The following is a 72,089-nucleotide window of genomic DNA, read 5'->3' on the forward strand; positions in this document are numbered from 1 at the left end:
ACCCACAAAACTGGACCCTGAGGGGCCCCACCCACAAAACTGGACCCTGAGGGGCCCCACCCACAAAATTGGACCCTGAGGGGCCCCAGCCACAAAATCAGACCCTGAGGGACCCCGACCACAAAATTGGACCCTGAGGGGCCCCACCCACAAAATTGGACCCTGAGGGGCCCAACCCACGAAATCAGACCCTGAGGGACCCCGGCCACAAAATCGGACCCTGAGGGGCCCCACCCACAAAATCGGACCCTGAGGGGATCCGGCCACAAAATCAGACCCTGAGGGGCCCCGGCCACAACATCTGACCCTGAGGGGCCCCACCCACAAAATCAAACCCTGAGGGGCCCCGGCCACAAAATCGGACCCTGATGGGCCCCGCCTACAAAATTGAACCCTGAGGGGCCCCAACCACAAAATCAGATCCTGAGGGGCCCCACCCACAAAATCGGATCCTGAGGGGCCCCACCCACAATATCGGACCCTGAGGGGCCCCACCCACAAAATCAGACCCTGAGGGCCCCGGTCACAAAATTGGATCCTGAGGGGCCCCAACCACAAAATCGATCCCTGAGGGGGCCCAACCACAAAATCGGACCCTGAGGGGCCCCGGCCAAAAAATTGGACCCTGAGGGGCCCCGGCCAAAAAATTGGACCCTGAGGGGCCCCGGCCACAAAATCGGACCCTGAGGGACCCCGGCCACAAAATCGGACCCTGAGTGGCCCCTCCCACAAAATCGGACCCTGAGGGGCCCCGGCCACAAAATCAGACCCTGAGGGGCCCCGGCCACAACATCGGACCCTGAGGGGCCACGCTCACAAAATCGGACCCTGAGGGGCCCCAACCACAAAATCGGACCCTGAGGGGCCCCAACCGCAAAATCGGACCCTGAGGGGCCCCGGCCACAAAATCGGACCCTGAGGGGCCCCGGCCACAAAATCGGACCCTGAGGGGCCCCGGCCACAAAATCAGACCCTGAGGGGCCCCGGCCACAAAATCGGACCCTGAGGGGCCCCGCCTACAAAATCGAACCCTGAGGGGCCCCAACCACAAAATCGAATCCTGAGGGGCCCCACCCACAAAATCGGATCCTGAGGGGCCCCACCCACAATATCGGACCCTGAGGGGCCCCACCCACAAAATCAGACCCTGAGGGCCCCGGTCACAAAATTGGATCCTGAGTGGCCCCAACCACAAAATCGATCCCTGAGGGGCCCCACCCACAAAATTGGACCCTGAGGGGACCCACCCACAAAATTGGACCCTGAGGGGCCCCACCCACAAAATTGGACCCTGAGGGGCCCCACCCACAAAATTGGACCCTGAGGGGCCCCGGCCAAAAAATTGGACCCTGAGGGGCCCCACCCACAAAATTGGACCCTGAGGGGCCCCGGCCACAAAATCGGACCCTGAGGGACCCCGGCCACAAAATCGGACCCTGAGGGGCCCCACCCACAAAATCGGACCCTGAGGGGATCCGGCCACAAAATTAGACCCTGAGGGGCCCCGGCCACAACATCGGACCCTGAGGGGCCCCACTCACAAAAACGGACCCTGAGGGGCCCCAACCACAAAATCAGACCCTGAGGGGCCCCAACCACAAAATCGGACCCTGAGGGGCCCCGGCCAAAAAATTGGACCCTGAGGGGCCCCACCCACAAAATCGGACCCTGAGGGGATCCGGCCACAAAATCAGACCCTGAGGGGCCCCGGCCACAACATCGTACCCTGAGGGGCCCCACTCACAAAATCGGACCCTGAGGGGCCCCACTCACAAAATCGGACCCTGAGGGGCCCCAACCACAAAATCGGACCCTGAGGGGCCCCGGCCACAAAATCGGACCCTGAGGGGCCCCAACCACAAAATCGGACCCTCACGGGCACCGGCCACAAAATCGGACCCTGAGGGGCCCTGCCACAAAATCCGGACCCTGAGGGGCCCCGCCTACAATATTGAACCCTGAGGGGCCCCAAACACAAAATTGGATCCTGAGGGGCCCCACCCACAAAATCGGATCCTGAGGGGCCCCACCCACAATATCGGACCCTGAGGGGCCCCACCCACAAAATCAGACCCTGAGGGCCCCGGTCACAAAATTGGATCCTGAGGGGCCCCAACCACAAAATCGATCCCTGAGGGGCCCCACCGACAAAATCGGACCCTGAGGGGCCCCACCCACAAAATTGGACCCTGAGGGGCCCCACCCACAAAATTGGACCCTGAGGTGCCCCGGCCAAAAAATTGGACCCTGAGGGGCCCCACCCACAAAATTGGACCCTCAGGGGCCCCGGCCACAAAATCGGACCCTGAGGGACCCTGGCCACAAAATCAGACCCTGAGGGGCCCCACCCACAAAATCGGACCCTGAGGGGATACGGCCACAAAATCAGACCGAGGGGCCCCGGCCACAACATCGGACCCTGAGGGGCCCCGGCCACAAAATCGGACCCTGAGGGGCCCCACTCACAAAATCGGACCCTGAGGGGCCCCAACCACAAAATCGGACCCTGAGGGGCCCCAACCACAAAATCGGACCCTGAGGGGCCCCGGCCAAAAAATTGGACCCTGAGGGGCCCCATCCACAAAATTGGACCCTGAGGGGCCCCGGCCACAAAATCAGACCCTGAGGGACCCCGGCCACAAAATCAGATCTTGAGGGGCCCCAACCACAAAATCGGACCCTGAGAGGCTCCGGACACAAAATCGGACCCTGAGGGGCCCCAACCACAAAATAGGACCCTGAGAGGCACCGGCCACAAAATCGGACCCTGAGGGGCCCCGGACACAAAATCAGACCCTGAGGGGCCCAACCCACAAAATCGGACCCTGAGGGGCCCCGCCCACCAAATCGGACCCTGAGGGGCCCCGCCCACCAAATCGGACCCTGAGGGGCCCCGCCCACCAATTCAGACCCGGAGGGGCCCCGCCCACTAAATCAGATTCTGAAAGGCCCCAACCACAAAATCGGACCCTGAGTGGCCCCACCCACAAAATCGGACCCTGAGGGGCCCCGCTGACCAAATTGAACTCTGAGGGGCCCCACTCACCAAATCGGACCCTGAGTGGCCCCGCCCACCAAATTGGACCCTGAGTGGCCCCGCCCACCAAATTGGACCCTGAGGGGCTCCACCCACAAAATCGGACCCTGAGGTGCCCCGGCCACAAAATCGGACCCAGAGGGGCCCCACCCACAAAATCGGGCCCTGAGGGGTCCCACCCACAAAATCGGACCCTGAAGCCAAAGTGGCCCCTGAGAGGCACCCACAGTTAAAACAGATCCTGAGTTGAAAGTCTTGCAGGGGCAGCAGCCAAGTCTCTCTTAAAGGGGCAGCCCGGGCACCATTTCAAACCACTATCTGTACTTCCTTCAGGAAATACACATCTAGTATTAATGTTGTAATCCGAACGCTGCTAACTTTTTCTTTTTATTCTTCTTCTTATTATTTTCCAGTTGATTTCCGCAATTAATGCGGCCCGAACCGCTACACGCACAGACGCCGTTGAGGTGTCGTTTCGAAGCCAGCGTCCATGAGCTGTGTGCTAAGTATTTTTAGTGTCGATCGAATTTGTAGTTTTTGCGCAATTTGCGTTTGAAAATTTTTTTTCCCGTCATTGGAATGCACTGTCTCCAATGCTTGTCAATGGGAAATGGCAAAACGTGCCCTGAGGCGATTGAAATGGCAGTTAAGCTCATTGATATGCGCGGGCAGACCCAGTTACTATGCCAACGCCTACGAACGTCACATGACGCCCCAAGGCAGAGCTTCTGCCACATATTATCAGCTCTTAAAGCGAAACCCACAGCACAAATGCAAATCTAGCTTCATCACATGACACATGCCCCTGAGAGAGAATGTGCGCCAAAGTGGATTTAGAAGCCCAGTGAGCCACCCTGGCTCTTAAAGGGCAGACATGCCAAAGTGATTCTTAAAGAACCGGCGCGCCAAATCGAAAGCTGAGTGACCCCGGCCTCCAAATCGGAGGTTGAGCCACCCCGGCCTCCAAATCGGAGGCTGAACCACCCCAGCCTCCAAATCGAAGGCTGAGCCACCCTGGCCTCCAAATCGGACCCAGTGTGGCCCCGCTCAAAAAATCAGACCCAGAGTGGCACAGCCCACCAAATCGGATCCTGAAGGGCCCCATCCACCAAATCGGACCCTGAGGAGCCCCGCCCACCATATCGGACCCTGAGGAGCCCCGTCCACAAAATCGGACCAAGAGTGACCCCGCCCACCAAATCGGACCCTGAAGGGCCCCACCCACCAAATCGGACCCTGAAGGGCCCCGCCCATCAAAATGGACCCAGGGGGCTCCACCCACAAAATCAGACCCTAAAGGGCCCCACCCACAAAATCGGACCCTGAGTGGGCCCGGCCACAAAATCAGACCCTGAGGGGCCCCAACCACAAAATCGGACCCTGAGAGGCCCCAACCACAAAATCAGACCCTGAGAGACCCCGGCCACAAAATCGAACCTAGAGGGGCCCCAGTCACAAAATAGGACCCTGAGGGGCCCCAACCACAAAATCAGACCCTGAGGGGCCCCACCCACAAAATCGGACCCTGAGGGGCCCCACCCACAAAGTCAGACCCTGAGGGGCCCCACCCACAAAATCAGACCCTGAGGGGCCCCACCCACAAAATCAGACCCTGAGGGGCCCCACCCACAAAATCGGACCCTGAGAGACCCCGGCCACAAAATCGAACCCAGAGGGGCCCCAGTCACAAAATCAGACCCTAAGTGGCCCTGGTCACAAAATAGAACCCTGAGGGGCCCCACCCACAAAATCAGACCCTGAGGGACCCCAGCCACAAAATCAGACCCTGAGGGGCCCCACCCACAAATCCAGACCCTGAGGGGCCCCACCCACAAAATCGGACCCTGAGAGACCCCGGCCACAAAATCGGACACTGAGGGGCCCCAACCACAAAATCAGACCCTGAGGGGCCCCGGTCACAAAATTGGACCCTGAGGGGCCCCACCCACAAAATCAGACCCTGAGGGACCACAGCCACAAAATCCGACACTGAGGGGCCCCAGCCACAAAATCGGACCCTGAGGGGCCCCACCCACAAAATTGGACCCTGAGGGGCCTCACCCTCAAAATCGGACCCTGAGGGGACCCGCCCACCAAATTGGATCCTGAGGGGCCTCACCCTCAAAATCGGACCCTGAGGGACCCCGGCCACAAAATCGGACCCTGAGGGGCCCCGGCCACAAAATCGGACCCTGAGGGGCCCCGGCCACAAAATCGGACCCTGAGGGGCCCCGGCCACAAAATCGGACCCTCAGGGGCCCCACCCGCAAAATCGGACCCTGAGGGGCCCCGGCCACAAAATCGGACCTTGAGGGGCCCCGGCCACAAAATCGGACCCTGAGGGGCCCCGGCCACAAAATCGGACCCTGAGAGGCCCCACCCACAAAATTGGACCATAAGGGGCCCCACCCACAAAATCAGACCCTGAGGGGCCCCACCCACAAAATCAGACCATGAGGGGCCCCACCCACAAAACTGGACCCTGAGGCATCCCGGCCACCAATAAAAACCCTGAGGAGCCCAGGCCACCGAATCGGATCCTGAGGGGCCCCACCCACAAAATTGGACCCTGAGGGGCCCCACCCACAAAATTGGACCCTGAGGGGCCCCACCCACAAAATCGGACCCTGAGGGGACCCACCCACCAAATTGGACCCTGAGGGGCCTCACCCTCAAAATCGGACCCTGAGGGACCCCGGCCACAAAATCGGACCCTGAGGGGTCCCGGCCACAAAATCGGACCCTGAGGGGCCCCACCCGCAAAATCGGACCCTGAGGGGTCCCACTTGCAAAATCGGACCCTGAGGGGCCCCGGCCACAAAATCGGACCTTGAGGGGCCCCGGCCACAAAATCGGACCCTGAGGGGCCCCGGCCACAAAATCGGACCCTGAGAGGCCCCACCCACAAAATTGGACCATAAGGGGCCCCACCCACAAAATCAGACCCTGAGGGGCCCCACCCACAAAATCAGACCATGAGGGGCCCCACCCACAAAACTGGACCCTGAGGCATCCCGGCCACCAATAAAAACCCTGAGGAGCCCAGGCCACCGAATCGGATCCTGAGGGGCCCCACCCACCAAATCAGACCCTGAGGCCAAAGTGGCCCCTGAGAGGCACCCACACTTAAAACGGATCCTGAGTTGAAAGTCTTGCAGGGGCAGCAGGCAAGTTTCTCTTAAAGGGGCAGCCCAGGCACTATTTCAAACCACTATCTGTACTTCCTTTAGGAAATACACATCTAGTATTAATGTTGTAATCCGAACGCTGCTAACTTATTCTTATTATTCAGTTGATTTCCGCAATTAATGCGGTCCAAATCGCTACACGCACAGACTCCGTTGAGGTGTCGTTTTGAAGCCAGCGTCCATGATAGGTGTGCTAAGTAATTTTCGTGTCGATCGGATTTGTAGTTTTTGCGCAATTTGCATTTGAAAAAACATTTTCCTCAATGCAATTCAATGGGGAAATGTTGCCACAGACAAAACATGCCCTGAGGCGATTGAAATGGCAGTTATGCTCATTGATATGCGCAAGCACACCCAGTTACTATGCCAACGCCTACGAACGTCACATGACCTTTCCAGGACACAGTTTCTGGCAGATAATTTCTGCACTTAAAGCGAAACCCACAGCACAAATGCAAATCTAGCTTCATCACATGATGCATGCCCCTGAGAATGTGCGCCAAAGTGGATTTAGAAGCCCAGTGCGCCAAACTGGCTCTTAAAGGGCTGACGCGCCAAAGTAATTCTTAAGGGGCCGGCGTACCGAAATAAGTCTTAAAGGGCCAGCGTGCTAAATCGAAAGCTGAGTGACCCCAGGCTCCAAATCGGAGGCTGAGCCACCCCGGCCTCCAAATCGGACCCTGAGGGGCCCCACCCACCAAATCAGACCCTGAGGTGCTCCGCCCACCAAATCGGACCCTGAGGTGCCCTGCCCACCAAATTGGACCCAGAGTGGCCACGCCCACCAAATCAGACCCAGTGTGGCCCCGCCCGCCAAATCGGATCCTGAGGTGCCCCACCCACCAAATCAGACCCTGAGAGGCCCCACTGGCCAAAGTGGCCCCTGAGAGGCACCCACAGTTAAAACGGATCCTGAGTTGAAAGTCTTGCAGGGGCAGCAGGCAAATCTATCTTAAAGGGGCAGCCCGGGCACCATTTCAAACCACTATCTGTACTTCCTTCAGGAAATACACATCTAGTATTATTATTACTATTCAGTTGATTTCCGCAATTAATGCGGCCCGAACCGCTACACGCACAGTCTCCGTTGAGGCCTCGTTTCGAAGCCAGCGTCCACGAGTGGTGTGCTAAGTATTTTTCATGTAGATCGGATTTTTTGCGCAATTTGCATTTGAAAAAACATTTTCCTCAATGCATTTCAATGGGAAAATGTTGCCATAGGGAAAACATGGGACAGTCGTGAGGTGGCAGTTAAGCTCATCGATATGCGCAGGCTCACCCAGTTACTATGCCAACGCCTACGAACTTCACATTACCTCTCTAGGACAGCGTTTCTGGCAGATAATTTCAGCTCTTAAAGCGAAACCAACAGCATAAATGCAAATCTAGGTTCATCACATGACGCATGCCACTGAGAGAGAATGTGCGCCAAAGTGGATTTAGAAGCTCAGTGAGCCAAACTGGCTCTTAAAGGGCCGACGCGCCAAAGTGATTCTTAAAGGGCCGGTGCACCGAAATGAGTCTTAAAGGGCCGGCGCGCCAAATCGAAAGCTGAGTGACCCATGTCTCCAAATCGGAGGCTGAGCCACCCCGACCTCCAAATCAGAGGCTGATCCACCCTGGCCTCCAAATCGGACCCAGCGTGGCCCCGCTAAAAAAATCAGACCCTGAGTGGCCCCGCCCACCAAAACGGACCCAGAGTGGCACAGCCCACCAAATCGGACCCTGAGGGGCCCCACCCACCAAATCAGACTCAGAGTGTCCCCGCCCACCAAATTGGACCCTGAAATGCCCTGCCCACCAAATCGGACCCAGCGTGGCCACGCGAATAAAATCAGACCCTGAGTGGCCCCGCCCACCAAAACGGACCCAGAGTGGCACAGCCCACCAAATCGGACCCTGAGGGGCCCCACCCACAAAATCAGACTCAGTGTCCCCGCCCACCAAATTGGACCCAGAAGGGCCTCGCCCACCAAATCGGACCCTGAGGGGCCCCGCCCACCAAATCGGAACCTGAGGGGCTCCGCCCACCAAATCAGACCCTGAGGGGCCCCGCCCACCAAATCGGACCCTGAGGGGTCCCGCCCACCAAATTGGACCCTGAGGGGCCCCGCCCACCAAATCGGATTCTGAAAGGCCCCAACCACAAAATCGGACCCTGAGGCCAAAGTGGCCCCTGAGAGGCACCCACACTTAAAACGGATTCAGAGTTGAAAGTCTTGCAGGGGCAGCAGGCAAGTCTCTCTTAAAGGGGCAGCCCAGGCACCATTTCAAACCACTATCTGTACTTCCTTCAGGAAATACACATCTAGTTATAGTGGTTTGAAAAAAACACTATATTGTAATCCGAACGCTGCTAACTTATTATAGTGGTTTGAAAAAACCACTATATTGTAATCCGAACGCTGCTAACTTATTCTTCTTCTTCTTATTATTATTAAGTTGATTTCCGCAATTAATGCGGCCCGAACCGCTACACGCACAGACTCCGTTGAGGTGTCGTTTCGAAGCCAGCGTCCATGAGAGGTGTGCTAAGTATTTTTCGTGTCGATCGGATTTGTAGTTTTTGCGCAATTTGCGTTTGAAAATTTTTTTTCCCGTCATTGGAATGCACTGTCTCCAATGCTTTTCAATAGGAAATGGCAAAACGTGCCCTGAGGCGATTGAAATGACAGTTGAGCTCATTGATATGCGCAGGCAGACCCAGTTACTATGCCAACGCCTACGAACTTCACTTGAACCCCAGCACAGAGCCTCTGCCACATAATATCAGCTCTTAAAGCGAAACCCACAGCACAAATGCAAATCTAGCTTCATCACATGACACATGCCCCTGAGAGAGAATGTGTGCGCCAAAGTGGATTTAAAAGAAGCCCAGTCAGCCAAACTAGCTCTTAAAGGGCCAACGCGCCAAAGTGATTGTTAAAGGGCCAGCGCACCCAAATGAGTCTTAAAGGGCCGACACACCAAATCGGACGCTGAGCCACCCCGGCCTCCAAATCGGAGGCTGAGCCACCCCGGCCTCCAAATCGGAGGCTGATCCACCCCGGCCTCCAAATCGGAGGCTGATCCACCCCGGCCTCCAAATCGGAGGCTGAGCCACCTCGGCCTCCAAATCGGAGGCTGAGCCACCCCGGCCTCCAAATCGGAGGCTGAGCCACCCCGGCCTCCAAATCGGAGGCTGAGCCACCCCGGCCTCCAAATCGGAGACTAATCCTCCCCGGCCTCCAAATCGGAGTCTCATCGACCCCGGCCTCCAAATCAGAGGCTTTTTGACCTCGGCCTCCAAATCGGAAGCTCAACGACCCCGGCCTCCAAATTGGAGGCTGAGCGACCCCAGCCTCCAAATCTTACCCAGAGTGGCCCCGCCCACCAAATCGGACCCTGTGGGGCCCCGCCCACCAAATCGGACCCTGAGAGGCCCCGCCCACCAAATCGGACCCAGAGTGGTCCCGCCCACCAAATTGGACCCAGAGTGGTCCCGCCCACCAAATTGGACCCAGAGGGGCTCCGCCCACAAAATCAGACCCAGAGGGGCCCCTGCCACAAAATCAGACCCTGAGGGGCCGCGGCCACAAAATCGGACCCTGATGGGCCCCAGTCACAAAATTGGACCCTGGTAGGCCCCGGCCACAAAATCGGACCCTGAGGGGCCCCAACCACAAAATCGGACCCTGAGGGGACCCAACCACAAAATCGGACCCTGAGAGGCCCCGCCCACCAAATTGGACCCAGAGTGGTCCCGCCCACCAAATTGGACCCAGAGGGGCCCCACCCACAAAATCGGACCCAGAGGGGCCCCTGCCACAAAATCGGACCCTGAGGGGCCGCGGCCACAAAATCAGACCCTGAGGGGCCGCGGCCACAAAATCGGACCCTGAGGGGCCCCAACCACAAAATCGGACCCTGAGGGGACCCAACCACAAAATCGGACCCTGAGGGGCCCCTGACACAAAATCGGACCCTGAGGGGCCCCGGCCACAAAATCGGACCCTGAGGGGCCCAACCCACAAAATCGAACCCTGAGGGGACCTGCCCACCAAATTGGACCCTGAGGGGCCCCGCCCACCAAATCGGACCCTGAGAGGTCCCACCCACAAAATCGGACCCTGACGGGCCCCGGCCACAAAATCGGACCCTGAGGGGCCCCACCTGCAAAATTGGTCCCTGAGGGGTTCCGGCCATAAAAATCGGATCCTGATTGGCCCCGGCCACAAAATCGGACCCCGAGGGGCCCCAGCCACAAAATCGGACCTTGAGGGGCCCCACCCACCAAATCAGACCCTGAGGGGCCCCGGCCACCAAATCGGACCCTGAGGGGCCCCGGCCACCAAATCGGACCCTGAGTGGCCCCGGCCACAAAATCGGACCCTGAGAGGCCCCACCCAAAAAAATCGGACCCTGAGGGGCCCCACCCAAAAAATCAGGCCCTGAGGGGCCCCACCCACAAAATCAGACCATGAGGCCAAAGTGGCCCCTGAGAGGCACCCACAGTTAAATCATATCCTGAGTTGAAAGTCTTGCAGGGGCAGCAGGCAAGTCTCTCTTAAAGGGGCAGCCCGGGCACCATTTCAAACCACTGTCTGTACTTCCTTCAGGAAATACACATCTAGTTCTTCTTCTTCTTCTTATTTTCCAGTTGATTTCCGCAATTAATGCAGCCCGAACCGCTACACGCACAGATGCCGTTGAGGTGTCGTTTCGAAGCCAGCGTCCACGAGAGGTGTGCTAAGTATTTTTCGTGTCGATCGGATTTGTAGTTTTTGCGCAATTTGCATTTGAAATTTTTTTTTACCGTCATTGGAATGCACTGTCTCCAATGCTTTTCAATGAGAAATGGCAAAACGTGCCCTGAGGCGATTGAAATAGCAGTTAAGCTCATTGATATGCGCAGGCAAACCCAGTTACTATGCCAGCGCCTACGAACGTCACATGACGCCCCAAGGACAGAGCTTCTGCCACATAACATCAGCTCTTAAAGCGAAACCCACAGCACAAATGCAAATCTAGCTTCATCACATGACGCATGCCCCTGAGAGGGAATGTGCGCCAAAGTGGATCTAAAAGCCCAGTGAGCCAACCTGGCTCTTAAAGGGCCGACGTGCCAAAGTGATTCTTATAGGGCCGGCGCACCGAAATGAGTCTTAAAGGGCCGGCGCGCCAAATCGAAAGCTGAGTGACCCCGGCCTCCAAATCGGAGGCTGAGCCACCCCAGCCTCCAAATCGGAGGCTGAACCACCCCAGCATCCAAATCGGAGGCTGAGCCACCCTGGCCTCCAAATCGGACCCAGTGTGGCCCCGTTCAAAAAATCAGACCCAGAGTGGCACAGCCCACCAAATCGGATCCTGAGGGGCCCCGCCCACCAAATCGGATCCAGAGTGGCCCCGCCCAACAAATCGGACCCAGAGGGGCCCCACCCATCAAATCGGACCCTGAGGAGCCCCGCCCACCAAATTGGACCCTGAAGGGCCCCGCCCACCAAATCGGACCCAGAGGTCCCCTGCCCACCAAATCAGACCCATAGTGGTCCCGCCCACCAAATCGGACCCAGAGAGGCTCCGCCCACAAAATCAGACCCTAAGGGGCCCCACCCACCAAATCGGACCCTGAGTAGCCCCGCCCAACAAAACGGACCCAGAGTATCCCCACCCACCAAATCGGATCCAGAGTGGCCCCACCCACAAAATCGGACCCTGAGGCGCCCCACCCACAAAATCAGACCCTGAGGGGATCCAGCCACAAAATCGGACTCTGAGGGGCTCCGGCCACAAAATCGGACCCTGAGGGGCCCCACTCACAAAATCGGACCCTGAGGGGCCCCACCCACAAAATCGGACCCTGAGGGGCCCCACCCACAAAATCGGACCCTAAGGGGCCACACCCACAAAATAGGAGCCTGAGGGATCCCGGCCAACAATTCAAGCCCTGAGGAGCCCAGGCCAAGGAATCAGATCCAGAGGGGCCCCACCCACCAAATCAGACCCTGAGGCCAAAGTGACCCCTGAGAGGATACGGAGTTGAAAGTCTTGCAGGGCAAGCAGGCAAGTCTCTCTTAAAGGGGCAGCCCGGGCACCATTTCAAACCACTATCTGTACTTCCTTCAGGAAATACACATCTAGTATTATTATTACTATTCAGTTGATTTCCGCAATTAATGCGGCCCGAACCGCTACACTCCGTTGAGGTGTCGTTTTGAAGCCAGCATTCACGAGAGGTGTGCTAAGTATTTTTCATGTTGATCAGATTTATAGTTTTTGCGCAATTTGCGTTTGAAAAAAACATTTTCCTGTCATTGGAATGCACTGTCTCAATGCATTTTAATGGGAAAACTTTGCCATAGGGAAAACATGGGGCAGTCGTGAGGTGGCAGTTAAGCTAATTGATATGCGTAGGCCAGGGCCGGCGTCAGCACCCGGCGCACCTGGGCAAGTGACGGGGCCCTGGCGAGATGGGAGGGCCCACTCGCGCTGTCTGGGACACCCTGTCTGCCGCCACGCCCCCCATGTACTGACCCCATCCTGCGCCCTCCGCGAGGGACCCACGCAGTGACGTAGCCCCTTAGGCTGAGTGCAGATGGACTTTTTAGCCCTGTGGATTTCTTCCATTTTTCCTGCGGTTTTATTGCGTAAGAAGTAACATGCTGCGGATTTTGTACCGCAGGAAAACCGCGCGGAAAAATCCGCAGCATCTGCACAGCGGTTTTTTTTTTCCATTGATTTTAAGGCTACTGTACATCACAATGCGGATATGCAACTTTCTGTGTGGTAAAATCCGCTGCGGATCCGCTGCAAATCTGCATCGTGTGCACACAGCCTTACTGCCAGCAATGATCATCGCTTCCTTCAGCTGTAATCTTGTGTGCGGTGCCAGCACAGGACCTGTGATGAGGTCACAGGAGGGGAGGAGTCAGGGGTTACATGATCAGGGCGGCTGCAGTACTCTGCTGTGCTGGTCGCTTGTCAATTGTCATTATGGTGCTGGTCTGGATGGATGAGGTAACGTTTATGTGTGGGACAGTGGGGTCAGGGAAGGGTTTACAAGGTGGATGTAGCAGAGCCGTGCGTGTACTTGTGTGGGGTCAGGAGGGGTTTTACAAGGTGGATGTAGCAGAGCCGTGTGTGTACTTGTGTGGGGTCAGGAGGGGTTTACAAGGTGGATGTAGCAGTGCCGTGTGTGTACTTGTGTGGGGTCAGGAGGAGTTTTACAAGGTGGATGTAGCAGAGCTGTGTGTGTACTTGTATGGGGTCAGGAGGGGTTTTACAAGGTGGATGTAGCAGTGCTGTGTGTGAACTTGTGTGGGGTCAGGAGGGGTTTACAAGGTGGATGTAGCAGAGCCGTGTGTGTACTTGTGTGGGGTCAGGAGGGGTTTTTCAAGGTGGATGTAGCAGAGCCATGTGTGTACTTGTGTGGGGTCAGGAGGGGTTTACAAGGTGGATGTAGCAGAGCCGTGTGTGTACTTGTGTGGGGTCAGGAGGGGTTTTACAAGGTGGATGTAGCAGAGCCGTGTGTGTACTTTGTGTGGGGTTAGGAGGGGTTTACAAGGTGGATGTAGCAGAGCCGTGTGTGTACTTTGTGTGGGGTTAGGAGGGGTTTACAAGGTGGATGTAGCAGAGCCGTGTGTACTTGTGTGGGGTCAGGGAGGTGTTTTACAAGGTGGATGTAGCAGAGCCGTGTGTGTACTTGTGTGGGGTCAGGAGGGGTTTACAAGGTGGATGTAGCAGAGCCGTGTGTGTACTTGTGTGGGGTTAGGAGGGGTTTACAAGGTGGATGTAGCAGAGCCGTGTGTGTACTTGTGTGGGTCAGGAGGTGTTTTACAAGGTGGATTTAGCAGAGCCGTGTGTGTACTTGTGTGGGTCAGGAGGTGTTTTATAAGGTGGATGTAGCAGAGCAGTGTGTACTTGTGTGGGGTCAGGAGGGGTTTTACAAGGTGGATGTAGCAGAGCCATGTGTGTACTTGTGTTGGGTCAGGGAGGGGTTTTACAAGGTGGATGTAGCAGAGCCGTGTGTGTACTTGTGTGGGATCAGGAGGGGTTTACAAGGTGGATGTAGCAGAGCCGTGTGTGTACTTGTGTGTGGTCAGGAGGGGTTTACAAGGTGGATGTAGCAGAGCCGTGTGTGTACTTGTGTGGGGTCAGGAGGGGTTTTTCAAGGTGGATGTAGCAGTGCCGTGTGTGTACTTGTGTGGGGTAAGGAGGGGTTTTACAAGGTGGATGTAGCAGAGCCGTGTCTGTACTTGTGTGGGGTCAGGAGGGGTTTACAAGGTGGATGTAGCAGAGCCGTGTGTGTACTTGTGTGGGTCAGGAAGTGTTTTACAAGGTGGATGTAGCAGAGCCATGTGTGTAATTGTGTGGCGTCAGGAGGGGTTTAACAAGGTGGATGTAGCAGAGCCGTGTGTGTACTTGTGTGGGGTCAGGAGGGGTTTTACAAGGTGGATGTAGCCGTATGTGTTCTTGGGTGGGGTCAGGAGGGGTTTAACAAGGTGGATGTAGCAGAGCCGTGTGTGTACTTGTGTGGGGTCAGGAGGGGTTTTACAAGGTGGATGTAGCAGAGCCATGTGTGTTCCTGGGTGGGGTCAGGAGGGGTTTACAAGGTGTACGGAGCAGAGCCATGTGTGTACGAGGTGTACAGAGCGGAGCCGTGTGTTTATGGAGCAGAGCTGTGTGTTTATGGAGCGGAGCAGAGCCGGGGGTGTACGGAGTGAAGCTGCGTGTGTACAAGGTGTACGAAGCGGAGCTGTGTGTGTACGAGGTGTATGGTGGGGAGCATTTATACCTCCCGAGTCCCAACCGTCCCGGATCGAGACAGTCCCGATTTTGAGAGAGAGACTGCCCCAGCCGGGAGCTTACTTTCCCCGCGGGACACAGGAGTACACAGCGGAGCCCCAAGGAGCAATTTAAAACTTGCACGTAACGTTCTGCCGGAATTGACGTGCTGGAAGCTGACCAGAAATTAGGTAATTTTAGTAGGAGATTGTGACGGAACCATGGAGGCACTTCAGGGAATGCTTCAGATCCATCAAAGTGTCCTCCTCTGACAGAGCGGACAGCGGGATCGCCTTGGAATCGGGGATGTCGGCCATGTGAGCGGATCATGATATGTCCTGCACCAGGAGGCTCAGGTGGACACTACAATGGGAGCTGGGGTGCTATAGTATCTTTATAGAATCTTTCTTTCTCTGTTTTTTCTCTCTCTGGCCCCGCCCACAAAATCGGCCCCCGAGTGGCCCCCACGGTTAAAGTGGATCCAGAGTTGAAAGTCTTGCAGGGGCAGCAGGCAAGTCTCTCTTAAAGGGGCAGCCCGGGCACCATTTCAAACCACTATCTGTACTTCCTTCAGGAAATACACATCTAGTTTTCCTATTCAAATGCATTGAGACAGTGCATTCCAATGATGGGAAAAAAAATTTCAAACGCAAATTTCGCAAAAACTACAAATCCGATCGACACGAAAAATACTTAGCACACCTCTCGTGGACGCTGGCTTCGAAACGACACCTCAACGGAGTCTGTGCGTGTAGCGGTTCGGGTCGTATTAATTGCGGAAATCAACTTAATAATGATAATAAGAAGAACTAGATGTGTATTTCCTGAAGGAAGTACAGATAGTGGTTTGAAATGGTGCCCAGGCTGCCCCTTTAAGAGAGACTTGCCTGCTGCCTCTGCAAGACTTTCAACTCAGGATCCGTTTTAACTGTGAGTGCCTCTCAGGGGCCACTTTGGCCTCAGGGTCTGATTTGGTGGGTGGGGCGCCTCAGGATCTGATTCCTTGGCCTGGGCTCCTCAGGGCTTGAATTGTTGGCGGGGATCCCTCAGGCTCCGATTTTGTGGGTGGGGCCCCTCAGGGTCCGATTTTGTGGGTGGGGCCCCTCAGGGTCCGATTTTGTGGGTGGGGCCCCTCAGGGTCCGATTTTGTGGGTGGGGCCCCTCAGGGTCCGATTTTGTGGCCAGGGCCCCTCAGGGTCCAATTTTGTGGGTGGGGCCACTCTGGATCCGATTTTGTGGGTGGGGCCACTCTGGGTCCGATTTGGTGGGTGGTGCCACTCTGGGTCCGTTTTGTTGGGCCCTTAGGGTATGATTTGGTGGGCGGGACCACTCTGGGTCCGATTTGGTGGGCGGGACCACTCTGGGTCCAATTTGGTGGGCGGGACCTCTCAGTGTCCGATTTGGTGGGCGGGGCCACTCTGGGTCCGATTTATTGGGCAGGGAACCACGGGGTCCAATTTGGTGGGCGGGGTCCCTCAGGGTCCGGTTTGGTGGGCAGGGCCTCTCTGGGTTTGATTTGGTGGGTGGGGTCACTCTGGGTAAGATTTGGAGGCTGGGGTCACTCAGCCTCCGATTTGGAGGCCGGGGTCGATGAGCTTCTGATTTGGAGGCCGAGGTCAAAGAGCCTCCGATTTGGAGGCCGGGGTCGATGAGCTTCCGATTTGGAGGCCGGGGTCGTCGAGCCTCCAATTTGGAGGCCGGGGTCATTGAGCCTCCGATTTGGACCCCAGGATCGATCAGCTTCTGATCTGGAGGTCGGTTTGGCTCAGCCTCCGATTTGGAGGCCGGGGTGGCTCAGCCTCCGATTTGGAGGCCGGGGTGGCTAAGCCTCCGATTTGGAGGCCGGGGTCATTGAGCCTCCGATTTGGACCCCAGGGTCGATCAGCTTCCGATCTGGAGGTCGGTTTGGCTCAGCCTCTGATTTGGAGGCCGGAGTGACTCAGCCTCCGATTTGGAGGCCGGGGTCACTCAGCCTCCGATTTGGACCCCAGGGTCGATCAGCTTCCGATCTGGAGGACGGTTTGGCTCAGCCTCCGATTTGGAGGCCGGGGTGGCTCAGCCTCCGATTTGGAGGCCGGGTGGCTCAGCCTCTGAATTGGAGGCCGGGGTCGCTCAGGCTCTGATTTGGAGGCCGTGGTCGATCAGCCTCCGGTTTGGAGGACGGGGTCGATCAGCCTCCGTTTTGGAGGCCGGGGTTGATCAGCCTCTGATTTGGAGGCCGGGGTCGATAAGCCTCCGATTTGGAGGCCGGGGTCGATCAGCCTCCGATTTGGAGGCTGGCGTGGCTCAGCCTCCGATTTGGAGCCTGGGGTGGCTCAGCTTTCGATTTGGCGTGTCGGCCCTTTAAGACTCATTTCGGTGCGTCGGCCCTTTAACAATCACTTTGGCGCATCGGCCCTTTAAGAGCTAGTTTGGCTCACTGGGCTTCTTCTAAATCAACTTTGGTGGACATTCTCTCTCAGGGGCATGTGTCATGTGATGAAGCTAGATTTGCATTTGTGCTGTGGGTTTCGGTTTAAGAGCTGATATTATGTGGCAGAAGCTCTGTCCTTGGGGCGTCATGTGATATTCGTAGGCGTTGGCATAGTAACTGGGTGTGCCTGCGCATATCAATGAACTTAACTGCCATTTCAATCGCCTCAGGGCACGTTTTTGTCATTTCCCATTGAAAAGCATTGGAGACAGTGCATTCCAATGACGGGAAAAAACATTTTCAAACGCAAATTGCGCAAAAACTACAAATCCGATCGACACGAAAAATACTTAGCACACCTCTCGTGGACGCTGGCTTCGAAACGACACCTCAACGGCGTCTGTGCGTGTAGCGGTTCGGGCCGCATTAATTGCGGAAATCAACTGGAAAATAATAATAAGAAGAACTAGATGTGTATTTCCTGAAGGAAGTACAGATAGTGGTTTGAAATGGCGCCCTGGCTGCCCCTTTAAGAGAGACTTGCCTGATGCCCCTGTAAGACTTTCAACTCAGGATCCGTTTTAACTGTGGGTGCCTCTCAGGTGCCACTTTGGCATCAGGGTCCGATTTTGTGGGTGGGGCCCCTCAGGATCCGATTTTGTGGCCAGGCACCTCAGGGTCCGATTTGGTGGGTGGGGCCCCTCAGGGTCCGATTTTGTGGCCGGGACCCCTCAGGGTCCGATTTGGTGGGTGGGGCCCCTCAGGATCCGATTTTGTGGCCGGGGCCCCTCAGGGTCCGATTTTGTGGGTGGGGCCCCCTGGGTCTGATTTGGTGGGCGGGGCCACTCTGGGTCCAATTTGGTGGGTAGTGCTCCTCAGGGTCTGAATTTGTGGTTGGGGCCCCTCAGGGTCTGATTTTGTGGGTGGGGCCCCTCAGGGTACTATTTTGTGTCCGGGGCCCCTCAGGGTCCAATTTTGTGGTTGGGGCCCTTCAGAATCTGATTTGGTGGGCGGGGCCCCTCAGGGTCCCATTTAGTGAGCGGGGCCCCTCAGAGTTCAATTTGGTGAGCGGGGCCCCTCAGGGTCCGATTTGGTCAGTGGGGCACCTCAGGGTCCGATTTGGTCAGTGGGGCTCCTCAGGGTCAGATTTGGTGGGTGGGGCCACTCAGTGTCCGATTTTTATGGTTGCGGCCCCTCAGGGTCCGATTTTGTGTCCGGGGCCCCTCAGGGTCTGATTTTGTGGTTGGGGCCTTTCAGAATCCGATTTGATGGGCTGGGCCCCTCAGGGTCCGATTTTGTGAGCGGTGCTCCTCGGGGCCTGAATTTGTGGTTGGGGCCCCTCAGGGTCTGATTTTGTGGGTGGGGCCCCTCAGGGTCCGATTTTGTGGTTGGGGCCCTTCAGAATCCGATTTCGTGAGCGAGGCCCCTCAGGGTCCGATTTGGTGAGCGGGGCCTCTCAGAGTTCAATTTGGTGAGCGGGGCCCCTCAGGGTCCGATTTGGTCAGTGGGGCCCCTCAGGGTCCGATCTGGTTAGCGGGGCTCCTCAGGGTCAGATTTGGTGGGTGGGGCCTCTCAGGGTCCGAATTTTATGGTTGGGGCCCCTCAGGGTCTGATTTTGTAGGTGGAGCCCCTCAGGGTCCGATTTTCTGTCCGGGGCCCCTCAGGGTCTGATTTTGGGTTTGGGGCCTTTCAGAATCCGATTTGGTGGGCTGGGCCCCTCAAGGTCCGATTTGGTGAGCGGGGCCTCTCAGAGTTCAATTTGGTGAGCGGTGCCCCTCAGGGTCCGATTTGCTGAGCGGGGGCCATTCTGAGTCAGATTTGGAGGACGGGGCCCCTCAGGGTCCGATTTTGTGGGTGGGGCCCCTCAGGCAACGATTTTGTGGCCGAGGCCCTCAGGGTCCGATTTTGTGGGTGGAGCCCCTCTGGGTCCGATTTTGTGGGTGGGACCCGTCAGGGTCCGATTTTGTGGTTGGGGCCTTTCAGAATCCTATTTAGTGAGCGGGGCCCCTCAGTTCGATTTGGTGAGCGGGGCCCCTCAGGGTCCGATTTGGTGGACGGGGCCTCTCAGGATCCAATTTGGTAGGCGGGGCCCCTCAGGGTCCAATTTGGTGGGTGGGGCCCCTCAGGGTCTGATTTGGTGGGTGGGGCACATCAGGGTATGATTTGGTGGGTGGGGTCCCTCAGGGTCCGATTTGGTGGGCGGGGCACATCAGGGTACTATTTGGTGGGTGGGGCCCCTCAGGGTTCGATTTGGTGGGCGGGGCCCCTCAGGGTCCAATATGGTGGGCGGGGCCCCTCAGGGTCCGATTTGGTGGGCGGTGCCCCTCAGTGTCCGATTTGGAGGGCGGGAGCCATTCTGGGTCTGATTTGGTGGCCGGGGCCCCTCAGGGTCTGTTTTTGTGGGTGGGCCCGTCAGGGTTCGATTTTGTGTGTGGGTTCCCTCAGGGTCTGATTTTGTGGGTGGGGCCCCTCATGGTCTGATTTTGTGGGTGGGACCCCTCAGGGTCTGATTTTGTGGGTGGGGCCCCTCATGGTCTGATTTTGTGGGTGGGGCCCCTCAGGGTCTGATTTTGTGGGTGAGGCCCCTCAGGGTCTGATTTTGTGGGTGGGGCCCCTCATGGTCTGATTTTGTGGGTGGGGCCCCTCAGGGTCCGATTTTGTGGCTGGGGCCCCTCAGGGTCCGATTTTGTGGTTGGCTTAACTCGGGGTCTGATTTTGTGGCCGGGGCCCCTCAGTGTCCGATTTTGTGGCCGGGGCCCCTCAGAGTCCGATTTTGTGGCCGGGGCCCCTAAGGTTCCGATTTTGTGGCTGGGGGCCCTCAGAGTGCGATTTTGTGGGTGGGGCTCCTCAGGGTCCGATTTTGTGGGTGTGGCCCCTCAGGGTCCGATTTTGTGGGTGGTGCCCCTCAGGGTCTAATTTGGTGGGCGGGGCCCTTCAGGGTCCGATTTGGTGGGCGGGGGCCACTCTGGGTCTGATTTGTTGTGCGGGTCCCCTCAGGGTCCGATTTTGTGGCAGGGGCCCCTCAGGGTCTGATTTTGTGGCCGGGTCCACTCATTGTCCGATTTTGTGGGAGGGGCCCCTCAGGGTCTGATCTTGTGGGTGGAGCACCCTGGGTCCATTTTGGTGCGCGGGGCCACTCTGGGTCTGATTTTGTGGGTGGGGCCCCTCATGGTCTGATTTTGTGGGTGGGGACCCTCAGGCTCCGATTTTGTGGCCGGGGCCCCTCAGTGTCCGACTTTGTGGTTGGGGCCCCTCAGGGTCCGATTTGGTGGGCGGGGCTGCTCAGGATCTGATATTGTGGCCGGGGCCCCTAAGGGTCCGATTTTGTGGGTGGGGCCCCTCAGGGTCCGATTTTGTGGGTGGAGCCCCTGGGTCCATTTTGGTGGGCGGGGCCACTCTGGGTCCGATTTGGTGGGCGAGGCCACTCTGGGTCTGATTTGGTGGGCGTGGCCCCTCACGGTCTGATTTTGTGGGTGGAGCCATTCTGGGTCCAATTTGGTGGGCGGGGCCACTCTGGGTCTGATTTGATGGGCAGGGCCACTCTGGGTCCAATTTGGTGAGCGGGGCCACTCTGGGTCCGGTTTGGAGGCCAGGGTCGATCAGCCTCCAATTTGGAGCCTTGGGTCACTCAGCTTTCGATTTGGTGCGCCGGCCCTTTAAGACTCACTTTGGTTCGCCGGTTCTTTAAGAATCACTTTGGCGCGTCGGCCCTTTAAGAGCCAGGGTGACTCACTGGGCTTCTAAATCCACTTTGGCGTACATTCTCTCTCAGGGGCATGCGTTATGTGATGAAGCTAGATTTGCATTTGTGCTGTGGGTTTCGCTTTAAGAGGTGATATTATGTGGCAGAAGCTCTGTCCTTGGGGCATCATGTGACGTTTGTAGGCGTTGGCATAGAAACTGGGTGTGCCTGCGCATATCAATGAGCTCAACTGCCATTTCAATCGCCTCAGGGCACGTTTTGCCATTTCCCATTGAAAAGCATTGGAGACAGTGCATTCCAATGACGGGAAAAAAAAATTTCAAACGTAAATTGCGCAAAAACTACAAATCCGATCGACACGAAAAATACTTAGCACACCTCTCATGGACGCTGGCTTCGAAACGACACCTCAACGGAGTCTGTGCGTGTAGCGGTTCGGGCCGCATTAATTGCGGAAATCAACTTAATAATAATAAGAAGAAGAATAAGTTAGCAGCGTTCGGATTACAATATAGTGGCTTTTTCAAACCACTATAATAAGTTAGCAGCGTTCGGATTACAATATAGTGTTTTTTTCAAACCACTATAAGTTAGCAGCGTGCGGATTACAATATAGTGGTTTTTTCAAACCACTATAACTAGATGTGTATTTCCTGAAGGAAGTTTAGATAGTAGTTTGAAATGGTGTCCGGGCTGCCCCTTTAAGAGAGACTTGCCTGCTGCCCCTGCAAGACTTTCAACTCAGGATCCGTTTTAACTGTGGGTGCCTCTCAGGGGCCACTTTTGCCTCAGGGTCCGATGTTGTGGGTGGGGCCCCTCAGGGTCCGATTTTGTGCGTGGGGCCCGTCAGGGACCGATTTTGTGGGTGGGGCCCCTTAGGGTCCGATTTTGTGCCCGGGGCCCCTCAGGTTCTGATTTGGTGGGTGGGGCTCCTCAGGGTCCGATTTTGTGCGAGGGGCCCCTCAGGGTTCGATTTGATGGGCGGGGCCATTCTGGGTCTAATTTGCTGGGTGGGGCCCCTCAGGTTCTGATTTGGTGGGTGGGTCCCCTCAGGGTCCGATTTTGTGGCCGGGGCCCCTCAGGGTACGATTTGGTGGTTGTGGCCCCTCAGGGTCCGATTTGGTGGGTGGAGCCCCTCAGGGTCCGATTTTGCAGCCGGGGCCCCTCAGGGTCCGATTTGGTGGCCGGGGCCCCTCAGGGACCGATTTGGTGAGCGGGGCCCCTCAGGGTCCGATTTGTTGGGCGGGGCCCCTCAGAGTCTGATTTGGTGAACATGGCCCCTCAGGGTCCGATTTGGTGGGTGGGGCCACTCAGGGCCCGATTTGGTGGGCGAGGCCCCTCAGGATCCGATTTGGTATGCGGGACCCCTCAGGGTCTGATTTGGTGGGTGGGGCCCCTCATGGTTCGATTTGATGGGCGGGGCCATTCTGGGTCTAATTTGCTGGGCGGGGCCCTTCAGGTTCCGATTTGGTGGGTGGGGCGCCTCAGAGTCCGATTTGGTGAGCGGGGCCCCTCAGGGTCCGATTTGGTGGGCGGCACCACTCTGGGTCCAATTATGTGGGCGGAGCCCCTCAGGATCCGATTTGGAGGGCGGGGCCCTCAGGGTCCGATTTGGTGGGTGGGACCCCTCAGGGTCCGATTTGGTGGGCAGGGCTTTTCAGAGTCCGATTTGGTGAGCGGGGCCCCTCAGGGTCTGATTTGGTGAGCGGGGCCCTTCAGGGGACACTTTGGCCTGTGGGGCCCCTCAGGATCCAATTCGGTGGCCTGGGCTCCTGGGGGATTGAATTGGTGGCCGGGGCCCTTCAGGGTCTGATTTGGTGGGTGGGGCCCCTCTGGGTCCGATTTGGTGGGCGGGGCCCCTCAGGGTTCGATTTGGTGGGCGGGGCCCCTCAGGGTCCGATTTGGTGAGCGGGGTCCATCAGGGTCCAATTTTGTGAGCGGGGCCGCTCAGGGTCCGATTTGGTGAGCGGGGCCCCTCAGGGTCCAATTTGGTGGGCCGGACCCCTCAGAGTCTGATTTGGTGAGCGGGCCCTTCAGGGTCCGATTTGGTGGGCGGGGCCCCTCAGTGTCCGATTTAGTTGGCGTGGCTCCTCAGGGTCCGATTTTGTGGCCAGGGCCCCTCAGGGTCCGATTTTGTGGCCTGGGGCTCCTCAGGGTCCGATTTTGTGGCCAGAGTCCGATTTTGTGGGTGGGGCCCCTCAGGATCCGATTTGGTTGGCTGGGCCACTCTGGGTTCGATTCTGTGGTTGGGGCCCCTCAGGGTCCGATTTTGTGGGTGGGGCCCCTCAGGGTCCGATTTTGTGTCCAGGGCCCCTCAGGGTCCGATTTTGTGGTTGGGGCCTTTCAGAATCCGATTTGGTGGGCCGGTTCGCCCCTCAGAGTTCAATTTGGTGAGCAGGGCCCCTCAGGGTCCGATTTGGTGAGTGTGGCCCCTCAGGGTCTTATTTGGTGGGAGGGATCTATCAGAGTCCAATTTGGTCGGCGGGGCCCCTCAGGGTCCGATTTGGCGGGCGGGGCCACTCAGGGCCCGATTTGGTGGGCGAGGCCCCTCAGGATCCGATTTGGTGAGCGGGACCCCTCAGGGTCTGATTTGGTGGGTGGGGCCCCTCAGGGTTCGATTTGATGGGTGGGGCCATTCTGGGTCTAATTTGCTGGGCGGGGCCCTTCAGGGTCCGATTCGGTGGGCGGGGCCACTCAGGGCCCGATTTGGTGGGCGAGGCCCCTCAGGATCCGATTTGGTGAGCGGGACCCCTCAGGGTCTGATTTGGTGGGTGGGGCCCCTCAGGGTTCGATTTGATGGGCGGGGCCATTCTGGGTCTAATTTGCTGGGCGGGGCCCTTCAGGGTCCGATTTGGTGGGCGGGGCTCCTCAGGATCCGATTTGGCGGGCGGGGCCACTCAGGGCCCGATTTGGTGGGCGAGGCCCCTCAGGATCCGATTTGTTGACCGGGACCCCTCAGGGTCTGATTTGGTGGGTGGGGCCCCTCAGGGTTCGATTTGATGGGTGGGGCCATTCTGGGTTTAATTTGCTGGGCGGGGCCCTTCAGGGTCCGATTTGGTGGGCGGGGCCTCTCAGAGTCCGATTTGGTGAGCGGGGCCGCTCAGGGTCCGATTTGGTGGGCGGCGCCACTCTGGGTCCAATTATGTGGGCGGAGCCCCTCAGGATCCGATTTGGAGGGCGGGGCCCCTCAGGGTCCAATATGGTGGGCGGGGCCCCTCAGGGTCCGATTTGGTGGGCAGGGCTTTTCAGAGTCTGATTTGGTGAGCGGGGCCCCTCAGGGTCTGATTTGGTGAGCGGGGCCCTTCAGGGGACACTTTGGCCTGTGGGGCCCCTCAGAATCCAATTCGGTGGCCTGGGCTCCTGGGGGATTGAATTGGTGGCCGGGGCCCTTCAGGGTCTGATTTGGTGTGTGGGGCCCCTCTTGGTCCGATTTGGTGGGCGGGACACCTCAGGGTCCGATTTGGTGGACGGGACCTCTCAGGGTCCGATTTGGTGGGCGGGGCCACTCTGGGTCCGATTTATTGGGCAGGGCCCCACGGGGTCCAATTTGGTGGGCGGGGCCCCTCAGGGTCCGGTTTGGTGGGCAGGGCCTCTCTGGGTTTGATTTGGTGGGTGGGGTCACTCTGGGTAAGATTTGGAAGCTAGGGTCACTCAGCCTCCTATTTGAAGGCCGGGGTCGATGAGCTTCTGATTTGGAGGCCCAGGTCAAAGAGCCTCCGATTTGGAGGCCGGGGTCGATGAGCTTCCGATTTGGAGGCCGGGGTCGATGAGCTTCCAATTTGGAGGCCGGGGTCGTCGAGCCTCCGATTTGGAGGCCGGGGTCGTTGAGCCTCCGATTTGGACCCCAGGGTCGATCAGCTTCCGATCTGGAGGACGGTTTGGCTCCGCCTCCGATTTAGAGGCCGGAGTGACTCAGCCTCCGATTTGGAGACCGGTGTGGCTCAGCCTCCGATTTGGATCCCGGGGTGGCTCAGCCTCCGAATTGGAGGCTGGGGTGGCTCAGCCTCCGGTTTGGAGGCCGGGGTCGATCAGCCTCCGATTTGGAGGCCGGGGTCTATCGGCCTCCGATTTGGAGGTCGGGGTCGATCAGCCTCCGATTTGGAGGCCGGGGTCGATCAGCCTCCGATTTGGAGGCCGGGGTCGATCAGCCTCCGATTTGGAGGCCGGCGTCGATCAGCCTCCGATTTGGAGGCCGGGGTCGATCAGTCTCCGATTTGGAGGACGGGGTCGATCAGCCTCCGATTTGGAGGCCGGGGTCGATCAGCCTCCGATTTGGAGGCCGGGGTCGATCAGCCTCCGATTTGGAGGCCGGGGTCGATAAGCCTTCGATTTGGAGGCCAGGGTCGATAAGCCTCCGATTTGGAGGCCGGGGTCGATCAGCCTCCGATTTGGAGGCTGGGGTGGCTCAGACTCCGATTTGGAGCCTGGGGTGGCTCAGCCTCCGATTTGGAGCCTGGGGTCGCTCAGCTTTCGATTTGGCGTGTCGGCCCTTTAAGACTCATTTCGGTGCGCCGGCCCTTGAACAGTCACTTTGGCGCGTCGGCCCTTTTAGAGCTAGTTTGGCTCACTGGGCTTCTTCTAAATCAACTTTGGCGGACATTCTCTCTCAGGTGCATGTGTCATGTGATGAAGCTAGATTTGCATTTGTGCTGTGGGTTTCGTTTTAAGAGCTGATATTATGTGGCAGAAGCTCTGTCCTTGGGGCGTCATGTGACGTTCGTAGGCGTTGGCATAGTAACTGGGTGTGCCTTCGCATATCAATGAGCTTAACTGCCATTTCAATCGCCTCAGGGCACGTTTTGTCATTTCCCATTGAAAAGCATTGGAGACAGTGCATTCCAATGACGGGAAAAAACATTTTCAAACGCAAATTGCGCAAAAACTACAAATCCGATCGACACGAAAAATACTTAGCACACCTCTCGTGGACGCTGGCTTCGAAACGACACCTCAACGGCGTCTGTGCGTGTAGCGGATCGGGCCGCATTAATTGCGGAAATCAACTGGAAAATAAGAAGTTAGCAGCATTCGGATTACAATATAGTGGTTTTTTCAAACCACTATAATAAGTTAGCAGAATGCGGATTACAATATAGTGGTTTTTTCAAACCACTATAACTAGATGTGTATTTCCTGAAGGAAGTTTAGATAGTGGTTTGAAGTGGTGCCCGGGCTGCCCGTTTAAGAGAGACTTGCCTGCTGCCCCTGCAAGACTTTCAAATCAGGATCCGTTTTAACTGTGGGTGCCTCTCAGGGGCCACTTTTGCCACAGGGTCCGATGTTGTGGGTGGGGCCCCTCAGGGTCCGATTTTGTGCGTGGGGCCCCTCAGGGACCGATTTTGTGGGTGGGGCCCCTTAGGGTCCGATTTGGTGGTTGGGACCCCTCAGGGTCCGATTTGGTGGGCGGGGCCCCTCAGGGCCCGATTTGGTGGGCAGGGCTTTTCAGAGTCCGATTTGGTGAGCGGGGCCCCTCAGGGTCTGATTTGGTGAGCGGGGCCCTTCAGGGGACACTTTGGCCTGTGGGGCCCCTCAGGATCCAATTTGGTGGCCTGGGCTCCTGGGGGATTGAATTGGTGGCCGGGGCCCTTCAGGGTCTGATTTGGTGGGTGGGGCCCCTCTGGGTCCGATTTGGTGGGCGGGACACCTCAGGGTCCGATTTGGTGGACGGGACCTCTCAGGGTCCGATTTGGTGGGCGGGGCCACTCTGGGTCCGATTTATTGGGCAGGGCCCCACGGGGTCCAATTTGGTGGGCGGGGCCCCTCAGGGTCCTGTTTGGTGGGCAGGGCCTCTCTGGGTTTGATTTGGTGGGTGCGGTCACTCTGTGTAAGATTTGGAGGCTAGGGTCACTCAGCCTCCGATTTGTAGGCCGGGGTCGATGAGCTTCTGATTTGGAGGCCCAGGTCAAAGAGCCTCCGATTTGGAGGCCGGGGTCGATGAGCTTCCGATTTGGAGGCCGGGGTCGATGAGCTTCCAATTTGGAGGCCGGGGTCGTCGAGCCTCTGATTTGGAGGCCGGGGTCGTTGAGCCTCCGATTTGGACCCCAGGGTCGATCAGCTTCCGATCTGGAGGTCGGTTTGGCTCAGCCTCCGATTTGGAGGCCGGGGTGGCTCATCTCCGATTTGGAGGCCGGGGTGGTTCAGCCTCCGATTTGTAGGCCGGGGTGGCTAAGCCTCCGATTTGGAGGCCGGGGTCGTTGAGCCTCCGATTTGGACCCCAGGGTCGATCAGCTTCCGATCTGGAGGTCGGTTTGGCTCAGCCTCCGATTTGGAGGCCGGAGTGACTCAACCTCCGATTTGGAGGCCGGGGTCGCTCAGCCTCCGATTTGGACTCCAGGGTCGATCAGCTTCTGATCTGGAGGACGGTTTGGCTCAGCCTCTGATTTAGAGGCCGGAGTGGCTCAGCCTCCAATATGGAGGCCGGTGTGGCTCAGCCTCCGATTTGGAGGCCGGGGTGGCTCAGCCTCCGATTTGGAGGCCGGGGTGGCTCAGCCTCCGATTTGGAGGCCGGGGTGGCTCAGCCTTCGATTTGGAGGCTGGGGTGGCTCAGCCTCCGATTTGGAGGCCGGGGTGGCTCAGCCTCCGATTTGGAGGCAGGGGTCGCTCAGGCTCTGATTTGGAGGCCGTGGTCGATCAGCCTCCGTTTTGGAGGCCAGGGTCGATAAGCCTCCGATTTGGAGGCCGGGTTCGATCAGCCTCCGATTTGGAGGCTGGGGTGGCTCGGCCTCCGATTTGGAGCCTGGGGTGGCTCAGCCTCCGATTTGGAGCCTGGGGTCGCTCAGCTTTCGATTTGGCGTGTCGGCCCTTTAAGACTCATTTTGGTGCGCCGGCCCTTTAACAATCACTTTGGCGCGTCGGCCCTTTAATAGCTAGTTTGGCTCACTGGGCTTCTTCTAAATCAACTTTGGCAGACATTCTCTCTCAGGGGCATGTGTCATGTGGTGAAGCTAGATTTGCATTTGTGCTGTGGGTTTCGCTTTAAGAGCTGATATTATGTGGCAGAAGCTCTGTCCTTGGGGCGTCATGTGACGTTCGTAGGCGTTGGCATAGTAACTGGGTGTGCCTTCGCATATCAATGAGCTTAACTGCCATTTCAATCGCCTCAGGGCACGTTTTGTCATTTCCCATTGAAAAGCATTGGAGACAGTGCATTCCAATGACGGGAAATAACGTTTTCAAACGCAAATTGCGCAAAAACTACAAATCCGATCGACACGAAAAATACTTAGCACACCTCTCGTGGACGCTGGCTTCGAAACGACAACTCAACTGCCTCTGTGCGTGTAGCGGTTCGGGCCGCATTAATTGCGGAAATCAACTGGAAAATAATAATAAGAAGAAGTTAGCAGCGTTCGGATTACAATATAGTGGTTTTTTCAAACCACTATAATAAGTTAGCAGCATGCGGATTACAATATAGTGGTTTTTTCAAACCACTATAACTAGATGTGTATTTCCTGAAGGAAGTTTAGATAGTGGTTTGAAATGGTGCCCGGGCTGCCCCTTTAAGAGAGACTTGCCTGCTGCCCCTGCAAGACTTTCAAATCAGGATCCGTTTTAACTGTGGGTGTCTCTCAGGGGCCACTTTTGCCACAGGGTCCGATGATGTGGGTGGGGCCCCTCAGGGTCCGATTTTGTGCCTGGGGCCCCTCAGGGACTGATTTTGTGGGTGGGGCCCCTTAGGGTCCGATTTTGTGCCTGGGGCCCCTCAGGTTCTGATTTTGTGGGTGGGGCCCCTCAGGGTCCGATTTTGTGGCCGGGGCCCCTCAGGGTACGATTTGGTGCTTGGGGCCCCTCAGGGTCCGATTTGGTGGGTGGAGCCCCTCAGGGTCCGATTTGGTGGCCGGGGCCCCTCAGGGACCGATTTGGTGAGCGGGGCCCCTCAGGGTCCGATTTGGTGGGTGGGGCCCCTCAGAGTCTGATTTGGTGAACATGGCCCCTCACGGTCCGATTTGGTGGGTGGGGCCACTCAGGACCCGATTTGGTGGGCGAGGCCCCTCAGGATCCGATTTGGTATGTGGGACCCCTCAGGGTCTGATTTGGTGGGTGGGGCCCCTCATGGTTCGATTTGATGGACGGGGCCATTCTGGGTCTAATTTGCTGGGCGGGGCCCTTCAGGGTCCGATTTGGTGGGCGGGGCCCCTCAGAGTCCGATATGGTGAGCGGGGCCCCTCAGGGTCCGATTTGGTGGTTGGGGCCTTTCAGAATCCGATTTGGTGGGCGGGGCCCCTCAGGGTCCGATTTGGTGGTTGGGGCCCCTCAGGGTCCGATTTGGTGGGTGGAACCCCTCAGGGTCCGATTTGGTGGCCGGGGCCCCTCAGGGACCGATTTGGTGAGCGGGGCCCCTCAGGGTCCGATTTGGTGGGCGGGGCCCCTCAGAGTCTGATTTGGTGAACATGGCCCCTCACGGTCCGATTTGGTGGGTGGGGCCACTCAGGACCCGATTTGGTGGGCGAGGCCCCTCAGGATCCGATTTGGTATGCGGGACCCCTCAGGGTCTGATTTGGTGGGTGGGGCCCCTCATGGTTCGATTTGATGGACGGGGCCATTCTGGGTCTAATTTGCTGGGCGGGGCCCTTCAGGGTCCGATTTGGTGGGCGGGGCCCCTCAGAGTCCGATTTGGTGAGCGGGGCCCCTCAGGGTCCGATTTGGTGGGCGGCGCCACTCTGGGTCCAATTATGTGGGCGGAGCCCCTCAGGATCCGATTTTGAGGGCGGGGCCCTCAGGGTCCGATTTGGTGGGTGGGACCCCTCAGGGTCCGATTTGGTGGGCAGGGCTTTTCAGAGTCCGATTTGGTTAGCGGGGCCCCTCAGGGTCTGATTTTGTGAGCGGGGCCCTTCAGGGGACACTTTGGCCTGTGGGGCCCCTCAGGATCCAATTCGGTGGCCTGGGCTCCTGGGGGATTGAATTGGTGGCCGGGTCCCTTCAGGGTCTGATTTGGTGGGTGGGGCCCCTATGGGTCCGATTTGGTTGGCGGGACACCTCAGGGTCCGATTTGGTGGGCGGGGCCCCTCAGGGTTCGATTTGGTGGGCGGGTCCCCTCAGGGTCCGATTTGGTGAGCGGTGCCCATCAGGGTCCAATTTGGTGAGCGGGGCCGCTCAGGGTCCGATTTGGTGAGCGGGGCCCCTCAGGGTCCGATTTGGTGGGCCGGACCCCTCAGAGTCTGATTTGGTGAGCGGGGCCCTTCAGGGTCCGATTTGGTGGGCGGGGCCCCTCAGGGTCCGATTTTGTGGCCGGGGCCCCTCAGGGTCCGATTTTGTGGCCGGGGCTCCTCAGGGTCCGATTTTGTGGCCAGGGTCCGATTTTGTGGGTGGGGCCCCTCAGGGTCCGATTTGGTTGGCTGGGCCACTCTGGGTTCGATTCTGTGGTTGGGGCCCCTCAGGGTCCGATTTTGTGGGTGGGCACCTCAGGGTCCGATTTTTTTGTCCGGGGCCCCTCAGGGTTCGATTTTGTGGTTGGGGCCTTACAGAATCCGATTTGGTGGGCCGGGTCGCTCAGGCTCTGATTTGGTGAGCGGGGCCCCTCAGAGTTCAATTTGGTGAGCAGGGCCCCTCAGGGTCCGATTTGGTGAGCGTGGCCCCTCAGGGACTGATTTGGTGGGAGGGATCTCTCAGAGTTCGATTTGGTCGGCGGGGCCCCTCAGGGTCCGATTTGGCGGGCGGGGCCACTCAGGGTCCAATTTGGTGGGCGGGGCCACTCATGGTCCGATTTGGTGGGCGGGGCCCCTCAGAGTCCGATTTGGTGAGCGGGGCCCCTCAGGGTCCGATTTGGTGGGTGGCGCCACTCTGGGTCCAATTATGTGGGCTTAGCCTCTCAGGATCCGATTTGGAGGGCGGGGCCCTTCAGGGTCCGATTTGGTGGTTCGGACCCCTCAGTGTCCGATTTGGTGGGCGGGGCCCCTCAGGGTCCGATTTGGTGGGCAGGGCTTTTCAGAGTCCGATTTGGTGAGCGGGGCCCCTCAGGGTCTGATTTGGTGAGCGGGGCCCTTCAGGGGACACTTTGGCCTGTGGGGCCCCTCAGGATCCAATTCGGTGGCCTGGGCTCCTGGGGGATTGAATTGGTGGCCGGGGCCCTTCAGGGTCTGATTTGGTGGGTGGGGCCCCTCTGGGTCCGATTTGGTGGGCGGGACACCTCAGGGTCCGATTTGGTGGGCGGGGCCCCTCAGGGTTCAATTTGGTGAGCGGGGCCCCTCAGTGTCCAATTTGGTGGGCGGGGCCCATCAGGGTCGAATTTGGTGAGCGGGGCCGCTCAGGGTCCGATTTGGTGAGCGGGGCCCCTCATGGTCCGATTTGGTGGGACGGACCCCTCAGAGTCTGAATTGGTGAGCGGGGCCCTTCAGGGTCCGATTTGGTGGGCGGGGCCCCTCAATGTCCGATTTAGTGGGCGTGGCCCCTCAGGGTCCGATTTTGTGGCAGGGGCCCCTCAGGGTCCGATTTTGTGGCAGAGGCCCCTCATGGTCTGATTTTGTGGGTGGGGCCCCTCAGGGTCCGATTTGGTGGGAGGGGCCCATCAGGGTCTGAATTGGTGGGTTGGGCATCTCAGGGTCTGATTGGGTGGGCGGGGCCCATCAGAGTCTGATTTGGCGGGCGGGGCAACTCTGGGTCTGATTTGGTGGGTGGGGCCCCTCGGGGTCTGATTTGGTGGGAGGAGCCCCTCTGGGTCCAAATTGGTGGGTATAGCCCCTCAGGGTCCGATTTTGTGGGTGGAGCCCCTCAGGGTTTGATTTTGTGGGTGGGGTCCCTCAGGTTCCGATTTTGTGGGTGGAGCTCCTCAGGGTCCAATTTTGTGGCCGGGGCCCCTCATGGTCCGATTTTGTGGTTGGGGCCCCTCAGGGTCTGATTTTGTGGTTGGGGCCCCTCAGGGTCTGATTTTGTGGGTGAATCCCCTCAGGGTCCGATTTTGTGTCCAGGACCCCTCAGGGTCCGATTTGGTCAGTGGGGCCCCTCAGGGTCCGATTTGGTCAGCGGGACCCCTCAGGGTCCGATTTGGTGGGCGGGGCCCCTCAGGGTCCGATTTTGTGGTTGGGGCCCCTCAGGGTCCGATTTTGTGGGTGGAGCCCCTCAGGGTCTGATTTTGTGTCCGGGGCCCCACAGGGTCCGATTTTGTGGTTGGGACCTTTCAGAATCCGATTTGGTGGACAGGGCCCCTCAGGGTCCGATTTGGTGAGCGAGGCCTATCAGAGTTCAATTTGGTGAGCGGGGCCCCTCAGGGTTCAATTTGGTGAGCGGGGCCCCTCAGTGTCCGATTTGGTGGGCGGGGCCCATCAGGGTCGAATTTGGTGAGCGGGGCCGCTCAGGGTCCGATTTGGTGAGCGGGGCCCCTCAGGGTCCGATTTAGTGGGACGGACCCCTCAGAGTCTGAATTGGTGAGCGGGGCCCTTCAGGGTCCGATTTGGTGGGCGGGGCCCCTCAATGTCCGATTTAGTGGGCGTGGCCCCTCAGGGTCCGATTTTGTGGCAGGGGCCCCTCAGGGTCCGATTTTGTGGCAGAGGCCCCTCATGGTCTGATTTTGTGGGTGGGGCCCCTCAGGGTCCGATTTGGTGGGCGGGGCCAATCAGGGTCTGAATTGGTGGGTTGGGCATCTCAGGGTCTGATTGGGTGGGCGGGGCCCATCAGAGTCTGATTTGGCGGCGGGGCAACTCTGGGTCTGATTTGGTGGGTGGGGCCCCTCGGGGTCTGATTTGGTGGGCGGAACCCCTCTGGGTCCAAATTGGTGGGTATAGCCCCTCAGGGTCCGATTTTGTGGGTGGAGCCCCTCAGGGTTTGATTTTGTGGGTGGGGTCCCTCAGGGTCCGATTTTGTGGGTGGAGCTCCTCAGGGTCCAATTTTGTGGCCGGGGCCCCTCATGGTCCGATTTTGTGGTTGGGGCCCCTCAGGGTCTGATTTTGTGGTTGGGGCCCCTCAGGGTCTGATTTTGTGGGTGAATCCCCTCGGGGTCCGATTTTGTGTCCAGGACCCCTCAGGGTCCGATTTGGTCAGTGGGGCCCCTCAGGGTCCGATTTGGTCAGCGGGACCCCTCAGGGTCCGATTTGGTGGGCGGGGCCCCTCAGGGTCCGATTTTGTGGTTGGGGCCCCTCAGGGTCCGATTTTGTGGGTGGAGCCCCTCAGGGTCCGATTTTGTGTCCGGGGCCCCACAGGGTCCGATTTTGTGGTTGGGGCCTTTCAGAATCCGATTTGGTGGACAGGGCCCCTCAGGGTCCGATTTGGTGAGCGAGGCCTATCAGAGTTCAATTTGGTGAGCGGGGCCCCTCAGGGTCCGATTTGGTGAGCGGGGCCCCTCAGGGTCCGATTAGGTGGGCGGGGCCCCTCAGGGTCCGATTTGGTCTGTGGGGCCCCTCAGGGTCCGATTTGGTGTGCGGGGGCCATTCTGGCTCTGATTTTGTGAGTGGGCCCCTCAGGGTCCGATTTTGTGGGTGGAGCCCCACTGGGTCCAATTTTGTGGTCGGGGCCTTTCAGGGTCCGATTTTGTGGTGGGGGCCCCTCAGGGTCTGATTTTGTGGGTGGAGCCCCTCAGGGTCCGATTTTGTGTCCGGGGCCCCACAGGGTCCGATTTTGTGGTTGGGGCCTTTCAGAATCTGATTTGGTGGGCGAGGCCCCTCAGGGTCCGATTTGGTGAGCGAGGCCTATCAGAGTTCAATTTGGTGAGCGGGGCCCCTCAGGGTCCAATTTGGTGAGCGGGGCTCCTCAGGGTCCGATTAGGTGGGCGGGGCCCCTCAGGGTCCGATTTGGTCTGCGGGGCCCCTCACGGTCCGATTTGGTGGGTTGGGGCCATTCTGGCTCTGATTTGGTGGGCGGTGCACCTCAGGGTCCGATTTTGTGGGTGGGGCCCCTCAGGGTCCGATTTTGTGGCCGGGGCCCCTCAGGGTCCGATTTTGTGGCCGGGGACCCTCAGGGTCCTATTTTGTGGCTGGGGCCCCTCAGGGTCCGATTTTGTGGGTGGGGCCCCTCAGGGTCCGATTTGGTTGGATGGGCTACGCTGGGTTCGATTTTGTGGTTGGGGCCTCTCAGGGTCCGATTTTGTGGTTGGGGCCCCTCAGGGTCCGATTTTGTGTCCGGGGCCCCTCAGGGTCCTATTTTTGTGGTTGGGGCCTTTCAGAATCCGATTTGGTGGGCGGGGCCGCTCAGGGTCTGATTTGGTGAGCGGGGCCCCTCAGAGTTCAACTTGGTGAGCAGGGCCCCTCCGGGTCCGATTCGGTGAGAGTGGCCCCTCAGGGACTGATTTGGTGGGAGTGATCTCTCAGAGTCCGAATTGGTCGGCGGGGCCCCTCAGGGTCCGATTTGGCGGGCGGGGCCACTCAGGGTCCAATTTGGTGGGCGGGGCCACTCGGTCTGATTTGGTGGGCGGGGCCACTCGAGGTCCGACTTAGTGGGCGGGAACCCTCAGGGTGCGATTTGGTAGGCAGGGCCCCTCATGGTTCGATTTGGTGGATGGGGCCCCTCAGGGTCCGATTCGGTGGGCCGGGCCCCTCAGGGTCCGATTTGGTGGGCGGGGCCCCTCAGGGTCCGATTTGGTGGTTGGGGCCTTTCAGAATCCGATTTGGTGGGCGGGGCCCCTCAGGGTCCGATTTGGTGAGAGGGGTCCCTCAGAGTTCAATTTGTTGGGCGGGGCCCCTCAGGGTCTGATTTGGTGGGCGGGGCCTCTTTGAATCTGATTTGGTGGGCAGGGCCCCTCAGAGTTCGATTTGGTGAGTGGGGCCCCTCAGGGTCCGATTTGGATGTCGGGACCCCTCAGGGTCTGATATGGTGGGCGGGGCCCCTCAGGGTCTGATTTGGTGGGTGGAGCCCCTTAGCGTCCGATTTGGTCAGCGGGACCCCTCAGGGTCCGATTTGGTGGGCGGGGCGTCTCAGGGTCCGATTTTGTGGCCGGGGCCCCTCAGGGTCCGATTTTGTGGCCGGGGCCCCTCAGGGTCCGATTTTGTAGGTGGGGCCCATCAGGGTCTGATTTGGTTGGCTGGGCCACTCTGGGTTCGATTTTGTGGTTGGGGCCTCTCAGGGTCCGATTTTGTGGGTGGGGCCCCTCAGGGTCCGATTTTGTGTCCGGGGCCCCTCAGGGTCTGATTTTTGTGGTTGGGGCCTTTCAGAAACCGATTTGGTGGGCGGGGCCGCTCAGGGTCTGATTTGGTGAGCGGGGCCCCTCAGAGTTCAATTTGGTGAGCAGGGCCCCTCAGGGTCCGATTTGGTGAGCGTGGCCCCTCAGGGACTGATTTGGTGGGAAGGATCTCTCAGAGTCCGATTTGGTCGGCGGGGCCCCTCATGGTCCGATTTGGCAGGCGGGGCCACTCAGGGTCCAATTTGGTGGGCGGGGCCACTCAGGGTCTGATTTGGTGTTGCGGGGCCACTCGGGGTCCTATTTGGTGGGCGGGATCCCTCAGGGTGCGATTTGGTAGGCAGGGCCCCTCATGGTTCGATTTGGTGGACGGGGCCCCTCAGGGTCCGATTTGGTGGGAGGGGCCCCTCAGGGTCCGATTTGGTGGTTGGGGCCTTTCAGAATCCGATTTGGTGGGCGGGGCCCCTCAGGGTCCGATTTGGTGAGAGGGGCCCCTCAGAGTTCAATTTGGTGAGCGGGGCCCCTCAGGGTCTGATTTGGTGGTTGGGGCATTTCAGAATCCGATTTGGTGGGCGGGGCCCCTCAGGGTCCGATTTGGTGAGAGGGGCCCCTCAGAGTTCAATTTGGTGAGCGGGGCCCCTCAGGGTCCGATTTGGTGGGCGGGGCCACTCAGGGTCCGATTTGGTGGGCGGGGCCCCTCAGGGTCTGATTTGGTGGGCGGGGCCCCTCAGGGTCCGATTTGGTCGGGTCCCCTCAGGGTCCGATTTGGTGAGCGGGGCCCCTCAGAGTTCAATTTGGTGAGCGGGGCCTTTCAGGGTCCTATTTGGTGATCGGGGCCCCTCAGGGTCTGATTTGGTGGGCGGGGCCCCTCAGAGTCCGGCTTGGTGGGGCCCCTCAGGGTCTGATTTGGTGGGCGGGGCCCCTCAGGGTCTGATTTTGTGGTTGGGGCCCCTCAGGGTCCGATTTTGTGGGTGGAGCCCCTCAGGGTCCGATTTTGTGTCCAGGGCCCCTCAGGGTCCGATTTGGTCAGTGGGGCATCTCATAGTCCGATTTGGTCAGCGGGACCCCTCAGGGTCCGATTTGGTGGGCGGGGCCCTCAGGGACCGATTTTTTTGGTTGGGGCCCCTCAGGGTCCGATTTTGTGGGTGGAGCCCCTCATGGTCCGATTTTGTGTCCGGGGCCCCTCAGGGTCCGATTTTGTGTCCGGGGCCCCACAGGGTCCGATTTTGTGGTTGGGGCCTTTCAGAATCCGATTTGGTGGTCAGGGCCCCTCGGGGTCCGATTTGGTGAGCGGGGCCCCTCAGGGTCCGATTTGGTGGGCGGGGCCCCTCAGGGTCCGATTTGGTCAGCGGGGCCCCTCAGGGTCCGATTTGGTGGGTGGGGGCCCTCAGGGTCTGATTTTGTGGGTGGGGCCCCTCAGGGTCCGATTTTGTGGGTGGAGCCCCTATGGGTCCAATTTTGTGGCCGGGGCCCCTCAGGGTTTGATTTTGTGGTTGGGGCCCCTCAGGGTCTGATTTTGTGGTTGGGGCCCCTCAGGGTCCGATTTTGTGGATGGAGCCCCTCAGGGTCCGATTTTGTGTCCAGGGCCCCTCAGGGTCCGATTTTGTGGTTGGGGCCCCTCAGGGTCCGATTTTGTGGGTGGAGCCCCTCAGGGTCCGATTTTGCGTCCGGGGCCCCTCAGGGTCCGATTTTGTGGCGGGGCCACTCTGGGTCCGATTTTGTGGGCGGGGCCACTCTGGGTCCGATTTGGTGGGCGGGGCCCTTCAGGGTCCGATTAGGTAAGCGGTGCTCTTCAGGGTCCGATTTGGTGGGCGGGGCCACTCTGGGTCCGATTTGGTGGGCGGGGCTCTTCAGCATCCGATTTGGTGGGCTGTGCCACTCTGGGTCCGATTTGGTGGGCGGGGCCACTCTGGGTCCATTCTTTTGAGCGGGGCCACGCTGGGTCCGATTTGGAGGCCTGGATGGCTCAGCCTCCGATTTGGAGGCCGGGGTGGCTCAGCCTACGATTTGGAGCCTGGGGTCACTCAGCTTTCGATTTGGCGCGCCGGCCATTTAAGACTCATTTCGGTGCGCGGCCCTTTAAGAATCACTTTCGCGCGTTGGCCCTTTAAGAGCCAGTTTGGCCCACTGGGCTTCTAAATCCACTTTGGCGCACATTCTCTCTCAGGGGCATGCGTCATGTGATGAATAGTGTTGAGCATTCCGATACCGCAAGTATCGGGTATCGGCCGATATTAGCTGTATCGGAATTCCGATACTTAGTTCCGATACTTTTTTCATATCGAATACCGGAATCGGAAGTTCCCATAATGCTAGGAGCCCGCTCGATTTGATTCAGCCAATGGGGATCCTCAGAAGTGTGGGCATATCCTGTTAGGCATGTAGGCATGTTAACTACTGGCATGGCTGTGATTGGCTGCTGAAATGATGTCATGATGCACTATAAAAAGCGCTGCAGCCGCCATTTCTGGTCACTCTGCTGTGAATTCAGTTAGGGACAGGCTGCTGTTGAAGACTGTGAGGGACAGTTAGAAATAGCGATTCCACAAAACATATAGTGCTTAACCCAGGCTACATAAACCACCACTGTAGCTTGCTTTTCCCTAGCAGTGCTGTTTTCACAGCTATCTGCAAGGGCTGTGTGAGTGCAGACCCACGCTGTGTAGTGTGTCCTGCAGGCACGTCTGCTTGTAGGTCGCCCAGCGTGTGTCTCTGCCTCATACACATTTTTCTTTTATTGCTGCTTTTTTTTTCTCCTGTATAGTGTGCTTCCATACGTATCCATATACGTTGGTTGCAAACACTAAAGGAGTGGACAGCGGAGCCTTTCAGCAGCCTTTCAGTGCTATAGCCCATTTCTCTGCACTGTTTTTGGCTGTCTGATAGGTCTCTCTGTGTGTGAGTGCAGCTCACGTTGCAGTGTGTTCTACAGCCACCGCTAGCTGTAGTCCGCTCAGCGTGCGTCACTGCCTCATACATAGTCCTTTTTTTGCAGCTAATTTAGCCAGATTTTTGCTCCTATATTAGTGTGCTTCCAACCGCATCCATTGTCATTGGTTGGTTGCAAACACTATATAGGATTAGATAGAGGAGCCTTTTTGCTGGCTTGTGCCCTTCAGGGCCAGCCAGGCTAGTATCACCCTATTTTTTGGAGCCTCATCAATTGCATTGTAGGTTAGCTTCCTGCATTGTAATCGCTCCAAAAAGTTTGTGATACTATAGCTTTCAAACTTTGGTCACATCCTTTTCTTTCCCCACCCCCAAAAAAAAAGGAAATAAAGTTCACCAAACACTCCACTTTACAGTTGTCTAGGCCACATTAGATCATATTAAAATGTAGTACACACACTCTTAGCCAAATTAGTGTTTCTTATACTGGTTAGCAGGTGTTCAGGAATAAGAACACTAAGCCACCCCTTTTTTACTTTTCTGCCTATCTTTATCAGTCTACCAAGATGAAGAAGGCAGGGTGTAAGGCACGTGGTCGTGGCCGTGGAGTTTCAGCAGGGAGAGGACGGGGGGATTCAGCAGGGAGAGGACGTGGGGATTCGGTGTCTGCTGCGGCCACCAGTGACCCGGCATCCCCCACTTTTACCAGGCAACAGTCCTTCATGCGCAGCTTTGTAGGACCTCGCCGTACCCCACTGCTGCGTGACGAACAAATTGAAGCCGTTGTCGGATGGATGGCAGCTAACGCATCCACTTCAATGACTTCCGCATCCTTCCAAGGCCAGAGCACTGAAGAGCAACCATCTGTCTCTTCACCACCTGCCAAATTGCCCAGGCAGTCTGAGAGCCCTGGACAGGAGCCATCTCAATCTTTACTTCTGTTCTCAGAATCTGTTGGCTTGGAAAGAGGTGGCCAGCCAAGCAGCATTCTAGAGCATGAAGAAGAGGGAGTAGGGAGTATGCAGTGATGCGCAACTGCTTTGTCCCTCTGAATCTGAAGAGGCGGGTGGGCCAGTGCCTATTGTCAGCACACCTCAGTGCTCATCTGATGATGATGAGACTCAGTTGCCAATTTCTGGTGCGTACGGTGCTGGCGAGACAACCCAGGACCAGCCGGTGCTTGAAGAGGGGAGTGGAGATGATGAGGTCCTTGACCCATCATGGCGTCAGCCACAGGAAGGTGGTGGGAGCAGCTCTGAGGAAGAGATTCCCCGAACGGCCAAACGAGGAGGGAGAGGGCGGGGGCAGACTTGGTTGCCTGTAGCCTCCACTTTGGCACCCGTGAGGAGCAATCCTCTTCCAAAACACAAAACGGGCGCTCCCAGGACTTGCAGTGCGTGGTCTTTTTTTGACTCAGTTGCAGATGACATTTGCTTTGTCAAATGCAAGCTGTGTCATCAGAAAGTGAAACGAGGGAAAAATGTGCGCAACCTCAATACTAGAGTTGAGCGACTTTTGGTTTTTTAGGGTCGCGTTTCGTTTCGTGAAACCCGACTTTTCCAAAAGTCGGGTCGAGCAAGATCGTCCGATTATAGGGAAAAGTCGGGGTCGTCCCAAAACACGAAACCCAATGTAAGTCAATGGGGAATAAAAGTCGGCAGTGAGAGGAGGACAGGAAACACACCTACAGTGCCCATTTGAATGCCAAAAGCATCAATTCTTCTTTCTTAAGCTTGTCAACCTTAATTAACTTCATAATACAAGTTACGCACTGAAAAATGGGGGTTATTTGGCTACAAACTGTGGGGGGGGAGGGCTGGCTCCAGGTTTTCATGTGCCCTGGGCGAAAGAGCGCCCCTTTAACACATACCACAACTCATCATGCTCCGATACGGCAGAGAAATAGCGGTATAGTCCAATGAAAAATACCTCACTTTTTACATCTCATGACGAGGCCCATCTATTTCTCCATACAGAATCATTGGTCCCATATAATGTTTGAAACAGTATATGATGAGCTCCACATAATGCTACAGTATATGTTGGTCCCCATGGATGAAGCTCCACCTGTCTTATGGGCCCAAATAATGCTCCAAACATAATGGGCCCCGTTTCTAATGCTCTAGTGTATAATGGGCCCTGTAAATGCTGCTCCAGTGTCTGATGTCCACCTTTGGAATGTTCCAGTGTATGGTGGGGCCCATCTATCATTCTCCAGAGTATAGTGCTCCCCCAAAAATTGCTGTCCCAACATTGAAAACAATCAAATAAGTCTCCTCGCTAGGGAATCCCTGTACTTGTCTGGACAGGTGCTGTAGCTTGCTTAACAGCTCGCCAGCCGTTCTCACGCCCAGTATGGATTACACGTGATTGCACAAAGGTTAGAAAGGGTACCGTATCCCCGGATAACATGTGTGGATAGCGTACACATTCAAAATATATGTCTCAGGAGGCAGGCTCAGACGGTGTTAGGCCCAGTATGGATTGCACATGATTGCACAAAGGTTAGAAAGGGTACCGTATCCCTGGATAACATGTATGGATAGCGTACACATTCAAAATATATGTCTATACAGCATGAGGCAGGCTCAGACGGTGTTAGGCCCAGAATGGATTGCACGTGATTGCACAAAGGTTAGAAAGGGTACCGTATCCCTGGATAACATGTATGGATAGCGTACACATTCAAAATACACTCACTGGCCACTTTATTAGGTACACCATGCTAGTAACGGGTTGGACCCCCTTTTGCCTTCAGAACTGCCTCAATTCTTCGTGGCAGAGATTCAACAAGGTGCTGGAAGCATTCCTCAGAGATTTTGGACCATATTGACATGATGGCATCACACAGTTGGCGCAGATTTGTCGGCTGCACATCCCTGATGCGAATCTCCCGTTCCACCACATCCCAAAGATGCTCTATTGGATTGAGATCTGGTGACTGAGGAGGCCATTTGAGTACAGTGAACTCATTGTCATGTTCAAGAAACCAATCTGAGATGATTCGAGCTTTATGACATGGCGCATTATCCTGCTGAAAGTAGCCATCAGATGTTGGGTACATTGTGGTCATAAAGGGATGGACATGGTCAGCAACAATACTCAGGTAGGCTGTGGCGTTGCAACGATGCTCAATTGGTACCAAGGGGCCCAAAGAGTGCCAAGAAAAAATTCCCCACACCATGACACCACCACCACCAGCCTGAACCGTTGATACAAGGCAGGATGGATCCATGCTTTCATGTTGTTTACGCCAAATTCTGACCCTACCATCCGAATGTCGCAGCAGAAATCGAGACTCATCAGACCAGGCAACGTTTTTCCAATCTTCTACTGTCCAATTTCGATGAGCTTGTGCAAATTGTAGCCTCAGTTTCCTGTTCTTAGCTGAGAGGAGTGGTACCCGGTGTGGTCTTCTGCTGCTGTAGCCCATCTGCCTCAAAGTTCGACGCACTGTGCGTTCAGAGATGCTCTTCTGCCTACCTTGGTTGTAACGGGTGGCAATTTGAGTCACTGTTGCCTTTCTATCAGCTCGAACCAGTCTGCCCATTCTCCTCTGACCTCTGGCATCAACAAGGCATTTCCGGCCACAGAACTGCCGCTCACTGGATTTTTTTTCTTTTTCGGACCATTCTCTGTAAACCCTAGAGATGGTTGTGCGTGAAAATCCCAGTAGATCAGCAGTTTCTGAAATACTCAGACCAGCCCTTCTGGCACCAACAATCATGCCACGTTCAAAGGCACTCAAATCACCTTTCTTCCCCATACTGATGCTCGGTTTGAACTGCAGGAGATTGTCTTGACCATGTCTACATGCCTAAATGCACTGAGTTGCCGCCATGTGATTGGCTGATTAGAAATTAAGTCTTAACACACAGTTGGACAGGTGTACCTAATAAAGTGGCCAGTGAGTGTATATGTCTATACAGCATGAGGCAGGCTCAGACGGTGTTAGGCCCAGTATGGATTGCACGTGATTGCACAAAGGTTAGAAAGGGTACCGTATCCCCGGATAACATGTATGGATAGCGTACACATTCAAAATATATGTCTATACAGCATGAGGCAGGCTCAGACGGTGTTAGGCCCAGTATGGATTGCACGTGATTGCACAAAGGTTAGAAAGGGTACCGTATCCCCGGATAACATGTATGGATAGCGTACACATTCAAAATATATGTCTCAGGAGGCAGGCTCAGACGGTGTTAGGCCCAGTATGGATTGCACGTGATTGCACAAAGGTTAGAAAGGGTACCGTATCCCCGGATAACATGTATGGATAGCGTACACATTCAAAATATATGTCTCAGGAGGCAGGCTCAGACGGTGTTAGGCCCAGTATGGATTGCACGTGATTGCACAAAGGTTAGAAAGGGTACCGTATCCCTGGATAACATGTATGGATAGCGTACACATTCAAAATATATGTCTATACAGCATGAGGCAGGCTCAGACGGTGTTAGGCCCAGTATGGATTGCACAAAGGTTAGAAAGGGTACCGTATCCCTGGATAACATGTATGGATAGCGTACACATTCAAAATATATGTCTATACAGCATGAGGCAGGCTCAGACGGTGTTAGGCCCAGTATGGATTGCGCGTGATTGCACAAAGGTTAGAAAGGGTACCGTATCCCTGGATAACATGTATGGATAGCGTACACATTCAAAATATATGTCTCAGGAGGCAGGCTCAGACGGTGTTAGGCCCAGTATGGATTGCACGTGATTGCACAAAGGTTAGAAAGGGTACCGTATCCCCGGATAACATGTATGGATAGCGTACACATTCAAAATATATGTCTCAGGAGGCAGGCTCAGACGGTGTTAGGCCCAGTATGGATTGCACGTGATTGCACAAAGGTTAGAAAGGGTACCGTATCCCCGGATAACATGTATGGATAGCGTACACATTCAAAATATATGTCTCAGGAGGCAGGCTCAGACGGTGTTAGGCCCAGTATGGATTGCACGTGATTGCACAAAGGTTAGAAAGGGTACCGTATCCCTGGATAACATGTATGGATAGCGTACACATTCAAAATATATGTCTATACAGCATGAGGCAGGCTCAGACGGTGTTAGGCCCAGTATGGATTGCACGTGATTGCACAAAGGTTAGAAAGGGTACCGTATCCCTGGATAACATGTATGGATAGCGTACACATTCAAAATATATGTCTATACAGCATGAGGCAGGCTCAGACGGTGTTAGGCCCAGTATGGATTGCACGTGATTGCACAAAGGTTAGAAAGGGTACCGTATCCCCGGATAACATGTATGGATAGCGTACACATTCAAAATATATGTCTATACAGCATGAGGCAGGCTCAGACGGTGTTAGGCCCAGTATGGATTGCACGTGATTGCACAAAGGTTAGAAAGGGTACCGTATCCCTGGATAACATGTATGGATAGCGTACACATTCAAAATATATGTCTCAGGAGGCAGGCTCAGACGGTGTTAGGCCCAGTATGGATTGCACGTGATTGCACAAAGGTTAGAAAGGGTACCGTATCCCCGGATAACATGTATGGATAGCGTACAGATTCAAAATATATGTCTCAGGAGGCAGGCTCAGACGGTGTTAGGCCCAGTATGGATTGCACGTGATTGCACAAAGGTTAGAAAGGGTACCGTATCCCCGGATAACATGTATGGATAGCTTACACATTCAAAATATATGTCTCAGGAGGCAGGCTCAGACGGTGTTAGGCCCAGTATGGATTGCACGTGATTGCACAAAGGTTAGAAAGGGTACCGTATCCCTGGATAACATGTATGGATAGCGTACACATTCAAAATATATGTCTATACAGCATGAGGCAGGCTCAGACGGTGTTAGGCCCAGTATGGATTGCACGTGATTGCACAAAGGTTAGAAAGGGTACCGTATCCCCGGATAACATGTATGGATAGCGTACACATTCAAAATATATGTCTATACAGCATGAGGCAGGCTCAGACGGTGTTAGGCCCAGTATGGATTGCACGTGATTGCACAAAGGTTAGAAAGGGTACCGTATCCCTGGATAACATGTATGGATAGCGTACACATTCAAAATATATGTCTCAGGAGGCAGGCTCAGACGGTGTTAGGCCCAGTATGGATTGCACGTGATTGCACAAAGGTTAGAAAGGGTACCGTATCCCCGGATAACATGTATGGATAGCGTACACATTCAAAATATATGTCTCAGGAGGCAGGCTCAGACGGTGTTAGGCCCAGTATGGATTGCACGTGATTGCACAAAGGTTAGAAAGGGTACCATATCCCCGGATAACATGTATGGATAGCGTACACATTCAAAATATATGTCTCAGGAGGCAGGCTCAGACGGTGTTAGGCCCAGTATGGATTGCACGTGATTGCACAAAGGTTAGAAAGGGTACCGTATCCCTGGATAACATGTATGGATAGCGTACACATTCAAAATATATGTCTATACAGCATGAGGCAGGCTCAGACGGTGTTAGGCCCAGTATGGATTGCACGTGATTGCACAAAGGTTAGAAAGGGTACCGTATCCCTGGATAACATGTATGGATAGCGTACACATTCAAAATATATGTCTATACAGCATGAGGCAGGCTCAGACGGTGTTAGGCCCAGTATGGATTGCACGTGATTGCACAAAGGTTAGAAAGGGTACCGTATCCCTGGATAACATGTATGGATAGCGTACACATTCAAAATATATGTCTATACAGCATGAGGCAGGCTCAGACGGTGTTAGGCCCAGTATGGATTGCACGTGATTGCACAAAGGTTAGAAAGGGTACCGTATCCCCGGATAACATGTATGGATAGCGTACACATTCAAAATATATGTCTATACAGCATGAGGCAGGCTCAGACGGTGTTAGGCCCAGTATGGATTGCACGTGATTGCACAAAGGTTAGAAAGGGTACCGTATCCCCGCATAACATGTATGGATAGCGTACACATTCAAAATATATGTCTATACAGTATGAGGCAGGCTCAGACGGTGTTAGGCCCAGTATGGATTGCACGTGATTGCACATAGGTTAGAAAGGGTACCGTATCCCTGGATAACATGTATGGATAGCGTACACATTCAAAATATATGTCTCAGGAGGCAGGCACAGACGGTGTTAGGCCCAGTATGGATTGCACGTGATTTCACAAAGGTTAGAAAGGGTACCGTATCCCCGGATAACATGTATGGATAGCGTACACATTCAAAATATATGTCTCAGGAGGCAGGCTCAGACGGTGTTAGGCCCAGTATGGATTGCACGTGATTGCACAAAGGTTAGAAAGGGTACCGTATCCCTGGATAACATGTATGGATAGCGTACACATTCAAAATATATGTCTATACAGCATGAGGCAGGCTCAGACTGTGTTAGGCCCAGTATGGATTGCACGTGATTGCACAAAGGTTAGAAAGGGTACCGTATCCCTGGATAACATGTATGGATAGCGTACACATTCAAAATATATGTCTATACAGCATGAGGCAGGCTCAGACGGTGTTAGGCCCAGTATGGATTGCACATGATTGCACAAAGGTTAGAAAGGGTACCGTATCCCCGGATAACATGTATGGATAGCGTACACATTCAAAATATATGTCTATACAGCATGAGGCAGGCTCAGACGGTGTTAGGCCCAGTATGGATTGCACGTGATTGCACAAAGGTTAGAAAGGGTACCGTATCCCTGGATAACATGTATGGATAGCGTACACATTCAAAATATATGTCTCAGGAGGCAGGCTCAGACGGTGTCAGGCACAGTATGGATTTGACGGCCCAGAATACACAGCGGAGGAGCAGGGAGAGGTAAAGATTGCAAATGCTGGGGCCCTGCCCAAGCAAGGGGGGCCCACTCGTGGGCGTCGGTACTGGCACTGGGCCCCTCATAGTACAGCGGTGTGTCTGATGGCGGGTGTGCACCACCACCGTCAGAGACACTTGATTGCACTATGAGGGACCCTGTGCCAGTGCCCGCGCCCAAGAGTCGGCCTACCCACCTGTCCAGGGCAACGGCACTCGCACGGTGTCGTGCGGTAGGTGGTGACCCCGGCCATGGGGGGGGAGGCAGCACAGTTAGGGAGTTTTAGAAAGTGGCATATGTTGATGTTGGACATTCAGCTGATGCAAAAGGCGAAATAGGTGAAGTACCAGGAAGAGGTGGACCAAAGCAAGCCATTTTTCTGTCACCCTATGTGTCATCAGGGGAAGGTGGGACAAAATCCTTGGAAACCCATGCGTGGTTCATTTTAATGAAGGTTAGATCATCCACATTTTGGGTTGACAGACGGGTCCTTTTTTCTGTCAGGATTGATCCAGCTGCACTGAAGACTCTTTCCGATAGCACACTTGCAGCTGGGCAAGCGAGCTCCTGTAAGGCATATTGGGCCAATTCAGGCCAGGTGTCCAGTTTAGCGGCCCAATAGTCAAAGGGGAATGACCTGTGTGGGAGAACATCGATATGGGAGGAAAAGTAGTTTGTAACCATAGTTGACAACTGCTGTCTCCTGTCACTTTCCATCGATGCAGTATTACCAGTTGTGTGAGCGGTATTTGAAAAATCAGTCCACAACATTGTCATGAAACCCCTGTCTCCAACGCCACTTCTGCTGTGTGCACCACGAACACCTCTGCCAAGCTGCCCCCGGCCCGTACGGCTCGTGTGAGAACCATCACCGCTGCTATGTGCTGGGAATGCCTCAAGCAACCGATTTACCAGAGTTGCTTGTTTATTAGCCAATATTAGGTCAAGGTTCTCCTGTGGCATGATGTTTTGTAATTTGCCTTTATAGCGTGGATCCAGGATGCTGGCCAACCAGTAGTCGTCATCGTTCATCATTTTGGCAATGCGGGGGTCCCTTTTTAGGATCCGCAAGGCATAATCTGACATGTGGGCCAATGTTCCCGGTGTCAATGATGCACTGCGAGTGCTGGGTGGAGGAGCACTTTCTGGCAAATCCACATCCCTCCAGTCACGCACAAACCCTGTACCAGACCTTGCCACGCCAACATTTTCACTTGCCCCACGAGATGCATCCTCCTCCCCTAAGTAATCATCCCCATCATCATCCTCCTCCTCCTCTTCTTCCTCCACCTCGTCCAGGAGAGGTCCCTGAGCAGACAATGGCTGAATGTCATCAAGGATTCCCTCCTCCTCTTCCTCCTCATCAACATTGGCTGCAGACGCCTGCTCCTTAAGGTGCGTCAAAGTTTGCATGAGCAGACGCATAAGTGGGATGCTCATGCTTAGGATGGCATCGTCTGCGCTTACCAGCCGTGTGCATTCCTCAAAACACTGAAGGACTTTACAAAGGTCTTTCAGCTTCGACCACTGCACACCTGTCAACTCCATGTCTGCTCTCAAAGTGCCTGGTCGTGTATCCTCCCACAAATGCATTATGGCCTGCCTCTGCTCGCACAGCCGCTCCACCATGTGCAGGGTGTAGTTCCACCTTGTTGCAATGTCGATAATGAGGCGGTGGTTGGGAAGGTGGAGCAATCGCTGCAGCTTCTGCATACGAACGGAGTGTACAGGCGACCGGCGGATGTGCGCGCACAGTCTTCGCACCTTCTGGAGCAGGGCTGTTAACTCCGGATAATTTTTGAGGAAGCACTGCACCACCAGGTTCAAGGTGTGAGCCAAGCAAGGTATGTGGCTGAGTTTTGAAAGGGCTATGGCTGCCACAAAATTACGGCCGTTATCACTAACTACCTTGCCTGCCTCAAGATGTACACTGCCCAGCCATGACTCAGTTTGTCGCTTCAAGTACTCGGCCAGCACCTCGGCGGTGTGTCTGTCGCCCAAACACATCATCTGCAACACAGCCTGCTGACGCTTTCCACTAGCTGCTCGATAGGGGGACACATCGTGTGCAACAGTGGCAGCTGCAGATGGAGTGCTCGTACGACTGCGCTCTGTGGACGAGCTTTCGCTTCTGGAGGAGGAGGAGGAGGGTCGAACGCCTACAGCCAACTGTTTCCTATACCGTGGGCTAGGCAGCACTGTCCCACCACCGCTGTCCCCTGTGGACCCTGAATCCACCACATTAACCCAGTGCGCAGTGATGGACACGTAACGGCCCTGGCCATGCCGACTGGACCATGCATCAGTTGTGAGGTGCACCTTTCCGCTTACTGCTTGAGTGCATGGACAATGCGGTCTTTCACATGATGTTGGAGGGCTGGGATGGCTTTGCGAGAGAAGAAGTGGCGACTGGGTAGGTCATAGCGTGGTACTGCATAGGCCATGAGTTCGCGGAAAGCTGTGCTTTCCACCAACCGAAAGGGCATCATCTCAAACAAGATTAGTTTGGCAATGTGGGCGTTCAAACCCAGTGTATGCGGATGAGAGACTGAGTACTTTCTTGACCTACTCATAGTGTCTGGGAGGGTGAGCTGGACTTGAGAGCTGCATATGGTGGAAGTAGCGGTGGACAGGGTGGACTGAGAGAGGGTTGATGATGGTGATGGAGTTGGTGTTCTTTCTGATGGCCTAGAATCAGTCTTTCGTTGATATAACAGTGGGATTCCCTGACTGCTGTGGTCTTGCAACGACACCTCAACATTTGCTGCTGTGCTAACCGGTGGGCTTACAGTGGGGGAAACAATGTAGCGTTGCTGACTACCTTCGTTGTGATCAGTTGCACATGTGGCACTTGAGGTTTGGTGTTGTGTCCACGCTTGCAAGTGCATGCTGGTTAAATGTCTAAGCATGCAACTGGTATTCAAATTTTTCAGATTTTTCCCTCGGCTAAAGGTCTTTGCGCACTTCTTACAGTTAATCTTGGCCTGATCATGAGGATTTTGTTCAAAAAAGTGCCACACTGCACTCTTCCTACTTTGGCAGACATTTTGCGGCCTAGAACGCTGTGATCTTTTGACCCTCTGGACAAGCTGTCCAGCAACTCTTTTGATGTTTGGAACCTGTCTTTGGAGTGCTCCGGGCCTGCCAGATAACAGCTGTTGCGATGTCGATGTCTGCTGTGGATGCTCCTCATCTGAGCTATTGGAAGCAGCACCCTCTTCCCCCAATGGATGCCAATCTGGGTCAACAACTGGGTCATCCATCACCTCCTCTTCTATGTCATGTGCACCTTTCTCTGTGTCACCGTGTATGGTGGTATAGTGTGCGGGAAGGGGCACCTGAGTCTCATCAGGGTCAGAATCTGGCTCTGTACACTGCGAGGACAATGTAGTGCTCTGAGTGAATGTACCAGCAGAATCATCCATCAGCGGCTGTGCATCAGTGCACTCCATGTCAGATTCATCTTGGCCTGGGTAATTCACCATTTGACTTGATAATCCAGGCATGGTATGTGAAAACAGCTCCATGGAGTAATCAGTAGTATGGCCTGCGTCATCCTTCAATCTTGGTTGGGGTGAAGGACACAAGGAAAGGTGTGGTTCATGAACATGAGCCTCCAATGACGACTCAGTGCTTTTACTTTTTACAACTGAAGAAGAGGAGGCGATAGAGCTGGAGGCTGAGTCAGCAATGTAAGACAAAACTTTTTCCTGATGCTCTGGCTTTAAAAGCGGTTTGCCAACTCCTAGAAAACTAAGCGTTCGAGGCCTTATGTAGCCAGTCGATGATGCAGGGTCAGCACCTCCTGCATTCGGTCCTATTTTGCTCTTGCCACTACCATCAGATCCACCACCAACACTATCATTACCAGCTGCCAACCCCCGCCCAATTCCACGGCCTCTTCCACCAGCCTTCCTCATTTTTGGTAGAAATGTAGACAAAATCCAACAAACTATATAGTAATGTAAAACAAGGTACAAGGTGTCTATAGGACAGGGGAGATTTTGAATTTCTGCACACATTTTTGGACACTGGACACTTTTGGATTGTGTGAGGCCCACTGATATCTGAGCGCTATGTGACAGGCTCGATGGCACTGCTGTGACAAAAGTGACTAGAGGATAAGGGAGATTTTGAATATCTGCACACACTTGTGGACAGTGGACACTTTTGGATTGTGTGAGGCCCACTGATATCTGAGCGCTATGTGACAGGCTCGATGGCACTGCTGTGACAAAAGTGACTAGAGGATAAGGGAGATTTTGAATATCTGCACACACTTTTGGACACTGGACACTTTTGGATTGTGTGAGGCCCACCGATATCTGAGCGCTATGTGACAGGCTCGATGGCACTGCTGTGACAAAAGTGACTAGAGGATAAGGGAGATTTTGAATTTCTGCACACACTTGTGGATAGTGGACACTTTTGGATTGTGTGAGGCCCACTGATATCTGAGCGCTATGTGACAGGCTCGATGGCACAGCTGTGACAAAAGTGACTAGAGGATAAGGGAGATTTTGAATCTCTGCACACACTTTTGGACACTTTTGGATTGTGTGAGGCCCACTGATATCTGAGCGCTATGTGACAGGCTCGATGGCACTGCTGTGACAAAAGTGACTAGAGGATAAGGGAGATTTTGAATATCTGCACACACTTTTGGACACTGGACACTTTTGGATTGTGTGAGGCCCACTGATTTCTGAGCGCTATGTGACAGGCTCAATGGCACTGCTGTTACAAAAGTGACTAGAGGATAAGGGAGATTTTGAATATCTGCACACACTTTTGGACACTGGACACTTTTGGATTGTGTGAGGCCCACTGATATCTGAGCGCTATGTGACAGGCTCGATGGCACTGCTGTGACAAAAGTGACTAGAGGATAAGGGAGATTTCGAATTTCTGCACACACTTGTGGACAGTGGACACTTTTGGATTGTGTGAGGCCCACTGATATCTGAGTGCTATGTGACAGGTTCGATGGCACAGCTGTGACCAAAGTGACGAGAGGATAAGGGAGATTTTGAATCTCTGCACACACTTTTGGACACTTTTGGATTGTGTGAGGCCCACTGATATCTGAGCGCTATGTGACAGGCTCGATGGCACTGCTGTGACAAAAGTGACTAGAGGATAAGGGAGATTTTGAATATCTGCACACACTTTTGGACACTGGACACTTTTGGATTGTGTGAGGCCCACTGATATCTGAGCGCTATGTGACAGGCTCAATGGCACTGCTGTTACAAAAGTGACTAGAGGATAAGGGAGATTTTGAATATCTGCACACACTTTTGGACACTGGACACTTTTGGATTGTGTGAGGCCCACTGATATCTGAGCGCTATGTGACAGGCTCGATGGCACTGCTGTGACAAAAGTGACTAGAGGATAAGGGAGATTTCGAATTTCTGCACACACTTGTGGACAGTGGACACTTTTGGATTGTGTGAGGCCCACTGATATCTGAGTGCTATGTGACAGGTTCGATGGCACAGCTGTGACCAAAGTGACGAGAGGATAAGGGAGATTTTGAATTTCTGCACACACTTGTGGACAGTGGACACTTTTGGATTGTGTGAGGCCCACTGATATCTGAGCGCTATGTGACAGGCTCGATGGCACTGCTGTGACAAAAGTGACTAGAGGATAAGGGAGATTTTGAATATCTGCACACACTTTTGGACACTGGACACTTTTGGATTGTGTGAGGCCCACTGATATCTGAGCGCTATGTGACAGGCTCGATGGCACTGCTGTGACAAAAGTGACTAGAGGATAAGGGAGATTTTGAATATCTGCACTCACTTTTGGACACTGGACACTTTTGGATTGTGTGAGGCCCACTGATATCTGAGCGCTATGTGACAGGCTCGATGGCACTGCTGTGACAAAAGTGACTAGAGGATAAGGGAGATTTTGAATATCTGCACACACTTTTGGACACTGGACACTTTTGGATTGTGTGAGGCCCACTGATATCTGAGCGCTATGTAACAGGCTCGATGGCACTGCTGTGACAAAAGTGACTAGAGGATAAGGGAGATTTTGAATATCTGCACACACTTTTGGACACTGGACACTTTTGGATTGTGTGAGGCCCACTGATATCTGAGCGCTATGTGACAGGCTCGATGGCACTGCTGTGACAAAAGTGACTAGAGGATAAGGGAGATTTTGAATATCTGCACACACTTTTGGACACTGGACACTTTTGGATTGTGTGAGGCCCACTGATATCTGAGCGCTATGTGACAGGCTCGATGGCACTGCTGTGACAAAAGTGACTAGAGGATAAGGGAGATTTTGAATATCTGCACACACTTTTGGACACTGGACACTTTTGGATTATGTGAGGCCCACTGATATCTGATCGCTATGTGACAGGCTCGATGGCACTGCTGTGACAAAAGTGACTAGAGGATAAGGGAGATTTTGAATATCTGCACACACTTTTGGACACTGGACACTTTTGGATTGTGTGAGGCCCACTGATATCTGAGCGCTATTTGACAGGCTCGATGGCACTGCTGTGACAAAAATGACTAGAGGATAAGGGAGATTTTGAATTTCTGCACACACTTTTGGACACTGGACACTTTTGGATTGTGTGAGGCCCACTGATATCTGAGCGCTATGTGACAGGCTCGATGGCACTGCTGTGACAAAAGTGACTAGAGGATAAGGGAGATTTTGAATATCTGCACACACTTTTGGACACTGGACACTTTTGGATTGTGTGAGGCCCACTGATATCTGAGCGCTATGTGACAGGCTCGATGGCACTGCTGTTACAAAAGTGACTAGAGGATAAGGGAGATTTTGAATATCTGCACACACTTTTGGACACTGGACACTTTTGGATTGTGTGAGGCCCACTGATATCTGAGCGCTATGTGACAGGCTCGATGGCACTGCTGTGACAAAAGTGACAAGAGGATAAGGGAGATTTTGAATTTCTGCACACACTTGTGGACAGTGGACACTTTTGGATTGTGTGAGGCCCACTGATATCTGAGCGCTATGTGACAGGCTCGATGGCACAGCTGTGACCAAAGTGACGAGAGGATAAGAGAGATTTTGAATTTCTGCACACACTTGTGGACAGTGGACACTTTTGGATTGTGTGAGGCCCACTGATATCTGAGCGCTATGTGACAGGCTCGATGGCACTGCTGTGACAAAAGTGACTAGAGGATAAGGGAGATTTTGAATCTCTGCACACACTTTTGGACACTTTTGGATTGTGTGAGGCCCACTGATATCTGAGCGCTATGTGACAGGCTCGATGGCACAGCTGTGACAAAAGTGACTAGAGGATAAGGGAGATTTTGAATCTCTGCACACACTTTTGGACACTTTTGGATTGTGTGAGGCCCACTGATATCTGAGCGCTATGTGACAGGCTCGATGGCACTGCTGTGACAAAAGTGACTAGAGGATAAGGGAGATTTTGAATTTCGGCACACACTTTTGGACACTGGACACTTTTGGATTGTGTGAGGCCCACTGATATCTGAGCGCTATGTGACAGGCTCGATGGCACTGCTGTGACAAAAGTGACTAGAGGATAAGGGAGATTTTGAATATCGGCACACACTTTTGGACACTGGACACTTTTGGATTGTGTGAGGCCCACTGATATCTGAGCGCTATGTGACAGGCTCAATGGCACTGCTGTTACAAAAGTGACTAGAGGATAAGGGAGATTTTGAATATCTGCACACACTTTTGGACACTGGACACTTTTGGATTGTGTGAGGCCCACTGATATCTGAGCGCTATGTGACAGGCTCGATGGCACTGCTGTGACAAAAGTGACTAGAGGATAAGGGAGATTTCGAATTTCTGCACACACTTGTGGACAGTGGACACTTTTGGATTGTGTGAGGCCCACTGACATCTGAGCGCTATGTGACAGGTTCGATGGCACAGCTGTGACCAAAGTGACGAGAGGATAAGGGAGATTTTGAATTTCTGCACACACTTGTGGACAGTGGACACTTTTGGATTGTGTGAGGCCCACTGATATCTGAGCGCTATGTGACAGGCTCGATGGCACTGCTGTGACAAAAGTGACTAGAGGATAAGGGAGATTTTGAATATCTGCACTCACTTTTGGACACTGGACTCTTTTGGATTGTGTGAGGCCCACTGATATCTGAGCGCTATGTGACAGGCTCGATGGCACTGCTGTGACAAAAGTGACTAGAGGATAAGGGAGATTTTGAATATCTGCACACACTTTTGGACACTGGACACTTTTGGATTGTGTGAGGCCCACTGATATCTGAGCGCTATGTGACAGGCTCGATGGCACTGCTGTGACAAAAGTGACTAGAGGATAAGGGAGATTTTGAATTTCGGCACACACTTTTGGACACTGGACACTTTTGGATTGTGTGAGGCCCACTGATATCTGAGCGCTATGTGACAGGCTCGATGGCACTGCTGTGACAAAAGTGACTAGAGGATAAGGGAGATTTTGAATATCTGCACACACTTTTGGACACTGGACACTTTTGGATTATGTGAGGCCCACTGATATCTGATCGCTATGTGACAGGCTCGATGGCACTGCTGTGACAAAAGTGACTAGAGGATAAGGGAGATTTTGAATATCTGCACACACTTTTGGACACTGGACACTTTTGGATTGTGTGAGGCCCACTGATATCTGAGCGCTATTTGACAGGCTCGATGGCACTGCTGTGACAAAAATGACTAGAGGATAAGGGAGATTTTGAATTTCTGCACACACTTTTGGACACTGGACACTTTTGGATTGTGTGAGGCCCACTGATATCTGAGCGCTATGTGACAGGCTCGATGGCACTGCTGTGACAAAAGTGACTAGAGGATAAGGGAGATTTTGAATATCTGCACACACTTTTGGACACTGGACACTTTTGGATTGTGTGAGGCCCACTGATATCTGAGCGCTATGTGACAGGCTCGATGGCACTGCTGTTACAAAAGTGACTAGAGGATAAGGGAGATTTTGAATATCTGCACACACTTTTGGACACTGGACACTTTTGGATTGTGTGAGGCCCACTGATATCTGAGCGCTATGTGACAGGCTCGATGGCACTGCTGTGACAAAAGTGACTAGAGGATAAGGGAGATTTTGAATTTCTGCACACACTTGTGGACAGTGGACACTTTTGGATTGTGTGAGGCCCACTGATATCTGAGCGCTATGTGACAGGCTCGATGGCACAGCTGTGACCAAAGTGACGAGAGGATAAGGGAGATTTTGAATTTCTGCACACACTTGTGGACAGTGGACACTTTTGGATTGTGTGAGGCCCACTGATATCTGAGCGCTATGTGACAGGCTCGATGGCACTGCTGTGACAAAAGTGACTAGAGGATAAGGGAGATTTTGAATATCTGCACACACTTTTGGACACTGGACACTTTTGGATTGTGTGAGGCCCACTGATTTCTGAGCGCTATGTGACAGGCTCGATGGCACTGCTGTGACAAAAGTGACTAGAGGATAAGGGAGATTTTGAATATCTGCACACACTTTTGGACACTGGACACTTTTGGATTGTGTGAGGCCCACTGATATCTGAGCGCTATGTGACAGGCTCGATGGCACTGCTGTGACAAAAGTGACTAGAGGATAAGGGAGATTTTGAATTTCTGCACACACTTGTGGACAGTGGACACTTTTGGATTGTGTGAGGCCCACTGATATCTGAGCGCTATGTGACAGGCTCGATGGCACAGCTGTGACCAAAGTGACGAGAGGATAAGGGAGATTTTGAATTTCTGCACACACTTGTGGACAGTGGACACTTTTGGATTGTGTGAGGCCCACTGATATCTGAGCGCTATGTGACAGGCTCGATGGCACTGCTGTGACAAAAGTGACTAGAGGATAAGGGAGATTTTGAATCTCTGCACATACTTTTGGACACTTTTGGATTGTGTGAGGCCCACTGATATCTGAGCGCTATGTGACAGGCTCGATGGCACAGCTGTGACAAAAGTGACTAGAGGATAAGGGAGATTTTGAATCTCTGCACACACTTTTGGACACTTTTGGATTGTGTGAGGCCCACTGATATCTGAGCGCTATGTGACAGGCTCGATGGCACTGCTGTGACAAAAGTGACTAGAGGATAAGGGAGATTTTGAATTTCGGCACACACTTTTGGACACTGGACACTTTTGGATTGTGTGAGGCCCACTGATATCTGAGCGCTATGTGACAGGCTCGATGGCACTGCTGTGACAAAAGTGACTAGAGGATAAGGGAGATTTTGAATATCGGCACACACTTTTGGACACTGGACACTTTTGGATTGTGTGAGGCCCACTGATATCTGAGCGCTATGTGACAGGCTCAATGGCACTGCTGTTACAAAAGTGACTAGAGGATAAGGGAGATTTTGAATATCTGCACACACTTTTGGACACTGGACACTTTTGGATTGTGTGAGGCCCACTGATATCTGAGCGCTATGTGACAGGCTCGATGGCACTGCTGTGACAAAAGTGACTAGAGGATAAGGGAGATTTCGAATTTCTGCACACACTTGTGGACAGTGGACACTTTTGGATTGTGTGAGGCCCACTGACATCTGAGCGCTATGTGACAGGTTCGATGGCACAGCTGTGACCAAAGTGACGAGAGGATAAGGGAGATTTTGAATTTCTGCACACACTTGTGGACAGTGGACACTTTTGGATTGTGTGAGGCCCACTGATATCTGAGCGCTATGTGACAGGCTCGATGGCACTGCTGTGACAAAAGTGACTAGAGGATAAGGGAGATTTTGAATATCTGCACACACTTTTGGACACTGGACACTTTTGGATTGTGTGAGGCCCACTGATATCTGAGCGCTATGTGACAGGCTCGATGGCACTGCTGTGACAAAAGTGACTAGAGGATAAGGGAGATTTTGAATATCTGCACTCACTTTTGGACACTGGACTCTTTTGGATTGTGTGAGGCCCACTGATATCTGAGCGCTATGTGACAGGCTCGATGGCACTGCTGTGACAAAAGTGACTAGAGGATAAGGGAGATTTTGAATATCTGCACACACTTTTGGACACTGGACACTTTTGGATTGTGTGAGGCCCACTGATATCTGAGCGCTATGTGACAGGCTCGATGGCACTGCTGTGACAAAAGTGACTAGAGGATAAGGGAGATTTTGAATATCTGCACACACTTTTGGACACTGGACACTTTTGGATTGTGTGAGGCCCACTGATATCTGAGCGCTATGTGACAGGCTCGATGGCACTGCTGTGACAAAAGTGACTAGAGGATAAGGGAGATTTTGAATATCTGCACACACTTTTGGACACTGGACACTTTTGGATTGTGTGAGGCCCACTGATATCTGAGCGCTATGTGACAGGCTCGATGGCACTGCTGTGACAAAAGTGACTAGAGGATAAGGGAGATTTTGAATATCTGCACACACTTTTGGACACTGGACACTTTTGGATTATGTGAGGCCCACTGATATCTGATCGCTATGTGACAGGCTCGATGGCACTGCTGTGACAAAAGTGACTAGAGGATAAGGGAGATTTTGAATATCTGCACACACTTTTGGACACTGGACACTTTTGGATTGTGTGAGGCCCACTGATATCTGAGCGCTATTTGACAGGCTCGATGGCACTGCTGTGACAAAAATGACTAGAGGATAAGGGAGATTTTGAATTTCTGCACACACTTTTGGACACTGGACACTTTTGGATTGTGTGAGGCCCACTGATATCTGAGCGCTATGTGACAGGCTCGATGGCACTGCTGTGACAAAAGTGACTAGAGGATAAGGGAGATTTTGAATATCTGCACACACTTTTGGACACTGGACACTTTTGGATTGTGTGAGGCCCACTGATATCTGAGCGCTATGTGACAGGCTCGATGGCACTGCTGTGACAAAAGTGACTAGAGGATAAGGGAGATTTTGAATATCTGCACACACTTTTGGACACTGGACACTTTTGGATTGTGTGAGGCCCACTGATATCTGAGCGCTATGTGACAGGCTCGATGGCACTGCTGTGACAAAAGTGACTAGAGGATAAGGGAGATTTTGAATTTCTGCACACACTTGTGGACAGTGGACACTTTTGGATTGTGTGAGGCCCACTGATATCTGAGCGCTATGTGACAGGCTTGATGGCACAGCTGTGACCAAAGTGACGAGAGGATAAGGGAGATTTTGAATTTCTGCACACACTTGTGGACAGTGGACACTTTTGGATTGTGTGAGGCCCACTGATATCTGAGCGCTATGTGACAGGCTCGATGGCACTGCTGTGACAAAAGTGACTAGAGGATAAGGGAGATTTTGAATATCTTCACACACTTTTGGACACTGGACACTTTTGGATTGTGTGAGGCCCACTGATTTCTGAGCGCTATGTGACAGGCTCGATGGCACTGCTGTGACAAAAGTGACTAGAGGATAAGGGAGATTTTGAATATCTGCACACACTTTTGGACACTGGACACTTTTGGATTGTGTGAGGCCCACTGATATCTGATCGCTATGTGACAGGCTCGATGGCACTGCTGTGACAAAAGTGACTAGATTTTGAATTTCTGCACACACTTTTGGACACTGGACACTTTTGGATTGTGTGAGGCCCACTGATATCTGAGCGCTATGTGACAGGCTCGATGGCACTGCTGTGACATAAGTGACTAGAGGATAAGGGAGATTTTGAATATCTGCACACACTTTTGGACACTGGACACTTTTGGATTGTGTGAGGCCCACTGATATCTGAGCGCTATGTGACAGGCTCGATGGCACTGCTGTGACAAAAGTGACTAGAGGATAAGGGAGATTTTGAATATCTGCACACACTTTTGGACACTGGACACTTTTGGATTGTGTGAGGCCCACTGATATCTGAGCGCTATGTGACAGGCTCGATGGCACTGCTGTGACAAAAGTGACTAGAGGATAAGGGAGATTTTGAATATCTGCACTCACTTTTGGACACTGGACTCTTTTGGATTGTGTGAGGCCCACTGATATCTGAGCGCTATGTGACAGGCTCGATGGCACTGCTGTGACAAAAGTGACTAGAGGATAAGGGAGATTTTGAATATCTGCACACACTTTTGGACACTGGACACTTTTGGATTGTGTGAGGCCCACTGATATCTGAGCGCTATGTGACAGGCTCGATGGCACTGCTGTGACAAAAGTGACTAGAGGATAAGGGAGATTTTGAATATCTGCACACACTTTTGGACACTGGACACTTTTGGATTGTGTGAGGCCCACTGATATCTGAGCGCTATGTGACAGGCTCGATGGCACTGCTGTGACAAAAGTGACTAGAGGATAAGGGAGATTTTGAATATCTGCACACACTTTTGGACACTGGACACTTTTGGATTGTGTGAGGCCCACTGATATCTGAGCGCTATGTGACAGGCTCGATGGCACTGCTGTGACAAAAGTGACTAGAGGATAAGGGAGATTTTGAATATCTGCACACACTTTTGGACACTGGACACTTTTGGATTATGTGAGGCCCACTGATATCTGATCGCTATGTGACAGGCTCGATGGCACTGCTGTGACAAAAGTGACTAGAGGATAAGGGAGATTTTGAATATCTGCACACACTTTTGGACACTGGACACTTTTGGATTGTGTGAGGCCCACTGATATCTGAGCGCTATTTGTCAGGCTCGATGGCACTGCTGTGACAAAAATGACTAGAGGATAAGGGAGATTTTGAATTTCTGCACACACTTTTGGACACTGGACACTTTTGGATTGTGTGAGGCCCACTGATATCTGAGCGCTATGTGACAGGCTCGATGGCACTGCTGTGACAAAAGTGACTAGAGGATAAGGGAGATTTTGAATATCTGCACACACTTTTGGACACTGGACACTTTTGGATTGTGTGAGGCCCACTGATATCTGAGCGCTATGTGACAGGCTCGATGGCACTGCTGTGACAAAAGTGACTAGAGGATAAGGGAGATTTTGAATATCTGCACACACTTTTGGACACTGGACACTTTTGGATTGTGTGAGGCCCACTGATATCTGAGCGCTATGTGACAGGCTCGATGGCACTGCTGTGACAAAAGTGACTAGAGGATAAGGGAGATTTTGAATTTCTGCACACACTTGTGGACAGTGGACACTTTTGGATTGTGTGAGGCCCACTGATATCTGAGCGCTATGTGACAGGCTTGATGGCACAGCTGTGACCAAAGTGACGAGAGGATAAGGGAGATTTTGAATTTCTGCACACACTTGTGGACAGTGGACACTTTTGGATTGTGTGAGGCCCACTGATATCTGAGCGCTATGTGACAGGCTCGATGGCACTGCTGTGACAAAAGTGACTAGAGGATAAGGGAGATTTTGAATATCTTCACACACTTTTGGACACTGGACACTTTTGGATTGTGTGAGGCCCACTGATTTCTGAGCGCTATGTGACAGGCTCGATGGCACTGCTGTGACAAAAGTGACTAGAGGATAAGGGAGATTTTGAATATCTGCACACACTTTTGGACACTGGACACTTTTGGATTGTGTGAGGCCCACTGATATCTGAGCGCTATGTGACAGGCTCGATGGCACTGCTGTGACAAAAGTGACTAGATTTTGAATTTCTGCACACACTTTTGGACACTGGACACTTTTGGATTGTGTGAGGCCCACTGATATCTGAGCGCTATGTGACAGGCTCGATGGCACTGCTGTGACAAAAGTGACTAGAGGATAAGGGAGATTTTGAATATCTGCACACACTTTTGGACACTGGACACTTTTGGATTGTGTGAGGCCCACTGATATCTGAGCGCTATGTGACAGGCTCGATGGCACTGCTGTTACAAAAGTGACTAGAGGATAAGGGAGATTTTGAATATCTGCACACACTTTTGGACACTGGACACTTTTGGATTGTGTGAGGCCCACTGATATCTGAGCGCTATGTGACAGGCTCGATGGCACTGCTGTGACAAAAGTGACTAGAGGATAAGGGAGATTTTGAATTTCTGCACACACTTGTGGACAGTGGACACTTTTGGATTGTGTGAGGCCCACTGATATCTGAGCGCTATGTGACAGGCTCGATGGCACAGCTGTGACCAAAGTGACGAGAGGATAAGGGAGATTTTGAATTTCTGCACACACTTGTGGACAGTGGACACTTTTGGATTGTGTGAGGCCCACTGATATCTGAGCGCTATGTGACAGGCTCGATGGCACTGCTGTGACAAAAGTGACTAGAGGATAAGGGAGATTTTGAATATCTGCACACACTTTTGGACACTGGACACTTTTGGATTGTGTGAGGCCCACTGATATCTGAGCGCTATGTGACAGGCTCGATGGCACTGCTGTGACAAAAGTGACTAGAGGATAAGGGAGATTTTGAATTTCTGCACACACTTGTGGACAGTGGACACTTTTGGATTGTGTGAGGCCCACTGATATCTGAGCGCTTTGTGACAGGCTCGATGGCACAGCTGTGACAAAAGTGACTAGAGGATAAGGGTGATTTTGAATATCTGCACACACTTTTGGACACTGGACACTTTTGGATTGTGTGAGGCCCACTGATATCTGAGCGCTATGTGACAGGCTCGATGGCACTGCTGTGACAAAAGTGACTAGAGGATAAGGGAGATTTTGAATATCTGCACACACTTTTGGACACTGGACACTTTTGGATTGTGTGAGGCCCACTGATATCTGAGCGCTATGTGACAGGCTCGATGGCACTGCTGTGACAAAAGTGACTAGAGGATAAGGGAGATTTTGAATATCTGCACACACTTTTGGACACTGGACACTTTTGGATTGTGTGAGGCCCACTGATATCTGAGCGCTATGTGACAGGCTCGATGGCACTGCTGCGACAAAAGTGACTAGAGGATAAGGGAGATTTTGAATATCTGCACACACTTTTGGACACTGGACACTTTTGGATTGTGTGAGGCCCACTGATATCTGAGCGCTATGTGAGAGGCTCGATGGCACTGCTGTGACAAAAGTGACTAGAGGATAAGGGAGATTTTGAATATCTGCACACACTTTTGGACACTGGACACTTTTGGATTGTGTGAGGCCCACTGATATCTGAGCGCTATGTGACAGGCTCGATGGCACTGCTGTGACAAAAGTGACTAGAGGATAAGGGAGATTTTGAATATCTGCACACACTTTTGGACACTGGACACTTTTGGATTGTGTGAGGCCCACTGATATCTGAGCGCTATGTGACAGGCTCGATGGCACTGCTGTGACAAAAGTGACTAGAGGATAAGGGAGATTTTGAATATCTGCACACACTTTTGGACACTGGACACTTTTGGATTGTGTGAGGCCCACTGATATCTGAGCGCTATGTGACAGGCTCGATGGCACTGCTGTGACAAAAGTGACTAGAGGATGAGGGAGATTTTGAATATCTGCACACACTTTTGGACACTGGACACTTTTGGATTGTGTGAGGCCCACTGATATCTGAGCGCTATGTGACAGGCTCGATGGCACTGCTGTGACAAAAGTGACTAGAGGATAAGGGAGATTTTGAATATCTGCACACACTTTTGGACACTGGACACTTTTGGATTGTGTGAGGCCCACTGATATCTGAGCGCTATGTGACAGGCTCGATGGCACTGCTGTGACAAAAGTGACTAGAGGATAAGGGAGATTTTGAATTTCTGCACACACTTGTGGACAGTGGACACTTTTGGATTGTGTGAGGCCCACTGATATCTGAGCGCTATGTGACAGGCTCGATGGCACAGCTGTGACAAAAGTGACTAGAGGATAAGGGAGATTTTGAATCTCTGCACACACTTTTGGACACTGGACACTTTTGGATTGTGAGAGGCCCAATGAATATCTGAGCACTATGTGACAGGCTCGATGGCACAGCTGTGACAAAAGTGACTAGAGGATAAGGGAGATTTTGAATATCTGCACACACTTGTGGACAGTGGACACTTTTGGATTGTGTGAGGCCCACTGATATCTGAGCGCTATGTGACAGGCTCGATGGCACTGCTGTGACAAAAGTGACTAGAGGATAAGGGAGATTTTGAATATCTGCACACACTTTTGGACAGTGGACACTTTTGGATTGTGTGAGGCCCACTGATATCTGAGCGCTATGTGACAGGCTCGATGGCACTGCTGTGACAAAAGTGACTAGAGGATAAGGGAGATTTTGAATATCTGCACACACTTTTGGACACTGGACACTTTTGGATTGTGTGAGGCCCACTGATATCTGAGCGCTATGTGACAGGCTCGATGGCACTGCTGTGACAAAAGTGACTAGAGGATAAGGGAGATTTTGAATATCTGCACACACTTTTGGACACTGGACACTTTTGGATTGTGTGAGGCCCACTGATATCTGAGCGATATGTGACAGGCTCGATGGCACTGCTGTGACAAAAGTGACTAGAGGATAAGGGAGATTTTGAATTTCTGCACAAACTTTTGGACACTGGACACTTTTGGATTGTGTGAGGCCCACTGATATCTGAGCGCTATGTGAGAGGCTCGATGGCACTGCTGTGACAAAAGTGACTAGAGGATAAGGGAGATTTTGAATATCTGCACACTCTTTTGGACACTGGACACTTTTGGATTGTGTGAGGCCCACTGATATCTGAGCGCTATGTGACAGGCTCGATGGCACTGCTGTGACAAAAGTGACTAGAGGATAAGGGAGATTTTGAATTTCTGCACACACTTGTGGACAGTGGACACTTTTGGATTGTGTGAGGCCCACTGATATCTGAGCGCTATGTGACAGGCTCGATGGCACAGCTGTGACCAAAGTGACGAGAGGATAAGGGAGATTTTGAATTTATGCACACACTTGTGGACAGTGGACACTTTTGGATTGTGTGAGGCCCACTGATATCTGAGCGCTATGTGACAGGCTCGATGGCACTGCTGTGACAAAAGTGACTAGAGGATAAGGGAGATTTTGAATATCTGCACACACTTTTGGACACTGGACACTTTTGGATTGTGTGAGGCCCACTGATATCTGAGCGCTATGTGACAGGCTCGATGGCACTGCTGTGACAAAAGTGACTAGAGGATAAGGGAGATTTTGAATATCTGCACACACTTTTGGACACTGGACACTTTTGGATTGTGTGAGGCCCACTGATATCTGAGCGCTATGTGACAGGCTCGATGGCACTGCTGTGACAAAAGTGACTAGAGGATAAGGGAGATTTTGAATTTCTGCACACACTTTTGGACACTGGACACTTTTGGATTGTGTGAGGCCCACTGATATCTGAGCGCTATGTGACAGGCTCGATGGCACTGCTGTGACAAAAGTGACTAGAGGATAAGGGAGATTTTGAATATCTGCACACACTTTTGGACACTGGACACTTTTGGATTGTGTGAGGCCCACTGATATCTGAGCGCTATGTGACAGGCTCGATGGCACTGCTGTGACAAAAGTGACTAGAGGATAAGGGAGATTTTGAATATCTGCACACTCTTTTGGACACTGGACACTTTTGGATTGTGTGAGGCCCACTGATATCTGAGCGCTATGTTACAGGCTCGATGGCACTGCTGTGACAAAAGTGACTAGAGGATAAGGGAGATTTTGAATATCTGCACACACTTTTGGACACTGGACACTTTTGGATTGTGTGAGGCCCACTGATATCTGAGCGCTATGTGACAGGCTCGATGGCACTGCTGTGACAAAAGTGACTAGAGGATAAGGGAGATTTTGAATATCTGCACACACTTTTGGACACTGGACACTTTTGGATTGTGTGAGGCCCACTGATATCTGAGCGCTATGTGACAGGCTCGATGGCACTGCTGTGACAAAAGTGACTAGAGGATAAGGGAGATTTTGAATATCTGCACACACTTTTGGACACTGGACACTTTTGGATTGTGTGAGGCCCACTGATATCTGAGCGCTATGTGACAGGCTCGATGGCACTGCTGTGACAAAAGTGACTAGAGGATAAGGGAGATTTTGAATTTCTGCACACACTTGTGGATAGTGGACACTTTTGGATTGTGTGAGGCCCACTGATATCTGAGCGCTATGTGACAGGCTCGATGGCACAGCTGTGACAAAAGTGACTAGAGGATAAGGGAGATTTTGAATCTCTTCACACACTTTTGGACACTGGACACTTTTGGATTGTGTGAGGCCCAATGAATATCTGAGCGCTATGAGACAGGCTCGATGGCACAGCTGTGACAAAAGTGACTAGAGGATAAGGGAGATTGGATTGCTTTTAAAAAAGCAGTTTGCGGAGCAGTGGGTAAACAGCAATGCCAGCCTGTCAGGAAGCCTTAGAAGGCAGCCCAACAACCAACACCACTGATACACCACTATATAGCCTCCCCTTGCACTGCACACACAGTGACTGGTGTGTTGTGCAGGCCAAATTGCTAGCAGCAGAAGCAGTTTTTTTTTCTTCTCAGCAGGACAAAAAAAAAAAATTGGGATTGCTTTTAAAAAAGCAGTTTGCGGAGCAGTGGGTAAACAGCAATGCCAGCCTGTCAGGAAGCCTTAAAAGGCAGCCCAACAACCAACACCACTGATACACCACTATATAGCCTCCCCTTGCACTGCACACACAGTGACTGGTGTGTTGTGCAGGCCAAATCGCTAGCAGCAGAAGCAGTTTTTTTGTCTTCTTCCCTGCCTAACGCTCTCCCTACAGAATCAGCAGCAACCTCTCCCTATACTAAGATCGGCAGAAGTAAGATGGTGGTCGGCGTGCACGCCCTTTTATACCCCCTGTGACGCCCACCAAAGCAAGCCAATCACTTGCATGCCCTTCTGAAAGATGGTGGTGACCCGTGCCTATGTCATCACGTAGCCCACAGTGTCCGTGGATCCTGATTGGCTGAAAAAGAGCGCAAAACAAACTTTTGAAACGCGACTTTGGCGCGTAAGTCGCCGACCTCGTGGCCGACCTCATCCTAGGGTCGGGTTTCGTTTCATGAAACCCGACTTTGCCAAAAGTCGGCGACTTTTGAATTTTTTCGACCCGTTTCGCTCAACTCTACTCAATACCACAAATATGTGGAAACATGTGCGTACCAAGCACGAGGTGGAGTTACACAGACACACTGAAGATGTAGGCCAACCTTCAGCAGCACCTACCACCTCTTCAGCTCGTGTTGGGGCCTCTTCCTCTAGCTCACACACAGCTGGTTCGGCTTCCTCACTGGAACGCCATGGAAGAACCACTGCCACTGTTGTCCAGAGACCCAGTGAAATTCCACCCACTGAACCACGTTCGCAGTCATCATCACACTCCCAGGCCACTCACCAGCAATCGGTAGCACAGGCATGGGAGAAAAAGCGGCCATACTCGGCAAACCATCCCCGAGCACTGGCTCTGAATGCCGGCATTGCCAAACTACTGGCCCTTGAGATGCTGTCATTCAGGCTGGTGGAGACTGACACCTTCCGGAACTTTATGTCATTGGCAGTTCCACAATACAATGTGCCCAGCCGCTTTCATTTCAGCAGGCAAGCCGTCCCTGCCCTGCAAAAGCATGTGGAGGGAAAAATTAAAAATGCGCTACTAAATGCCATCAGTAGCAAGGTCCACCTGACCACCGATGCGTGGACCAGTAGCCATGGACAGGGACGATACCTTTCCCTCACTGCCCATTGGGTCAATGTTGTGGAGCCGGGTACAGATCTGGAGAGTGGCTCTGTACGTATTCTGCCAACTCCAAGGATTGCAGGAATGCAGTCTGTACATATTGAGTCCTCCTCCTACTCTAGTTCCTCGGAATCAGCACTGCGTGAGCCTGTTAGGCCAGATATGAGCACAGGTGTGGCCAAACGTCAACAGGCCGTCCTTAAATTAATTTCTTTGGGGAATCGGAGCCACACAGCACAGGAGCTCTGGAATGCCATCAAGCAGGAGAGCGATGTGTGGTTTGTGGCAGCGAATTTCCAGCCAGGTTTGGTAGTGAGTGACAATGGCCGAAATCTAGTGGCAGCTCTGGGCCTAGGCAACTTCACTCACATACCATGTCTGGCACACGTGCTCAATTTGGTCGTGCAGAGCTTTCTGAGGGACTATCCGGATCTTGATGCACTGCTGCACAAGGTTCGCCTAGAGTGTGCTCACTTGCGGCGTTCCAGCATGGCAAGATCGCGCATTGCATCTCTGCAACACCGATTCCGCCTGCCAGAACATCGCATCATATGTGACCTCCCCACCAGGTGGAATTCAACGTTACATATGTTGGAGCGGTTGTGTGAGCAGCAGGCAGCAGTAATGGAGTACCAGCTGCATCAGGCGCAAACAAGTCGCACTGTGCGCCGAACACACTTCAACACCACTGAGTGGGCCACTATGAGGGACATCTGCCAAGTTTTGCGTGCCTTCGATGACTCCACGCGGATGGCCAGTGCAGATGATGCACTAATCAGCATGACTGTCCCCCTCATCTGTCTGCTTCAAAAAACCTTACAAGCACTAAGTGAGGAGGTTTTTGAAGAGGTCGAGGATGAGCAGTCAGAAATGCCATCTGCTTCTGACAAGTCTGCGAAACGTGCCTCCACACAAAGGCCCAGGCAGGGGACACTTAGTGAGGAGGATGACGAGGAGTCAATGGAGGAGGAGGAACACATCTCTCCAGAGGAGGGAGGTACACAAGGCTCTAGTAGTCAGTGTGTACAGCGAGGGTGGGGTGATGCTGAGCAGGCAGAGATGCTGCCTCAAGCTGGGGACAGCGTTTCGGGTCCAGTTGGCAGTCTGCAGCACATGGTTGATTTCATGCTGCAGTGCTTGTTAAATGACCGCCGCATCGCCAACATTCTCCACACGGCTGATTATTGGGTGTACACCCTCCTAGATCCTCGCTACCGGGACAACTTACAAAGCCTCATACCACAGTTGAACCGGGAGCGAAAAATGCGGGAGTACCAAGAAACACTTGTGCAGGCCATCATGTTCTCCATTCCCCCTGCAAGTGTTGCTGGTAGTGCTTTTCAAAGCAGCCATGTGGGTAGAGGCAGTGGAGGAAGCTCTGCACAAAGAGGTAGCAGAGGCAGTGCCGCAGTACAAGGCAAAGCCAGTATGGCCCAAATGTGGAAAAGTTTTGTGGGACCGCCACAAACGGCTACACCATCACAGACGGCTCCAGTCAGCAGGAGGCAACGTTTCCGTCAGATGGTGACAGACTACTTGTCTTGCCCTGTTAGTGTTCTCCCAGACGGCTCTTCCCCGTTCAAGTATTGGGTCTCTAAGCTGGATACATGGCCAGAGCTTAGCCAGTATGCATTGGAGGTGCTGGCTTGCCCTGCTGCCAGTGTATTATCGGAACGTGTCTTTAGTGCTGCAGGTGGTGTGGTAACAGACCGTCACACGCGACTATCCGCCGATAATGTTGACCGGCTTACTTTTCTGAAAATGAACAAGGCCTGGATCTCACCTGAATTTGCCAGTCCTCTTCCAGAATAAATAATTGGCTGGCAACAGGATCCAGGTCTCCTGTTGTGTTCATGTTTCTATGACCTGAACTTTATTTCCTGGGCTATAGCAACGCCCGTTGTTGCTCAGAAGTGCTGTCCGCACAGACAAAACACTCGCTCATGTGTAAGTGGGGTTCGGTAACGTCAGCTGATCCCCTGCTGTGTGTATGGCAAAGTGTCCTGCTCCCTCCACAGTCAAACAAACTCAGATTTACACCTGGCTCCAAGTAAGCCTCGGCCTACTACCTGATTTTCCCTGGGCTCCGACACCGCCAGTTGGTGCTCAGAAGTGCTGTCCGCACAGACAAAACACTCACTCATGTGTAAGTGGGGTTCGGTAACGTCAGCTGATCCCCTGCTGTGTGTATGGCAAAGTGTCCTGCTCCCTCCACAGTCAAACAAACTCAGATTTACACCTGGCTCCAAGTAGGCCTCGGCCTACTACCTGATTTTCCCTGGGCTCCGACACCGCCAGTTGGTGCTCAGAAGTGCTGTCCGCACAGACAAAACACTCGCTCATGTGTAAGTGGGGTTCGGTAACGTCAGCTGATCCCCTGCTGTGTGTATGGCAATGTGTCCTGCTCCCTCCACAGTCAAACAAACTCAGATTTACACCTGGCTCCAAGTAGGCCTCGGCCTACTACCTGATTTTCCCTGGGCTCCGACACCGCCAGTTGGTGCTCAGAAGTGCTGTCCGCACAGACAAAACACTCGCTCATGTGTAAGTGGGGTTCGGTAACGTCAGCTGATCCCCTGCTGTGTGGAGGGCAAAGTGTCCTGCTCCCTCCACAGTCAAACAAACTCAGATTTACACCTGGCTCCAAGTAGGCCTCGGCCTACTACCTGATTTTCCCTGGGCTCCGACACCGCCAGTTGGTGCTCAGAAGTGCTGTCCGCACAGACAAAACACTCGCTCATGTGAAAGTGTGGTTCGGTAACGTCAGCTGATCCCCTGCTGTGTGGAGGGCAGAGTGCTGCTGCCTCCAAATTGTAACTACTTCAGATTTAAACATTCTCTGATTTGGCCTCTGTCTCCACTCTGTCTCTAGTATTTCCCCTGACCTCCAACACCGCCAGTTCCTGCTCACAGTTGCCGTCCACGCATTCCACACGTGTTCCTGTGTTACTGGGGTTCTGTAACGTCAGCAGATCCCCCAATATGTGTCCGCCACTGTCTCCTGCGCTGTCCACCTTCCCACTGCAAGCGGTGGGAATGTGGACAGAGCAGGAGACAGTGGCAGACACTCATCAGGGGATATGCTGACATTACAGAACCCCAGTAACCCAGGAACACGTATGGATTGGGTAGATGGCTGCTGTACGCATAAACTGGCAGTGTTGGTGGTCACGTGAAATCCTGGAAACAGAGTGGAGACAGATGCCTAATTGGAGCACGTTGACAGCCTGTTGTAGCCTACAAACAATCTAAAACTGCCACCAAGTAGACCTCGGCCTGCACCCTGGTTCTCCCTGGGCTCCAACAACGCTAGTTAGTGCTCGGAAGTGCTGTCCACACAGAAAAAAACACTTGTTCATGTGAAAGTGGGGTTCAGTAACGTCAGCTGATCCCCTGCTGTGTGGAGGGCAAAGTGTCCTGCTCCCTCCAAAGTCAAAATACCTCTGCTTTACACCTGGCTCCTAGTAGGCTTCGGCCTGCACCCTGATTGTCCCTGGGTTCCAACAACGCTAGTTGGTGCTCAGAAGTGCTGTCCATACAGAAAAAAACACTCGTTCATGTGGAAGTGGGGTTCAGTAACGTCAGCTGATCCCCTGCTGTGTGGAGGGCAAACTGCTGCTGCCTCCAAAGGCAAAATAACTCCGATTTACACCTGGCTCCTAGTAGGCCTCGGCCTGCACCCTGGTTCTCCCTGTGCTCCAACAACGCTAGTTGGTGCTCGGAAGTGCTGTCCACACAGAAAAAAACACTCGTTCATGTGAAAGTGGGGTTTGGTAACGTCAGCTGATCCCCTGCTGTGTGGAGGGCAAACTGCTGCTGCCTCCAAATTGTAACTACTTCAGATTTAAACATTCTCTGATTTGGCCTCTGTCTCCACTCTGTCTCTAGTATTTCCCCTGACCTCCAACACCGCCAGTTCCTGCTCACAGTTGCCGTCCACGCATTCCACACGTGTTCCTGTGTTACTGGGGTTCTGTAACGTCAGCAGATCCCTCAATATGTGTCCGCCACCGTCTCCTGCGCTGTCCACCTTCCCACTGCAAGCAGTGGGAAGGTGGACAGAGCAGGAGACAGTGGCAGACACTCATCAGGGGATATGCTGACATTACAGAACCCCAGTAACCCAGGAACACGTGTGGATTGGGTAGATGGCTGCTGTACGCATAAACTGGCGGTGTTGGTGGTCACGTGAAATCCTGGAAACAGAGTGGAGACAGATGCCTATTTGGAGCACGTTGACAGTCTGTTGTAGCCTACAAACAATCTAAAACTGCCACCAAGTAGGCCTCGGCCTGCACCCTGGTTCTCCCTGGGCTCCAACAACGCTAGTTGGTGCTCGGAAGTGCTGTCCACACAGAAAAAAACACTTGTTCATGTGAAAGTGGGGGTCGGTAACGTCAGCTGATCCCCTGCTGTGTGGAGGGCAAACTGCTGCTGCCTCCAAAGTCAAAATAACTCCGATTTACACCTGGCTCCTAGTAGGCCTCGGCCTGCACCCTGGTTCTCCCTGGGCTCCAACAACGCTAGTTGGTGCTCGGAAGTGCTGTCCACACAGAAAAAAACACTCGTTCATGTGAAAGTGGGGTTCAGTAACGTCAGCTGATCCCCTGCTGTGTGGAGGGCAAACTGCTGCTGCCTCCAAATTGTAACTACTTCAGATTTAAACATTCTCTGATTTGGCCTCTGTCTCCACTCTGTCTCTAGTATTTCCCCCGACCTCCAACACCGCCAGTTCCTGCTCACAGTTCCCGTCCACGCATTCCACACGTGTTCCTGTGTTCCTGGTGTTCTGTAACGTGAGCTGATCCCCCAATGTGTGTCCGGCACTGTCTCCTGCGCTGTCCACCTTCCCACTGCAAGTGGTGGAAATGTGGACAGAGCAGGAGACAGTGGCAGACAAACATCAGGGGATCTGCTGACATTACAGAACACCAATAACACAGGAACACGTGTGGATTGGGCAGACGGCTACTGTACGCATAAACTGGCGGTGTTGGTGGTCACGTGAAATCCTGGAAACAGAGTGGAGACAGATGCCTAATTGGAGCATGTTGACAGTCTGTTGTAGCCTACAAACAATCTAAAACTACCACCAAGTGGGACTCGGCCTACACCATGATTGTCCCTGGGCTCCAACAACGCCAGTTGGTTCTCGGCAGTGTCTTTGGCACGGGTACTCCCTGTTGCCCAGCCTGTTTTCAGCACGCCTGCTGTTTCCAGGTAGTGTCAAGGTCACTATGCCACCAATCCGTTGTCCTGTCGTCTTGCGGCCGGGTTAGCCGACTCTACGGTGCCTGCAGTTTAGGTGACTCCTATGTGGGCTGCGGGAACTGGCACTGAAGGCTGGATCCGTAGTGCCAATGGGACATGGACCCCCTGTAGGACTGTGGGTTTCGGTAACTGCGGCCGGCTTGCGGCCTGGCTACTTTGCTTTGAATGGGTACCTTCTGCTACCCACCCGGGTTCCAGCACTGTCTGCTGGTTCTCGCCAGAGCCTTTGGCCTAGGTGCCTCCATCTCGGTATCCGAGGTCCAGCACCGTCAGCTGGTCCTTGGT

This window comes from Dendrobates tinctorius, unplaced genomic scaffold, assembly GCF_039654945.1.
Source record: "Dendrobates tinctorius isolate UK_male_01 unplaced genomic scaffold, ASM3965494v1 ptg000162l, whole genome shotgun sequence".
In the NCBI taxonomy this organism is placed as follows: Eukaryota; Metazoa; Chordata; class Amphibia; order Anura; family Dendrobatidae; genus Dendrobates; species Dendrobates tinctorius.